The following is a 53,653-nucleotide window of genomic DNA, read 5'->3' as shown; positions in this document are numbered from 1 at the left end:
CAAAGCGCTCCCCTTCCCCCACAGCCTCACAGCCACTGTAGTAAGCATCTTCAGTCTCCATGGCAACATATCTGTGGCTAGCTGCCCATTAGGTTACTCTGCTGCTGGCTTATTTTGCAAGGGTTTTGTTTTTTTTAAATCTTTCCTCCATTTGCTTGGAGATTTATGCTCTTTCCTAGCTTTCAGAAGCAAGATTTTGTTTCTCCCCACCCCACCCGCTTTTTTAAAAAAAGTTAAAACTCATATTTCTCTGTACTGACACTTTCTTTGCACATCTGGAAAGCACATGCTTTCCCAAAGCCACAGTCCTGTGTTTAAAATGGGAATGCGGGTAGAACAAACCTCCCAGCGTTCATATTGGGAAAGATGAGGAAAAGTTGCTGAGGTGCTGGCAAACATATAAGAGTCAGTTGAACCCCCTCCTGCCTTCAATTGGGAATATGCCATTCAAAATGGTGGCTACAAGAATTTGAGAAAGAGCTAGATAGGCGGGTGGTGAATGGCTGGATGAGAAAGCTTGGCACTGCGGTCAGCCTTACTGGAATGATAATTTCATGTAAAACAATAGAAGTGGAGAGGGAGAAAGAATCAAAGGGGAAATGTGTCAAGTTAGGGAGAGGAAGCAGCTGAGGAATTGAAAATGGGGGGGGCAAAGAGAGGGAAAGGACAATGCAAGATAGAGCACCCCAGCTGAGGGAGCAATAGCACATCTCTCTGAGGCATATTAAAAGACCACTGCTTGAGTCACAACCATGAACCATTCAGGGCCCCTCCAGATGTCTTTCTCATAATGATTTATGCTCATAATATTATTAGGACAGTTACATGCGATCACACTTTCAACGCTGTTCACATCTGCATCAGACAAACTGCACTTCCCACAGCTTTCTGCTGAAATCCTGTAATTTTTTATATCACAATTTTTTTGGGGGGGGGGGGCGGCTAGCTTTTGTTGTGCTATAGTGCAAGAGTGCCCCTTCAGATGCAGCAACATCTACTTATTTAACAACATTTATATACTGCTTGTAAAAAAAAATCTAAGTTTACCAAAAAAATAACAAAATAAAATTAAAAACCAGTAATTAATATATTTTAAAAACAATTAAAACAGCAACTAGCTAAAAAGATTAAATCTATGGCAAAGAAGCAATTATATAGCATGTTCCTGTGACTCTTCAACAAATCCCTGGGCTCTAGCCTGTTCACTATGATGAAGCAGCCATGAATTCACCAGGATGTGCCACATAATCTCCGGTGTTACCAAGTAGAGAACACTGGCACTACACCTGGAGTTATTGAGAAAGATCAAACTCAAGCTTAGACTGTGAACAGGTATAGCCGTTGGGCCACATGCTAATGGACCTTTCCTGTGGTTAGTGGGAACATGATTGCAAGCAGGGAAATAAATGTGTTCAAGTTTCAACATAGTCTATTTCCACAATCATGCTTATATTGGCTTGTGCATTTCACAGTGCTGTAAACTGAATCGAAAACTCAAATTCCTTAATTGCATTGTACATGCCATGCAAATATAGTTCCTGCCACCATTTTCTGTCACATTAATAACATTCATAAATGACTCTTTCCAGAGTAAAAGGCATCCTTACAATCATATTCTATACTTACAAGTAATTCCCACAATGTTCAGTGACGCTTATTCCCAAGATACGTGCTTGGATTGCAGTGTTGTGGTGCAATCCTATAGTGTACTTAAAAGTGTCCCATTGACATCAATGGAATTTACTCCCAGTAAGTGTGTATAGGACTGCAGCCTTAGTGAGCCTTGTGAAAAACAACTGAAGACATGCAGACACTTTTTATCACCGGCAGAGTAACACAGGAAGCCGTCATAGACTAGTCAGGCCATTAGGCCATCAAGCTCATTTCTCTCAATTCCAACTAGCAATGGTTCTCCAAAAGTTTCAGACAGAGATCTCTCCCAGCTCTGATATCTGAGATCCTTTCAATTAGTGATGCCACGGACTGAATTTGGGACAATCTGCATTTACTCCACCACTCATTTATGCCTGTCCCCATCAGCATGGCAATGCCTTACAAGATATAAAGGTGAAAATAAAATGAATCAGAGTGCTGTGTACTGAAATCAGAATACAGCAATAGTTTAAATTTGTGCAGAACTAATGTTAGATTAGAGTTGTACATTAAGCTTCCACAGAACTGGGGTGTGTGTCTAATTTGTATTGTTTTTGTTGTTCTCTTGTTGTAGGGAAAGTGGTATGTAAGGAGAAGAGATGGTTGGCAACTCAGCTAAGTTGTCAATGGCTTTAGCAGGCGCCCAGGTGCCGATGCTCACAAGGGACTGCAATAAAGGGAGCAGGATGAGCTAACTGACTTTGAGCATCAGATCATGAGAGTCAATCAGCCTTGACAGTGCTGCTGAGTTTTGCACTGTTATGACTCGAGCATTTCCCAACAGCAAAAGATAGTAACTTATTAGCACTTTGCCAGGCATGGAAAGAGAGAGCAAATAGCTCACAAGTAACAGGGGAAGCACCATGATCAAAGCTGTGAGAAGTGCAAATTGGCTTCCCTAACCTGCTCCACCTCCTTTACCCATCACTGTTTGTTCTCAAATACTGTTACACTCACCCCAATCTCCAAGCAGTATGCAACTTCCAGGGGTTCCTGTGCTTATCCAGGGTTTGGTTTCCTTGGAAAGAAGGTCAGCGGAGACTGTAGTGTCTTTATGATATATGGTTTATTCACACATATATACAACCTGAGCGTAGGATGGAGGGGTTTCTCAGCATTAACAGTCCAACAGATCTTACTTCCCCATCAGGCTTCCAGGAAGGCACTCAGAAGCCATGGCTTGTGATTTAGACCCAGAGAGGAGGCAAGCCTCTCTGTCTGTTTTCAGTCCCCAGTCTTTCCTTAGACTAACTCTCTCACACAAACAAAAAAACTATTTTGGGCGGGGGGGGGATCACTCTCCTACAAGCTTTCCTATATCAACAGGATTTCTCTTGGACGAGTCTTTGACATGCAGATCCGGTACTTGACAGACCCATTAACCCAAAGCAATGGACTTGGCTAGTACAGTAGGTTTCTCTGTTACAACTGCATCTTTTATAGGCACAGGATTATAGGCCTGGAGGGAACTCAAAGATACCATCCATCCTAACCCCCCCCCCATCCTATAACACTACATTTAGTTGCTGGTCTAATAATGGTCAATGTAGCCTAAGAAACTAAGGCTGTAGGATATCTGTACACTAAAATACTAGTATATCTGTGCACTACAGCAAATGTATAGGTTGGACTTACACTGGATTCATGTCAACCATGCAGTGAAAGGTGTGGTCCACTGCCTGGAAATCATGAGGTTTGTAAATGTATCTGTCTCTTCCTATCTCTTTCTCCAAACATACCTTTTGCATCCCAAGAGGAAGTGGTAAGAGCCAGAGGACTACAATCAGTTCTGGTGACTACTGCCTACCCATCACCTGGATGCCCAGCAAAAAGTGAGAAATGTTCTCCCCTTCCCTACGTTTTCCACACATTGCAGAGAATTCACTGCAGTGCAATCCTATGTGTAGGGTGGTATCTAATGAAGTAATTCCATTAGTGCAACAATTTCCATGTGAAAAATTGAATTTTCTCTCCCTCTCCTCTCCCCGCAGGCCCCCTGCACCCGCCCCAAATCTGCTCTAGAGGGTTCTGAGGATCCCCCCAGAACATATTTAGGGGGGTGCACCTGTGAAAGTATTTCACAAAAACTGGTGCTTTGTACATCTTCAGCTTCCCAGGAACACTCCTCTGGTCCATATCCCTTCCAGTGATATAACCTGCCACGATGTCAGTGGGAGCCCAAAATCTGTTCATCTTCATACTCCTCTTGCCCCTCAGTGATTTCAGATCCAGACTCTTGTTTCTAATAAGGGTGAGCAAGAGTCTATGGAGTCAACAAGGATCAGTGAAAAACTGGATGCACTTGCATGGAGGCTGGCAGCTTCAGTCTAAACGCCACAGGGATGATCTGGGCCTCTACCAAAAAGGGCCCAATGTGTCGAGCATCCAGCTTCTTGCAAAGTGTGGAAGTAGGCAAATAATGAGTAGACAACCAGACTTCATTGTCCACCTTGATCTCACCTCCCTCTTGCCGGTGTCAGTCAGCTGCATGCTTGTATGCGGCTTTGGCCCTCTCCAGCTGTTCTTTCAACAGCTGCTGCATGGCTTGTAGTTCATGAGCATACTCCATGGCCACAGGAACTGAAAGGGTGGCCACAGGATTCTGAAATGCTTGTGGATGGTACCCATAGTTAGCAAAGAAGGGAGTTTGCTGGGTGGAGGAGTAAATGCAGTTGTTATAAGCAAACTCAGCCAATGGAAGCAGGTTCAGCCAGTTGTCTTGATGATACTTCATATAACAGCACAAATATTGACCCAAAATCACATGATTGCGTTCAGTCTGGCCATCGGTCTGTGGATGATGGGCTGAGGAAAAGCGCAGTTCTCAAGCAGCTGGAGCAGTGGTCTCCAGAAACGGGCTATAAATTGAGGGTGCCGATCCAAGGCCAGGCTGTCAGGCAGTCCATGCAATTTAAACATTATCCACAAGAAGCCGAGCAGTCTCTTTGGCTTATGGTAGTCCCATACAGGGTATAAAACGGGCCATCTTGCTGAAAGTATCCACAGCCACGAGAATAGTGTTGCATTTCCGTGAGACTGGCAAGTCGGTTATAATGTCCAAAGTTTATTTATTTATTTATTGCATTTATATAAGGCCCCATAGCCAAAGCTCTCTGGGTGGTTTACAACAATTAAAAACATGAAAAACAAATATACAAATTTAAAAAACACGTTTTAAAAATCAATTTAAAACACATGCTAAAATGCCTGGGAGAAGAGGAAAGTCTTGACCTGGCGCCGAAAAGATAACAGTGTTGGTGCTAGGCACACCACATCAGGGCGATCATTCCATAATTTGGGAGCCACCACTGAGAAGGCCCTCTCCCTTGTTGCCATCCTCTGAGTTTCCCTCAGAGTAGGTACCCGGAGGAGGGCCTTTGATGTTGAGTGTAGTGTACGGGTGGGTTTGTGTTGGGAGAGGCGTTCCATCAGGTATTGTGGTCCCAAACCGTGTAAAGTTAACATCCTCCATGGTCCAGTGGATGTCAGAAGTGGTTCCAAGAGCTCAGCAGGGATCCTGGAGTGATCTTAGCTTGGATAAAGACAGGAAAAGATTGTACATAGTGTTCCACATCACTCTGTACCTAAGGCCACCAAACTCTTATGACACAGCTTGTATGGTCTCAAATTGCCCCAAATTCCCTGCCATTGGGGAGCCATGACACTGTTTCAGAACCCAGGCATGCAGCTCTCTGGGCAGCACATACAGGGCTTGGTAGTGATATAGGAGCCAGCCCCTCAGTTGGAACACCTCAGGCTCACCTGGAGACTGCTTAGTGATCTCAAAATTCTACAGAGAAAAATAATCTTTCTGTTGGGCCTCGCAGTAGTCCTCAATCCACAGAACTGCTCAAGTCCCCACCATAAAGTGCTCCGGTGGTATAACAGAGCTGGAGCTGAGCACACTTCCAGATACTCGGGCTTATATGAGACGAGGTCAGTCCTCTGATTCTGGGCACTAGGAATGCAGATGTTGCGAAAATGAAATCGAGCAAAGAGCTGGGACCACCATACTTGTTTCCGATTCAACTTGTGTGTGGTCTGGAGGCTCTCCAGGTGCCAGTGATTAGTGCACATGTCAATGGTGTGCTGGGCCCCTTACAGCTGAGATCTCCAAGTCTCAAAAGCATACTTAATAGCCATTAGCTTCTTCTCCCACACAGTGTAGTTCAGCTCATGGTCTTTGAGATTTTGGGAGAAGTAGGGGCAAGGATACAAGTCCCCTCCTTCCTCTTCAGCCTGCTGTTACACAGCTCTGAAAGCCACATTGGAATCATTCGTCTCCACCATGAAAGGGTGGTGGGGATCCTCATTGCCGCCCTGGGCTCCTACTAGGAGGAAGCGCAAGATATAAATCTAATAGATAAATAAATAAATAAATAAATAATGGTACAGAATTGGCTCAGAGGCAAACAGTTCCTTCAAAGTTTCAAAGTCTTGCTGTGCAGCTTCAATCCATTTAATGGCCCCTTTCCATGCAAAAAGTCCATTGGTGGACTGCCATCATGGAGAGGCTGGCAATAAATGATCAACAATGCATATCTGAGAAATCCTTCTTGGTGCATGGCAGATGCCGTCCAGTCACACAATAAGCCTTGTCATGACCCATCTCAACCCCCTCTGGGGAAATACGATATTCCAGAAACTCAAAAGTAGTCAGATCAAATCCACACTACTCCAGTTTAGTATACAGGTGATTTTCCCTCAATTTTTGAATCACTGCCCCCACAAGTTTCTCATGCTTTTCAGGGGTCTCTGAATAAATCAGGATGTTGTCCAAATAGACAAACATGTATTCGTCCAAATAGTCCCTAAAAATCTTGTTCATCAGGTGCTGAAAAATAGCCGTAACATTGGTTAAGCCATATGGCATTATTGTATTCTCAAAATGGCCATAGCAGGTCGGGGATGCCAGAAGGCAGTGTGATCTATAGTAGGTGGAGCCAGAGCCATTGACAGGCAGAGCCAACTAAGTCTTGTTTGTCCCATTCTTCTCCCTGCTGAGTCCTACTGAGATTAAGGAGGAAGCTGACAAGCAGTGTCACTCCCTGGACTGGATGTAAGTAAGAAGACAAGCAGGTGGGAGCTGGCTGAGGGCAGTGCCTCATTCATCCTAATGGATCAGCTTCCACTGGATCCCAATACTCATCTGAATTCTCTGTATTTACCAGAGGACTCAGGGATGTGTGAATGTGGAAGGAGGCAACTGAAAATAAGGATTGATTGCCAGTTCTAGCCAAAATTCATGAACCACTGGTTATCACCTTAGACTAGGAAAATGAGTTACGTGTTTTTACAAGTGATCTTAGGAAGAGTTCTGGTGATGAACTTGAAGTGTAGGATTTGGGACACTGGAGATCCAGGTTCAATAAATTTGTTTCTAGCCATTAAACTCACTTGGGCAAATCACTCTCTCTCAGCCTATCCTGCCTTACTGGGTTGTTGCAAGGATAAAACACACTGTCTGGGCTCCTTGGAGAAGGGCAATATATAAATGTAATAAATAAAAGCCTACCCAGGCAGTGGCTTCTTTTATAACAGTCTTATTAGAACAGTAAACTACAAAATGGTACAGAATGAATGGGGTTTGGAGAAAGAAACAGCCAAGATTTTCGACACACACAATCCACATTATTGCCAATTAAATGACCAACTAATGACCATTTTGCACAACTGTCTGTTGCTGTTGGACTGTATGATTTGCACGAATCCTTCTGCTTCTGGACTAACAGGGATCAGCACAGGCCCAGGGTGGTTTTGGGATCCTAGCAGCAGCACTGAAATCAGCATGCCTGACAAACAGCAAACTATCCACCTGGAAGCTTCTTGAAAATGGCATTTGAATTTCCCACATTTGCAAACCAAACCTTAGAAGCCACATTGATCAAAAGCCACATTTGTTTTTAAAGGGCCTCATTTCCTTTTGCTGTATTGCATTAACATTCAGAAGTGATTCAACAGAGAGTGAAATGGTTCTTAGCTTACCGATGTACTTGCCTAATGCAAGGATATTATTTTTGGAAAGGAAGGCTGTCTGGCTCTCTATGTGGTGGTGATGTGCAATGGGGGGCATAATTTTAGCGGTCTTGAGATATCTATCCATCCATCCATCCATCCATCCATCCATCCATCCATCCATCCATCCATCCATCCATCCATCCATCCATCCATCCATCCATCCATCCATCCATCCATCCATCCCCTTTAAGCATCCTATCCCACTTACAACCTAAAGATGAATTCCCCCACCCCTCTCAGATCACTTAGGCATGACAACAATTATATCATACTTGAAAAATCCACCTTGATCCAAGGGGAATTTTGAATGGTCAGATTTGGAGGAGGAGGAAGGTCGGGTAGGTAGAGTGTGAAGCACTCCCACTTTTGGAGGGCAACAGTCTCTACTGTTGTTTTTTTAATCCAGAAATTCCCCTATTGTAAAAGCAAGCTCTAATTTTTTAAACGAAAGCTGTCACATCTTAAATACATTTTTTAAAAGTTGGTAGGTGGGGCCATACAGCCACTGGTCCCACAGTAGCTACAATCTTTAAAAGAAGATACTCTGCTTTATAGCCACACCAGATAGAGAGGGACCAGAAGATTGCAAAGCACCAGCTGGTCAGTTGGTTGATTAGTTGGTTGTATTTGTACCTAGCCTTTCGTCCAAGGATTTCAGAGCAACATTCGTCCCTCACAACAACTATGTGAGGTAAAATAGGCTGAGAGACAGCAATTGACCAAGGTCACCCAGTGACCTTCACAACTGAATGGGGATGAAAACAGGGATTTCCAAGCGTTCTGCTACTGGCTTTCAAAAGGAAGATACAAGTTCATTCATACCCCTCTGTTGCATGTCATTGTTGTCACAAGGTACTTGGGCTTGCGGAATGAGGAAAGAAGAGCTTCTAGGAGTCGAGAACTGGGCTTTTGGGGACACTGTGAGCATCTGAAGTCTCCTAAGATGAGAGCCAACATGGTGTAATGGCAAGACTAGGACTAAGGAATCAAGTTTCAAATACCTATTCAGCTGTGAAGCTTATTACATAACTGTGAGCCAACCACTGCCTACATCACAGAGTTTTTGTGAGGATAGGCCTCACAAATTAAACGAGTTTCTGGGACTGCTGCAATTACCAGAGGCAATTGTTGGATTTTTGAAGCATCAGCAAATTCCAAAGAAAGAAGAGGTGCCAGGGAGTGGATTTTTTTAGTGCACCTCAATAATTCAAATGCCTTGCATCATCAAAATACACTTGTAAAGGCAGCACTCTCCAGAAGGCCCACCTCAAATTACCTGCCCCAAAGAGGAAGGGGAATGATTCAGGAACCAGGCTTGCATACACTCTGAAGGGTGTATGTAAGTGAAAGCATGGATTAATCATTAAGACAATTCCTCTATAGACTGAGGTCTCTCACCAGTGCAATTATCAGGGAGCAACCCAATACAGCACATTTCCTACAACTATTTCTTGATCTGGTCCCTTTAACATTCTCTTCTGCTCAAAATCATGGGAATTGGTGCATTATCACATGACAGGGGAATAGCAGCCATCCTCTCCAGTGTGGAGAAATTTAAATTGCCTGAAACTAATCTGACTTGCTTGGAGTAGAAGAGTGACCGTGCTCTCCTGATACTGACAGATGTCAGAAACTAAGCTGGAAAAATGGGACAACTTCTACAAACGTGTGCACTCATATGCTGGCAAACAAGAGTGGCTTCTGAGATGTTTAGATGTTGGGAGAGGGAGAAAGGTTATGAACCAGCTCCCACAACATACTAAAGAGGGCAGGTGTTTACCAAGTCCTTTATCTTTACCTTACTAATCGAAAGCTCCAGCTTATTTGAATTCAACATACATTCCTCACACAGGGAATCTCTGTGTAAATAAGAGCTCCTTGCTGTATTTACCCAAATAGTTTCTCTATTTCTCTCTATATTTCTCTCTTGGCACTTAGATAAATGAATGATGGTAAACCATCCCACTCTGAAATTTAGTAGCACATTTCTTGGTAGAACGATAAAAAAGAGCAACTAAAACTGCTGCCCTCTCTTTAAAACATTTTAGAGGATAATGGAGTTGGGAGAGAAAACCCACCTTTATTAAGCTGTGTCATTCCAAAAGAGTTCCCTGGGCTACCATTCAATTTAATTAGATAAGGTTATTGTGCAATTGTTTCACAGGCCCAATTCAGAGGAATCCAGAGATCTGGCTTGTTTTATCTGATTTTTTGTCGTTTGTTTTTAAAGACAGCATTGGTTAATTATTTCCCTCTCCAGTTCTTTTCTATTGTGCCTGTAGAAGTGGCTAAAATAAAGACATTATCTGAGTAAGAGGATGTTGAAGGGATGTTCAGGGCTACTCTTCTGCTGAAGCAGGCAAGCATCTCCTTCCCATTTCTACATGGATGGAATCCTAAAATGGCTCCATGGCCCCAGGCCTGTGTGCAATCCCACTGCCAGGGCCAAGCTTGAGTGGCTGAATATCAAGAGCAGCTGCTGCCCAACAGGCAGTTCTTCAACTTCACCGCACACTTTTCCTGCCAAGTTCAGATACCCTTTAGGTCTTTGCCTAATAACATCCAGCATTTCCAGCCCAGCTTCATTAATTGATTTTAATCTCTCCTGACTGCCTTGTCTCGTAGACATGCAATACACCGGTGGTGCTTGGCTTACTCTCTAAACTTTGTGCTGTTTTGGTTAAAAGTAGCTGGAATTATATATAAGACTGTTACTCTTTAAATTAACAAGAGAGGCAACTGGTGTGTTGGATGGTGGAACGAGAGAATTATAAAACGCTTAATACAAAAACATTTCCAGAGCTTGCAAAAATTACTTTTTTGAACTACAACTCCCATCAGCCCAATCCAGTGGCCATGCTGGCTGGGGCTGATGGGAGTTGTAGTTCAAAAAAGTAACTTTTCCAAGCTCTGAACATTTCCAAGTAGTGTGCAAAGTGAGTCCTACTAATGTCAATAGAACTTGTCTCCAAGTTATTGGTGTATGCAGGATTGCAACATTGATTACAATAAGATCCACTACCTTAGACAGCTTGGAAAAGGCTTTAAAAAGGAAATCATCTGTGTCCCTCCAGATGTTGTTGGACTTCAACTCCCATCAGTTCCAGTCAGCATGCCCAATGGTCAGGGATGATAGGTTGTAGTCCAGAAACATCTGGAGGGCTATAGATTCCCCAACCCTGGATAAGACAAATCCATGGAGGCTAACTCTCCAACAGCCACAACAGTGACCTGGAACCTCCAGGTACAGGGGCTGTATGCCTGTGAACTCATACTGAGAACAAGCAGCAAGCAAAGGCCAACAGCTTCATTATCCTATCTGTGAGTTTCCCAGAAGCATCCAGCTGGCTGCGGTTGGAAACAAAACGTTGGACTCAATGTCCTGATCCACTATGTCATTCCTTATGCTTTTACATTCTTATTATCTCAGCTATCAATATCCTCCCTGACTGACTGTATGTAGTCCTGTGCTGCACAAGTCAAGTCCAACATGTTTTCTATGGGACAACAGAATTTATTATTTACAAACATGTCATTTGCATGCTATATTCCTCCAGAATTCATCTTGCTGTTAAAATACAGACAGCTCAATTTCACTGTAGTGGAGGACAGATGGGAGCAATATACGCTTTCTCCATCCAGTGACACATCAGACTGGGATTCCCTTTTAACCATCACCAGTGGGCTGCTGTCCAAGTGGAGATGGAAGAATATAGAGCATTTCTGGCAACATGACACAAGGCTAGTGCTAAAGTACAGGGGAAGTGTTGGATGAGTAGTGAGTAGGAGCTCCTTCTGTCTGTTTTCCACTTTGCCAAGGGCTTGTTCCATAGGCAGACAGTATCGCAAACGTGATGGAGAATTAGTCTCCATACTGAAGAAACAATTGATCCAAGGTGATTTATAGCACAATCTTATACTCTGTATATCCTACTGAGTGGCAGTAGCAGTAGTGAGAAATCTCTGGCCCTCCAGATGTTATTGGATTATAGCTCCTGTTATCCCTGACCAATGGCAATGGTTGCTGAGGCTAATGAGAGCTGGGAGTATAACCACAAACTGGGATTTCAAGGACCTACTGTTTGTACTGTTTGCAGTTTAACCCCTGCTAATAACCTGTCGCGAAACTGAAATCAGCATCTCTTTCCACTGTTTATATTTTTAATATTTTATCTGCCCATTTGTCATGTTTTAACATTGCTTATGATTTATTTTTATTTTTGAATTTAATATTTTATTATTTATTTATTATTTGATTTATATCCCTCCCTTCCTCCCAACAGGAGCCCAGGGCAGCAAAGACATCATAAAAACAAATTTTAAAACACATTAAAACAAATAATCTTTAAAAACATTTCTTAAAAAAGCAGATATTTTGCTAATGCTACTGTTTTGGTATTTATTATCGTTGACAGTCTTGGCCATGATTCATGGAAACGTGGGCCAAAACTGTAGTGCATAAATAAAACTTTATTATTATTATAAATCTCCTATATTATTATTATTATTTGTTCGTTTCATTTATGAATTGCTTCCCACGTACCCCAAAGCAATTTACAATATAATTGTAAATTATATTTCTTCAAAGAAAGAGAAGGAAATGGACATTGTCTTAGCTTTGCAAAGCAGAATCTTGGATTTTTGTCAGAATCTTCAGAACCTCATATTTCATTTTAAAAGAACAATTTCCTTGTCCTCACTGTTAATGGGGAAAAGAGGTGTGTCTGGGGTGACTAAATTATACGGCTATACTGCAATAAAACTAAAAATGTAAACTGGAAAATAGCGCTTTAAGCAGTGCAGACATGAACTCTTGCCCTGCCTCCATCTGATTTTGCTCACAGTCTTTTGCTCAAGGACTGTATGGCACTCCCTGTCCCAAAAAAACAAACAAACACCACTTTGCCTTTCTGAGGCAACGACTCACAGGAAATTTCAATGATATCGGCTTTGCATCACTACAGAGGGCTTCAGGTAACTTGTCTGCTTAACGAAACAAATGCCACAAAAGCCTTGAACTGTTAGGAAACCCTACTAGCGGATAGAATAATATTATACAACCACGAGAGTGGATGTATACTATAGTCAGCATGAATTTTTCGCATTCTACAATGTTAAATTGAAAATACCTCCATGTTATTCTGATGCTTCCCATAAATTAATTTCAAAACAAAACCTAACAAACTCATAGTCCTGAACCTGATACACAAAACAGTCAGAGAGAATCAAGAGTTCAAAGTGTAAAAAGAGAGAGAGAAAAACCAGACCCCTTTTGGACATTTTTTCTGTCACAGTTCCCATAATCTGTTGAAATTAATTAAAAATCAGTTATGTTTACAGAGTACCTATAATCCTACTACTGACCTTGCCCCATATGCTGACCTTCATCTTCTGCAGCTTAAAAGTTAAAAAAATGCCTGGTTGATTTTTAATTAATTTAAGAAATTTTGGACTGAACTGCATGATAATGTTAGGCATCATCAGTAAGAACCAACTGTCAGTGTTCTGAAAGCCAGACTCACAGCTTGCCTAATCAGGGGGGCAGACTTTGATTTCACTTGAGACAGCCATGGCTTCCCCCAAAGAATCCTGGGAAGTGTAGTTTGTGAAGGGTGCTGAGAGGAGACTCCTATTCCCCTGAGAGAACTCCAGCAGCCAGAGTGGTTTAACAGTCAGCTGCTCTGATTAAAGCTCTGTGAGAGGAACAGGCATCTCCTAGCAACTCTCAGCACCCTTCACTAACTACACTTCCCAGGATTCTTTGGGAGAAGCCATGACTGTCTAAAGCAGCCTTTCCCAACCAGTGTGCCTCCAGATGTTGTTGGACCACAACTCCCATCAGCCTCAGCCAGCATTGCCAATGGTCAGGAAAGATGGGAATTGTGGTCCAACAACATCTGGAGGCACACTGGTTGGGAAAGGCTGGTCTAAAGTGAAATAAAGGTCTGGTGTAGACGTGGCCATGGACAGCTTTGGTTTAAATTTGGTTGGGAGGCTACATGTGCCTGTTGTAGAATAAAAAAGTGGGGGAAACCATGAAAAAGAATGATACTGTTCACAATGTTTTCCTTTTGGAAAGGAAAGGGGCTTCCCCTCTGCCCAGTGCCCACTCATCTCATCCCCTCCCCGTTCCTTTCCTCCCCCCACCCCCTTCCTTTCCAGGTCAGTTTCACCTGTCCTAAGCATGATTGCACAGGAGTAAATCCCACTGAAGTCAAAAAGCATACAAATAATCAAACCTGCCCTCCCCTCCTCCCCCTCCCTCCTATCCCCCTTGCACCTCCCTTCCCCCTTCCTTCCCCCCTCTCTTCCCCATCCCTTTCCAATCTTCTCCCCCTCTGCCCTCCTCCCCTCCTCCATTTTACCTATCGTAGGCCTATGACCTGGAAGACCAGGATTCAAATCCCCACACAGCCATGAAGCTCACTGGGTGACCTTGGGCCAGTCACTGCCTCTCAGCCTCAGAGGAGGGCAATGATAAACCACCTCTGAATGCCGCTTACCATGAAAACCCTATTCATAGGATCACCATGAGTCAGGATTGACTTGAAGGCAGTCCAATTAATTTCCAAGCATGATTGCACGGGAGTAAATCCCATTGAACTTAATAAGCATGCAAATGATCAAACCTGCCCTACCCTTCTCCTCCTCCTCCCTCCCATCACCTCCCTTTTGCCCCTTCCCTCCCCATTCCAATCTCCTCCTTGCCCCTCCCCTTCCAACCCCCTCCTTCCCCCTCCCACTCCTTCTGCTCCCCTCTCCCCCTTCTTCCTTCCCTCTACTCTACTCTCCCCACCCCTCTGTCAGTTTTACCTATTCTAGAGATTATTCCACAGGAATAAATCCCATTGAACTCAATAAGCATGCAAATGATCAGACCTGCCTTTTCCCTCCTTCCCCTATCCTCTCCCTTCCTCCTCCTCTCCCCTCTTCCTTTTTCCTCCTCCCCTGCCCACTCCAGGCTTCCCTCCCCATGGTCAGTTTTACCTATCCTAAGCATGATTGCACAGGAGTAAATCCCATTAATTCAATAAACACGCAAATGATAAAAACTGCCCTCCTCCTTGCCCTCCTGCCTGCTCCTTTCCCCCTCCTCTCCTCCCCATCCCCTGTGGTCAGTTTCACCTGTCCTAAGCATGATTGCAGGGGAGTAAATCCCACTGAACTCAATAAGCATGCAAATGATCTATCCATTCTCAGCAAACTTGCACAGGATCCCCTTTCTTACCTCCCAGATTAAAAAGCAGAGAAATTTACTAACAGGCAAAAAACCTTGTAGTTTAAGAATGTGCCTATAGCCAACAGATATTTCTATCAAACTTTAAAAAGCAAGGAAATTGCGCAGCTATAGTGAATGCACCAGGGAAGCAGGATACCTGACCTCCTCTCTGAGATATTGGACTGCCCTATCAATTTGTAAAAATGCAAACACAATCAGTCCAATCCACTTGCTGTGTAGCTTGGAAGAAGTTGGTAACATGTGCCTCTGAGCATATGGTGAGTGGTGGCAACACCTGAAATCAGCCCAAATTACAGAAACAAGACATGTGCTGTGCTGATTTTGTTTTAGCAGGGAGGAAGCAACAATATTAAAATAGTTGATATAGTTCAGATAGTAACTTTAAATGTGTTTGATTTACTTTGCAGTTTTAGTGAAGTTTCCTATAGTAAATCATTTCCTTTTGCCTCTGTTTCTGTGAATATGTGAAGTACAGCAACACTTTGCAACATTAAAAAAAAGCTCAAAAAACAATTGTGGAATAATGGCACTGACTGTTCTAAAGAATAGTTTCCAATGGACATGAGGAATATCTCAGTTTGCACAAGATACAAAGTGGGAGGTGAAATATATTCTGGCAAAATTCTAGGTGTCCTTTATGTTTTTAATTGACCATGCCCACCTTTTCTTAAGTGGAGTGGTTTAAGCATAGCAGGCTGAAAACATGTATCTTGGACAGGCCAAGTTTGTTTTTTCCAACACCAAGATCCATTGCTTAAGTAGCAACATATTGTAATCTGTCTAATTTTACATCAAAGTGCAGTTTCAGATTCAACTGTTAATGAACCCAAAATAGAAATAGAACATAACCTCCATTGGAAACACAAAAGGCTGTCTTCACTATCATTTGACATTAACCAATAAAAAGGCTTTGAAATTAATAAAAATAAATTTGACACAGATTTCTAGGATGAATAATGAGAGAAATATAATGTTTTAGGTTAGATTCTGTGTAGAAACAGCAGTAACACAGAAAAGAAGCAAAGTAAGCAGAACACCAACAAACATACAAAAATGTAATTCTCCATCTTTGGAGATGACAAATGTTACCACCGGTCCCCATATGTTCAGAGGCACACATTAGCAAATTCCCAAGCTACACAGGAAGTGGATTGGACTGTGAAAGACCAACCCAAATCGTGTTTGCCTTTTTACAAATTTATAGGGCAGTACAGTATCTCAGAAAGGATGTCAGGTCTCCTGCTCCTCTGGTGCATTCACTATAGCTGCCCAATTTCCCTGCTTTTTAATATTTAATAGGAACATCTGTGGGATATAGGTACGTCCTTAAACCGCAAGGTTTTTTTTTTTTTAACCTATTAGTGAATATGAATCTCTTTCCGCCTCCTCCCTTACGCTTCCCCCTCTCCTTCACCTCTACAAAGGAGAGGCAGACCGAAGCATTCAGATTTTGAATGGAGGAGACCTGGGCTGGCCTGATGACGTCGCCTCCACGCATTGGCCTTTCGGTGCGAAGACGTCACAGATGGCTCAGTGGCTGGGACGGGATGGAGGGAGGGATAAGTTTGGTCAGTTTGAAGCGGAGGGAGAAACGTAGGAACGGTGTCCTGCAACACCCAACATGAGATGGAAATATGGGAATGGAGGGACAAAGCAACTGAGCCGGTAACAGAAGCGGCACTCCTTCGAGCCAAAGGATTCTGAGTAGGTACGGATGGATGCTTGGCTGCCGGCCCCTGAGCAGAGTCGGGGTGGGGGGTGAACCGAGGCGCCTGGTGCCATGCGAGGCTTAGGTAGGTGGGGATGGGGAAGGGGCTGAGTCGCAGTGGGGTAAAGGTGCCCGTTAGGGGAAGAAAACCCTGGTATGCGAGACGGATCTTTGTCTACTTAACCTTGCTGCTGCCGGCGCCGCCACTATTACTGCTTGTTTGGCTTCTCTTTGCAGGCAGATCTTGCGGGAAGGGAGTGCCCCTTTCTTCTTGCGAGAGAAAGTGCCTCTCTGTCATCTTCCTGCTCTTCTTAGCTCGAAGGCTCTATTTGATTTCGGAACCCGTTCAAATGCTTTCCTGCTATTCAGAGATGAAGATAGATAGACAGAGGTGCGTGTTTGTGGGCGGGGAGAATTCTCTATAAATCAGAAGAAGAGACTCTTTCATCGTAGCCCCTCCCCCCCAAAAAAAGCACGGTGTTGCAGATTTGAAACCTTCTCCTTATTTTAAAAGTCAAGCACTGCAAATGTGTTTGTAGCCTGGAAGTCAAGGAGGCCTCGTTGTTTTTTGGGCTAATACATCTGAAGCCCATTTGTCCCTTTTCACATCAATGTAGTTTCCCAAGGGGGGAAAGGAAAGCGGAGGGAGAGAGAGCACGGGAAAGAGTCGCCTTGAGTCGCGATTTGTTTTTAATCATTCTAGCTGGGCAAAGCGGAGGCTAATCGGGTTGGCATTTGGACTGGAGAGCAGCAGATGGGATTGTATGTATACACACATGTCTGTGTCATCATCCCGCTAGCTATCTTTTTTTTTCCTCGGAGGGAGGCTTTCCCATTGTCTCGGAAAAAGCGAGCGTGTCTCTTTAAAATCCCGTGAATGAACGACGGTACGGCTTGGAGATGAGTACTGTATTGCAGTTTGGTGTGTGCCTGTGTTGTGTGCAGAAACCAAAGTGCGAGCCGGAGGCAGAGTGACGGGAAGTCGCACGTTAATAAATCCCTGAATTTGCTTAGGTCTAAGCGCGCTCGGAAGGAGCGAGTAGCTCTCAGTTTTTGCAAAGTTCTAAATCTAAAGCGAAGGAGAAGCCCAAACAAACGAGCTCTTCTCTCCCCCGTTCTCCCAATCCGGCCCCCTTCAGCCCTGCGTGGATCAGCGTGGGAAATATGCTCCCCTAGTAGGTCAGTAACTTCTGCGGGCGGGTGCGTTTGCAAGCTTTGGAGCATTTGTTTTAGCTTGTGTTGTTGCCCAAGGTGGAGAGAGGTCACTTCGCATAGTAACTGCGCTGCGGCGGGGAAAGGAGGCATTTGAAGAGAAGCAGGTAGCCCTGCAGGGTGCCTCTGCTTGTGCAGACCTCAGAGTCTTGAGTGTGGGTCTGAAATCTGTGATTTTCTATCACCGCTGAAAACGGGTAGTGGGTGGCCTGGAAGATTAGACTTCTGCACTGCTGAAGAAGTAAAAAGTTGTTTGGACGTATGAAAAAACTGGTGGTATGTTTACTAAACCAGCAAAAAAGCCTACTTTGTAGTCAGTCTGTTATCCCAAATCCATAGCTGCAAAGTATGGTTTCTTGCCTACTGATTGTTTGTAGCTTTAGGGGATTCTCTCACACACCCTTTTTTGGGGGGTAGTATTCCTTTTTTTTTAACATGGGGTGATGATGGGATCTGCAGCCCCTTGTGATTGTTTCAAGGTGTCTTGGTGAGAGAGTGTTGCCTCCCTCCCTCTCTCCCAATCTGACCTATTGAAATTCATCTTCACAAAGAGCCCTGAAGTATAGTTGCATACAAAGGGAACTGCTAGGGTTACGCTTCTCTTGCTTAAATTTCAAGCTGCCCTGCCAAGTTCTGTATGAGTGGCTCTGTTGTGCAGCCTTTCGAGCCATTCCTGCAAAACTCAGGAATAAACTTGTCTTATTAACTGTAGTTCCAACTCTTTCCGGCTGACTCCAAGGTGGCTTTCTTCACTCTTGCCAAATAAGCCTGTGTGCCTTGCTTGCGAGGTGAACTGTGTGATCTGTGCCTGAACAGAGGTGCTCTTTTTTATGCTAGTGGCATGATGTGGGGAAATGTTTAGGCCAGCAGCCCCCAGATGTTATGAATTATTTAGCAAACATACACACACACAGAGCTGCCCTTTTTGTGTGCAAGTAGGGAGCAGTAAACAACTTTAACACTGGGAATTTCTGTTAGTTGCACGCCCCAATCAAGTATCACAGTGATGCTTCTACCCCACCAAGGTCTCTGTGATTTTGTCCTAAATCATTTGGAGGTGGGGATGGATGGGTGGATGTTGGGTTCTACAATGCAAAACATACCACAGAATTTAACCCAAGTGGCTAAATTCAGGGCCTGCCCAAGAAATTTTGCTGCCTAAGGCAAAGGACAAGATGATGGCCATCCCCATGCCACATGCAGAAGCCAGCAGACAGACAGACAGTAGCATCTTAATTTTTTTAAGTTGCATTTTAATTTAACACTGATGATGGGGTAGTGGTTCTCCATAGTTGAGGCAGGAGGCTCATTTAGTGGAGGGGCAGGACATTCCATGTAGCTTACACAATTCTGTCCTCCAACCGAGGGAAATGGTCAGGGGGCTTAGGAGGAATAGCAAGGGGACTGCTGTCCCCCACCCTCCTGTAGCATCTGCTCCCTGAGATGGTCACCTCACGTTGCCTAATGGTAAGGCAGCTTAGGTTTCCCAAAGTGATTGTGCTATGCAGCCTGACTGCATAAGTATTTTTTTTAAAAAAATGAGTTCAGTGGGAAATACTTCCTAGAAAGTGCTCCAAGGAATTGTCATCTTAGTAGAGTTTTGGCTGTGGCTGGAGGGTCTTGAATTCTGTCTTCTGGGCTCCTGCTGGGAGGAAGGGCGGGATATAAATCTAATAATAATAAAAATAAAAATAGTACTTCAAGGACCAGAAGGAGAGTTATAGCATCCAACAAAGCATCAGTTATAAAAGCTAGCATAGTTATATCTATCTTGAAATCTAGAATATCCACCTGGGTTGTAGCCTCTGATGGGCTAACATGGGCTTGTCCTTCTACTTGGAATTCATAACTCCAGTAGCTGCGTAGCTATGTTGCTATGCTTAGTACGTGGGAGTGGATACTTCTTCTCATATGCAGAGACAGCAGGAGAAACAGGTCCTTCAACTTTGTAATGTATGCGTATGAAGCTGCTTTTACCTGGTAGTGCATGGTCCTGGAAAGTGTAAATGGCTGGAGGCATGTCCAAGCCACAAAGAACATGGCCTTTGGTATCTAGATATTATTAGCAAATAGATTTGGATTCTTACACCTGCATGTGGCTTGACCTTTCAGTTCATGGTGAGAAATGCAAACTCCTGGTTGACGAGAAGTGTGGCTGCTAATTGAGTTAAGAGAGGAAGCAATCTTGAAGAACATTTTAGTGCAATTCTACAGTGTAATGGTACAGAGGTAGCCAGTGCTCCAGTAGAGACCCTAAAAGATACAGAAATTAAGTCCCTTTAATGTAGCATTGAAAAGTCATTTATGAAGAGTGTGCTGCAGCTGCTCAGTGGTGCAGCATGTGAGCTTTCCTTCTCGATGACCCTCCTTGCATAAGTTGCTGAAGAGAGCAATACCAGTGTTTAGCTAGAGTGAACAAGGAGCTTGAACAGGCATTGACATTCTTGTTTCCATCTTTCCGAAACTTCTGGGGCCTGATGAGCAATGGGTGTGGTTTTTTCCATCTCTCTTAAGAAAATGGTGGTTGTCTTGAGCATACTCGGTAAATAAATTGACCAAAGTCTCAACGAGACTACCAGTCCATGTTCTACAGCAGCGGTAGTCAATGTGGAGCCCTCCAGATGTTGTTGGACTACAACTTCCATCAGCTCTAACCAGAATGGCCAGTGATTAAGGATGAGTTGTACTCCGCAACATCTGGAAGGCACCATGTTGGCTACTACTTAGCCAGGCAAACCAGATGCATTGCATAAAATATACATATATGTCGCTTGCATTAATGACATCAGTGCTGCTACTCTGCTACTCTGACTGTTAAACTTAGCCCATGGCTGATATAGGAATGTGTAGCAACAGGAATGTGTAGCCTCTTTTGAGATAGTTCAGTAACTGGGAGTCTTATTTTGTCTGGTACAAATATTTGGGTGCTGGTAATGCCAAAGTTAGGAATGTGGGTGGTTTGTGCTGCAGGCCTTATGTGTGGTGCAACAAGTGGGTGTCCTGCCTCTCTCAAATCCATCCAAGTTAAATGTTTCTTACACAATAATTGTGCATCAGTGTTCAACAATGGCTTCTTTCCACTCCATGCCCTGGTTTTCCAATCCCTTAGGAAATGTGTTAGCTGTACCTGTTGTTTGCTGGTAAACATACCAATGGCTAGATGAGGCCAACATAATAAGACTAGTGCAGCTGGCAAAATAAATCTCCTAAGGGAACTTCATTAGGTTGGGAACTAGAAGTTTTCAGCCTTTGCCTCCTTTGGAAAAACACATCAAAAAATCAAAGAAATAATTTGCCCTAATGAGCAGGGCTGTGGAGTCGAGTCGTGGAGTCGGAGTCAATTTTGGGTGGAGTCGGAGTCGGTAGAAATGTACCGACTCTGACTCCGGCTTCAAAATAAATTTTGATTGACAATTTTTAAAAAATATAAATTCAAAATGTCAAAGAAGCTTCCCTTGAAGTCAGCTGTAGTTGAGCATTTCACCATAACTCAAGATGGAAAACATTTTGTGTGTCAGTGTATGACACAGGACCCAGATGAAGACAAATGCTGTGATGCCAAGATCAGTGCATATTCAGGCAGCGATAAAAATGCTCCTATGAGAGCTTCCAATTTAAAAAGACATTTACAGCCCTTTCCAGGGCTGTGGAGTAGGAAGCAATTTTGGGTGGAGTCGGACAGTAGAAAAATAGAGGAGTCGGAGTCGGAGTCAAAGGTTTGGCGTACCGACTCCACAGCCCTGCTAATGAGCTGTCTGCTGTCTGAGCAGGCCATTCTGCAGCTGGGCTGCCTAGAGATTGATTGAGTAATTGTTGGTTATTGGTCAGTTCTTTAAATCAATTCATGTTTTGAATCAAAATACCATATGTGAATGAACAATGCCCAGGTATAATCTTTAGGAGAGATAAGAAATCCTGGGCTGTCCTGGATTGCTTCCATCGTGACAGGAGCTGAGAGTGCTATGTGACGGTTATGACACATTATTGTGCCTAGGGGGATGGTCACTTAAAATGGTTTTGTCTCTGCTGACACAGTTGGGCTTCTGCTCAGCAGTGCACCCTGAAATGCTTGCTATCTACCAGCAGATTGTGGCTTCACATAGCTTTGAGAAGCTTGATTGCAGCTGAGGACCTACCCCATGGCTAGTTTGTTCTGGTTCTGTATCCATAGAAACAAACTTTCTACAAGGAAAGTTCCCTGTCTGTTCCTATTCCTATGTGCCCAAGAAGGAGGTTATGTAGAGTAGACTTTTCAGAGCATTTGGGGGCAAAAGGTGCTTGCATATTTCAGATCAAACAGACTTGTATGCCTTTCATAACTGTGTAAACTATATTCACTAATAGCAAAAAAAAGTTGTGGTGTGGTTTAAGAATGTACCTATAGCCAACATATATTTCTATCAAACTTTAAAAAGCAGGGAAATTGCACAGCTATAGTGAATGAACCGGGGAGCAGGAGACCTGACCTCCTCTCTGAGATATTATACTGCCCTACAAATTTGTCAAAAGGCAAACACAATTTGGGTTGGTCTTTCACAGTCCAATCCACTTCCTGTGTAGCTTGGAAGAATTTGGAAACATGTGCCTCTGAGCATATGGTGAGTGCACCAGGCATCTTCAAAGATGGAGAATTACATTTTTGTATGTTTGTTGGTGTTCTTACTTTGCTTCTTGCCTATGTTACTACTGTTTCTATAGAGAATCTAACGTAGAAAGTTATATTTTTCTCATTATTCATCCTAGAAATCTGTGTCAAATTTATTTTTATTAATTTCAAAGCCTTTTCACTGGTCAATATCATATGATGGTGAAGGCAGCCTTTTGTGTTTCAAACTTGAGGTTGTGTTCTGTTTCTATTTTGGGTGCATTAATAGTTGAATCTGAAACTACAATTTGATGTAAAATCAGATTGATTGCAATACGTTGCTGCTTAAGGAATAAATCTAGCTGTTGAGGGGGAAAACTTGGTTTGCCCAAGATGCATATTTTCAGCATGCTATGCTTAAATCACTCCACTTAAGGAAAGGTGGGCATGGTTAATTAAAAAGACAGAGCACACCTAGAAATTTGCTGGAATATATTTCACCTCCCACTGTTTTATCTTGTGCAAACTGAGACACTCTCCATTGGAAACTATTCTGCAGAATAGTCAGTGCCATTATTCCACATTTGTTTTTGGAGTTTTTTAATCTAAATTTTGCAGAGTGTTGCTGTACTTCACAGAAACAGAAGGAAAAGAAAATGATTTACAATAGGGAACTTCACTAAAATTGCAAATTAAATTAAACTTATTTAAAGTGACTATCTGAACTATATCAACTGTTTTAATATTGTTGCTTCCTCCCTGCTAGAACAAGATCAGCACAGCACATGCCTTGGTTCTGTTATTTGGGCAGTTCTTGTTTTGAAATGGATGTTGGTCAATGACAATTGATGACTTTTAAACTTGGATCTCTACCAAAATTGGTGGGTCTTGATTTTTAAAAAAATGTTTTTGTTCTCTTGTATTATAACATGCTTACTTTAAAAGGGATGAGCATGCAAATGAAGAACTATCTTCCTTCAGAAAAAGATGCTTTAGGAAAGGTGCTAAATTTTCTCATATGCCAACATATTTTATTAAATCGGGGGTTTTTTTTAATGGAGAGTTATAATTATAACATCTCTAACCAGTGAGTTAGCTCTAAGTTCCCCTAAGTTCACTGCAGCATCATGAGTCAATCTTTTTCTTACTGCATGGTAAACCCCTCTGGAAAGGGATAGTTTAATTTTCACTTCTAATCAGCTTCTTCACCTTTTTTGAAATGGGGCAATTTCTTACAACCAATACAATGAAGGTGTTGGCAGAGCGCTAGTCTGTCTGAAAGTCTAGCCTCTCATGACTTTCTGTAGCAATTGCTGCCTCGCCACCATACCTGGCCAGGCAACTTGTTTCACACCCTTTCTGTTCTACCTTCCAACATGGATGCCTGTCTGTTGGTCAAGAATGAGGTCACACTGGTTTAAACCTAATGCAGGATTCAAATGTTGCTGTAAGTCAAAGTAATTTTTCCACTCTCTTTCACCAGCAGGAATTTTGATCAAAAGCTTTGAATTACAATTTAAATTTTATGGGAGAGGTGGCTTGGAGGATATATAACTGTCGCAGAACCACCTCCCCTAAACAGGACCCCGCCCTTCATTAAGCTGTTCAAACAAAGCCAATCTTCAAAAGGCAGGTAGTGTTAATGCCAGCGAAGGGTATTTTGAAGATGACGATGTAAAACTGAACCAAGAATGAGGACTTTGTTTGCTTACCCCCTCCCTTCACTGTTTTAAATGAGTCTCTTAATCTATCTGAAGGGCTATCGGCACTGCAGTGAAGGTTTAATCTGTGCTCTAGTGATTCTGATCAAAGCTCAGCTCTTGTGACCTATTCTTCACTCAGAATGCTGCCTTGTGATCCAAAGTGTACTGCAGGGCCTCCTGGGCCCAATTCCAAGCCTAGCCATGCATTCAGTTGCCGGCAAGTGAAAGTGCAGGACATTGTTCTGGGGCAAACCCATAATGGGCCCTCTTTTTGACTAGGAAGTCCAGCCTGAAAGAGGGTTAGTGTCTTGCTTGGATTCTGTGCCTGAGCACCACAGAATAGATGCGTTCCCATACGTGTGATCAGGATGGTGCAAGTACTTGTATCTCTCCTATGGGTACCTCTGTGTGAATCAGTGCTGGTTCCTGGCTTTGGAGAGGGGGGTTAGGCAACATGTGCTTAGTAGACTCGCTTCCGCCTCCCTGCCACAGTTGTCACTACCTATTGGCTTGTCTTCCTCTCTGGGCTCTCTCCTCCCACAAAAGGAAGAAAAGAGATGCAGATGTGTGTTTGTTTATTACATTTCCTCGAAAGAACTCAAGGTAATATACATATCTCTCTTCCCACCACCTCACAAGCCTGTGAGCTAGATTAGGCTGTGACATAGAGTGAAGTCACCCAGTAGGGATTTGAACCACAATCTCCTTGATCCTAGTCCAGCGCTCTGCCCACTACCCAGTCTCTCATTACTGCTCCTTGTCCTTGCTCCTCATATTGCTAACCTGATAAGAGTAAGTGAACCAGTACCGGCAGTCAGGAGGTTCCAGAGGCTGGCGATGGGCCTCTGAGTGGAGCACGGGTCTCAGCAGATACCTGACAATGCCAGCCCCTGGTGCTTTTCCTGCCGTGAGTGTATTTTGTGTTTCTCTTCTGTGCAGCTCTCTGTACCAAGAACAAACACAGGACATGTCCATACAAACTGTGTTGTCTGTTGAACAAACTTTGCTCTGAAAGAGGGATTTATAGTTAGGAAAGAATATGGGCTTCTTGTTAAAGAAGAGTTTGTATGACTTTGGTTATGAAACCCACTCTTCCTTTTGCAAGGTTACCTTTGTCCACTGGAGTATGTATCATTACTTGTCTTACAGGAAGGATACTAGAACATTATCATATGATTTTACCAAGTATGATGGAGATTTAAATGTGTGTGGCCAGAACACAATCTAAGGCAGAGCCTCCGAATAAGCACTGCAAATAGCTAATGCAGTTGGCATACAAACATAGTTGAGGTGTTAACACTTGCCATCAGGACCAATATCCTTGTAGTAAGCGTGTAGCCATTACATTTAGTAGCTCTAGATATGATTCTGCCCATCAGCTGGCATGAATGTTGGATGATCAAGGAAATCCAGTACGTTGTGGGCAACATTCATGTTTAGTTCTCTGAAAAGAAGCTTCACCCTGGGGATTGGCCAGGCATCTGGAATCTCTTCTAAAGACAACTGAACTGCCATCTTGTAGAATAAGTAAGATTGCTACTTGTAGTCAGTGTAATCATTTCAAGTTCTTTACACCAACTTAAAAAGTGGGATCCTGTTTACTTGGGTACTGTCCCCAAGTTATGCTTTTTAAATTCAAAGTATCCTTCAGTGTGCACACACACCTGCCCCCACTTTTGTATCTGAGCCACCAGGCTTGTGGCTTTCCAATGGCTAGCCTAGCGGGAAGTACACAAAGCTAGATGGTAGTGACGTGCCACTAACTCCAGATATGTTTCTACAAAGAATGGAAAGCAGCTGAGGTATTTAATTGTGAAATGGTGACTGTAGGATTCCTAGTTCCTACTTCCCCTGACTCCTCAGAAATCCCCTCTAACCTTCAGACAGGCGGGCCAGTGAATGGACACAGTGTGGAACACCTATTTTGTGGGAGGATCTAGGACTGCATTGTGAATACCTTGAAGGGGGTGTGGGCAAGCAGGCTACTGCGCTAGTAGGGGGTAGGGAAGTTGAGATGGCAAAGAGGGAGAAGAGTTTATTGGTTCTAAGATAACCGGTTGCCGACTGTTGAGGGTCTTCACAGCAAGGAGACTGGGACGGAGCTGACAGACTAAAGGTAAAAGTAACACATGCAGTGGAGTGCAAACCTTCAGGCTACTTTGCTTGAAATTTTTGCTGTAGGACAACAGTTAATGTGGTAGTGCTGGTTTTGTGTTTAATGGTATACATGGTATGCACAAATTTGCACTTGGCTAAAACTCAGGTAGTCAACTTTCTTAATTGGCTGACAGTAACTAAGAATAAACAGTGCCTCTTAAATTCTCTGGGATGGTTATTCTACTTTAGGTAATTTCTGGCAGTCCTTTGGGGCCACCCGCTCTTAATTTCTTACTGCTGAGACAGACTGACCAATGTGTCTCCACCCCTCCCACTGGCTAGATCAAACTAGTCACTGTGTATCCAAAAGCAAGACAGAGGGTTGACAAATATTATGGACCATCTGACCTCAAAACTGATCACTAGCTGGCCTGCCTGTTTACTTTTTTTCAAAATGTCTTGGCATTCAATGGAGCTTTTCTTGGCAAATTATTAGGAGACAATTTATTATGCTTCACTCTCTCTCCAGCTTTCTCCAAGTAACAGCGTGATTGTCGCAGGATCTTGTATCAGTTCTTGCTCACTGCAGATGGAGACAAGAGTCTCTATTCTTTCTCCATCACCCACCCTGAATAGAGGAGGAGGAGGGGGAGTTCCTTCCTTGCTTTTACTTTTTGATCATGAGACTGGGCAGTGGAGGAAGTGGGCAATGAAGCAACCCCCAGGTAGGTCTCATTCATTGGGGGCTGAATCCTTCTGGAACTACAGTGACAGAGAATAGCATCTTGCCTGGCTGGATGTTCTGCAAGAGAGGTCTCATACAAAAAAGCAAAGGCTGCTGTGGTTGAATAGGAAAGTAACTTTAATTCATCAGCTTTCTGATAAAAGGCGAAGAGGCTTGGGTACAAGATTGCTGAGTTGTTCTAGAGCAATAAGTGCATGGAAATCTTTGGAATTGGCATAGTCTGGAATGCTTTCAGGTTGTTTGTCCCTAATGATATTGTAATACTGGCTTAGAATAAAAAACTTTATTAATTCATGTTCCAGAGCTATCATTTATGTGCTTTTCATTATGGATTGTTGGATTTCCCTCTTCTGATGAGCATGTGCAATTGATGTAAATGGACGGAAATGCACACTTTATTAGATTTCTTACCCGCCCTTTACCATAAAGTTCCAGGGTCCATCAGTCTTAAAAGCTTGGTTATTGCGCTCATTAAATGCCGGTTGCATGATAGCCTTAGACAGCTTTCCTAACATTGTGTCTTGCAGGATCTCTCAGTATGTGTGAAAAGCAGTGCTGATATCTGGAACACAAACAGGCTGGAGACTCCTAATAATATATAATAATCTGGAACCTTGCATTGTGTGTGTCAAAGAGAGAGAACATTGTTGAGAAGTGCTGTGATAGATTTCCTGTTTCACTTTCTGCCTTTGTCTAGCATCAACAATGAATGACAGATGATGAGAGAGACCCCAAGGGTAACAGGATAATGCAGGGGATGCAGCAGCCTCCAGCAGGCTGAGTATATATATAGAGAGAAACTATCAAGTATTTGGAAGGAGACTGAGGGGGAAATCCTTGTGACTCTGCTACTGTAGTTTCAGGAATGACAGTTCTCATTTTCCCTCCTCTAAAACTCTCCCTTGCCTTTGATGGTAGATGAAAAGGTTTGAGAATGGACCATCACAGGCAAGTAACAGTTTCTATTAATGGAGCTGATTGCTAATTTGATTTTAGCTCAAGTTACCTCAAAGTTGAGAGTTCTGCATGATATACAGACCTAAATGCAAACCCTGTAGATTTGCCTTGTGCCTTTTGCTGGCCTCACTTCCTCATTTGTGCGAGAGGGACAATAATGGCCTATCTTGCTAGCTCTTAAATATATTCTTAAAGCAAAAACAAAACATGTATTTTTAAAGTTGAAATTATTCAGATCCACTTGTGCTGGACAGCTGCCAAGTGTCCTTTTCTCTGAGATCATTGTTCATGACCTACAGAATATCAAACAAATTATGTGTTGGGAATCATTGTGGAAGGGATCAAAACTGTCAATATCATAATGTCTTACTTTGAATACTGTGCACAGTATTGATAGCTGTGTCTCTAAAAAGGATATTGTAGATCTGAAATGGCACAGAAAAGGGCAACCAAAATAATTGGGGAACTGAAGCAACTCCCCTACAAAGAAAGGGAGTTTGAAGTTTTTACATTTAGAATAAAATGCGAACAAAACAGGAGACATGAACGAAGTTCAGAAGAACACATGGTGTGCAGAAAGTGGACAGAGATAAGTTTTCCCTCTCCTCTCTCATAATACTAGAACTGAGAGAATCCAGTGAAGCTGAATATTGCAAGATACAAGACAGACCAAAAAAAAGCCAAACTGTGGAATTCACTACCACAAAATGGTGGTGATGGCCACCAACTTAGATGGCTTTTAAGGGGATTAGGCAAATTCATGGAGGATAAGGCTATTAGCAGCTACTAGACATGAAGGATATGTGAAGAATTGGAGGCAGTATGCCTCTAAGTGCTAGTCACTTAGGAACAGCAGGAGAGCACTGTTGTTCTCATATCCTGTGGGTGGGCTTCCCAGAGACATCTGCTTGGCCATTATGGGAAGCAGGTAGCTAGACAGGCCATGGGTCTGATCCAGCAAGGCTGCTCTTATCCTCATGGCTTTATTTATAGGCAATACTTCAGTTACATGGAATGGGAGGAGCTAGCCCTAGTCCATTTCTGCTTTTGAAGAAGGGAAAACTACCTTGTCTCCTGTGAACACTTCTGAAATAAACTGACTTGCTTCAAATGATGTGCTGGACAATTACTTTATTGTAGATGAGTTATATTTGAAAAGAGCCTTGAACCAGAGGCCTGGTGCCAAATCTGTCTCAGCAGTGACTTTTCATAATTATACACTGACATCCTGTGAGTCACAGCGCAAGCAGGGCCATCATTGGGTCATATTTTTCTATTGACCTAGTCGAACTGGTTCTTCTCCTGCCGCCTATTATGTATGTGGCGTTGGGTGTTTTGTTTCTTTAACTCTACCGTAGACAAACGGAGATGTGACTGTTTTCTGTCTGGGAGAGATTACAATGCTAGTCACTCTAGTTAGCGTCATTTTTGCTCTGTGTAACTAATTATTTCATACATAGTTGCTTATGATGGACTATGTCACTAGGAGAGGCTCCCTTTGAGGGATTTCTTCATGGAAACTGCATGTACTCTTTGAAACTCTAGAGGACGTGTAACTGTAAGCTCAGGAAATGTCCATTGAAAAGGTGGCTTTCTTTTTGCCCCTAATGAACCCTCCAGTGGTTAAAATACAAAAATAGCTATGCAGCTTTCATGGCTTGCTCTGGTGATGCAGTCTGTCCTGTCAGCCCTACAGACTGCCAAGGAGCCAGCCTCTGCTGGAGCCTCCAGCGTGTGTGGTCTGCAAGAGTTAGGAGTGCACTAGGAGTGCGTTTACTTCATGAAACAGGTGCTGTGCAGGCATGCCCTTGGACCAGTGTTCTCCAACTTTCTGGACCCATAAGCACATTCAGAATTTTGACAGTGTTGTGTGTGCCATTGCAAAAGGGGGGACATGCCTAATCACAAAATGGCACCTGCAGTGGGCATGACCAGTCACAAATCTTTCATTTCACTAAAGGCAAACTGGCAAGGCTGAATACAAAAAACTAAGTACAAGACGTAGGTGAGGGCTGAGCCCCCAAACTCAACACCATTTATCTCAACCCCCAGGTTTCTGTTTCGGTACACATTTCACAGAAGGCATTTTTTATCTTTAGCCTCAGGAAGGTTAAAGCTGAGAATGAGCTGAGGTTAGCGAGGAATGCTAAAAGCAATAAGAAAGCTTTCTTCAGATACGTCCATAGTAAAAGACAGAGAAAAGAAATGGTGGCACAGCTACTCAACAAGGATGGCAGAATGATAACAGATGGCAAAAAACACACACCCAGAAGTGCTCAATTCCTACTTTGGCTCAGTTATCTGGCAAACAGGGTATGTGATCCTCCTGGCAAACATGAAGTTGAAGGGGCAGAATTGCAACTTGAGATTGCTAGAACTTTGAACAAGTTCAAATCTACAGGGCCTGATGAACTGCATCCTAGAGTTTTGAAGGAACTGGCTGAAGAACTCTCGGATCTACTGTCTTATCTTTGCGAAATCATGGAGGATGGATGAAGTGCCAGATGACCTGGAGGAGAGCTAATGTTGTCCCTATCTTCAAAAAGGAGGAACCTGGGAACTACAGACAAGTCACACTGACATTAATCCCTGGGAAAATTCCAGAGCAGATTATAAAGCAGTCAGTCTGTAAGCACCTCGAAAACAATGCAGTAATTACTGGAAGTCAAAGTGGATTTATCAATAACAAATCCTGCCAGACTAATCCTATCTCGTTTTTTGATTAGGTAAGCTCCCTGGTAGACTGTGGGACTATTGTGGATATAATATGGTGTGCATTACTGAGACCTGGGTGGGTGAGCTGGGAGGAGTTGATATGACCCAGCTTTGCCCACCTGGATACTCGGTGCAACACCAGCACAGGCTGCAGGGATTGGGGGGGGGGGAGAGACGTTGCTGTGGTCTACAGAACTTCCATCTCTGTCATCAGGAAACCACTCTGTCTTGGAGCTGGCTGTGAGGGCCTGCACCTGGTGTCGGGCTGAGGAGACAGTAAACTAGGGTTGCTGCTGGGGAACCGTCCACCCTGCTGCCTGGCAGCTTCTCTGACTGAGCTGGCGGAGGCTGTCTCAGCTGTGGTGTTGGAGGAGCCCAGAACGATAGTGCTGGGTGATTTCATTGTCCATGCTGAGCCTGCCTCTAGTATTCCAGCTCGGGATTTCATGGCCTCCATGACAACCATGGGGTTGTTTCAAGTTGTCATTGCCCCGACGCATAGGGCAGGACACACGCTCGACTTGGATTTTGCTCCAGATGGAGGAAGGGGTGGTCTGGAGATGGGGTGGTGGTGGATGTCACCCCATTGTCATGGTCAGACCACTTCCTGGTGAAGTTTAGACTTATGGCTTCGATCCTTCCCTGCAGGGGTGGTGGACAGATTAAGATGGTCCACCCCTGGAGACTAATGGAATCCACAGGATTCCTGAATGCCCTGGGGGAGTTCCCACCCTGTTGAAGCCCTTCTCACACTGTGGAACAGCGAGGGGCATCAGGCTCTTGACACAGTTGCCCCCGAGCGCCCTCTCTGGCATTGTGGAGCCCTGTTTGCACCTTGGTACACCAGTGAGCTAAGGGCAATGAAACAGGCTGGACAATGGCTAGAGCGCAAGTGGCGAAAGACATGCTGTGAGGCTGATTGGGCATGAGTAAAACATCATAACCATGCCTACTGTGTGGCAGTGAGGGCGGGGAAGAAGGCCCACTTCTCTGCCTCCATCACATCCTCAAGTAGCCGTCCAGTGGAGCTTTTCTGTATTGTCAGGATTCTGTTGACATCAACTCCAGGCAATGGAGTTTTAGACCCTTTGGAGGCCCACTGTGAATTGTTTGCAAGGCACCTTGAGGGTAAAGTTGCTCGCCTCCGTAGCAGTCTTGATGCCCCCTCCACATCTACTGTAGTCCCCAATGAGGTGTCCAGTGCAAGTCTGCTGCAACTTCTTGGGAACAGTTTCAGTTGATGCGGCCTGATGACATAGACAAGGTGCTTGCGATGATGCGGCCAGCAAGGTGTCCTCTCGACCCTTGCCCTTCTTGGCTTATTAAAGCTTGCTGAGGGGGTTTGACTGAGTGGATCCAGAGTGTGGTCAATGCATCATTGTGGGAAGGAGTGGTTCCAGCCACCTTGAAAGAGGTGGTGATCTGACCACTCCTGAAAAAACCCACTCTGGACCCATTGGTTTGTGACAACTACCGACCGGTTGCAAATACTCCCATTTTAGGGAAGGTGATTGAGAGGGTTGTGGTGCAGCAATTGCAAGTATTCTTGGATGAAACGGATTATCTTGACCTATCTCAGTCTGGGTTCAGGCCTGGTTATGGGACTGAATTGGCCTTGGTTGCCCTGATGGATGACCTTTATCGGGAGAAGGACAGGGGGAGTGCAACCCTGTTATTCCTACTTGATCTCTCAGCGGCTTTTGATACCATTGAACATTATATCCTTTTGGGCTGACTTGGTGAGATGGGTATTGGAGAAACTGTTTTACAGTGGTTCCGATCCTATCTCCAAGATAGCTGTCAGAGAATAGCATTGGGTGACGGTCTTTTGGCCCCCTGGCAGTTGTGCTGTGGGGTGCCTCAGGGTACCATCTTGTCCCTCATGCTGTTTAACATCTATATGAAGCTCTTGGGAGCAGTCATCAGGAGATTTGGGGAGAGGTGTCGGCAGTATGCTGACAATACCTAGCTCTATTTCTCCATAACATCTGAATCGGGAGAGGCCGTGCAAGTCCTGGACCGGTGCTTGGACTCGGTGGTGGGCTGGATGAGGGCCAATAAACTGAGTCTGAATCCCAGCAAGATGGAGGCACTGTGGGTTGGTGGTTCCCGAGTTCAGATGATTGGTCGGTTGCCTGCTTTAGATGGGGTCGTACTCGCGCTGAAAGAGCAGGTTCGTAGTCTGGGGGTGCTTCTGGATCCATCTTGTTCTTTGCCAGACCTCCCCTTCGTGGTACTAGCTTTGTTGATTGTATGTACTGGAGGTTGGGCTCGAAGGGCAGTTTAGGGATCCTACTCGTGTACCGCCCGCTCCGCTGCACGGCAGACTCCCTGGCCGAGGTGCTCGAGGTGATCTCAGATGTGCGAATGTTGTCCCCGGAGCTGTTAGTTCTGGGTGACTTTAACATACACGCTGAGACCACTCTCAAGGGAGCCCCTCGGGATTTCCTGGAAACCATGACTTCCTGGGAACTGCGCCTTAGTAATACTGAGCCCACCCATGTAGCCGGTCATACTCTTGACCTTGTATTTGTTCCGGGGGGGAGGGTAGTGTGCTGAAGTTGGGGGCTAATTCTTTTACCCCTGTGTCATGGTCAGACCACTATCTGGTAAAGATGGATCTCTCGATGCCGCATGCCCTCCGCAGGGGAAAAGGTCCTATTAGAATGGTCCGCCCCAGGCGCCTGATGGATCCAGATGGTTTCCTGACAGCGCTTGGGGAATTGGAACCTGCTGAAGGTCGCACGGTTAAAGCCCTGGTGATGGAGTGGAACGAGAGGATCGCCGGGGAGTTAGACCCGGCTCCGAAACGTCCTCTCCCCCTGAACAGAACTCAAGTATCACCATGGTACACACCACGGTTGCGTACTTTGAGACAGGAGGTGAGACGACTTGAGCGTTGGTGGCGGAAGTCTCACTCCGAAGATGCTCGGACACAGGTTAGAGCAGCAATAGCTGCCTACCAAGTGGCGGTGAGGGCGGCAAAGAGGGAATTCTTTAAGAACATAAGAACATAAGAAGAGCCTGCTGGATCAGGCCAGTGGCCCATCTAGTCCAGCATCCTGTTCTCACAGTGGCCAACCAGGTGCCTGGGGGAAGCCTGCAAGCAGGACCCGAGTGCAAGAACACTCTCCCCTCCTGAGGCTTCCGGCAACTGGTTTTCAGAAGCATGCTGCCTCTGACTAGGGTGGCAGAGTACAGCCATCACGGCTAGTAGCCATTGATAGCCCTGTCCTCCATGAATTTGTCTAATCTTCTTTTAAAGCCATCCAAGCTGGTGGCCATTACTGCATCTTGTGGGAGCAAGTTCCATAGTTTAACTATGCGCTGAGTAAAGAAGTACTTTCTTTTGTCTGTCCTGAATCTTCCAACATTCAGCTTCTTTGAATGTCCACGAGTTCTAGTATTATGAGAGAGGGAGAAGAACTTTTCTCTATCCACTTTCTCAATGCCATGCATAATTTTATACACTTCTATCATGTCTCCTCTGACCCGCCTTTTCTCTAAACTAAAAAGCCCCAAATGCTGCAACCTTTCCTCGTAAGGGAGTCGCTCCATCCCCTTGATCATTCTGGTTGCCCTCTTCTGAACCTTTTCCAACTCTATAATATCCTTTTTGAGATGAGGCGACCAGAACTGTACACAGTATTCCAAATGCGGCCGCACCATAGATTTATACAACGGCATTATGATATCGGCTGTTTTATTTTCAATACCTTTCCTAATTATCGCTAGCATGGAATTTGCCTTTTTCACAGCTGCCGCACACTGGGTCGACATTTTCATCGTGCTGTCCACTACAACCCCGAGGTCTCTCTCCTGGTCGGTCACCGCCAGTTCAGACCCCACGAGCGTATATGTGAAATTAAGATTTTTTGCTCCTATATGCATAATTTTACACTTGTTTATATTGAATTGCATTTGCCATTTTTCCGCCCATTCACTCAGTTTGGAGAGGTCTTTTTGGAGCTCTTCGCAATCCCTTTTTGTTTTAACAACCCTGAACAATTTAGTGTCATCAGCAAACTTGGCCACTTCACTGCTCACTCCTAATTCTAGGTCATTAATGAACAAGTTGAAAAGTACAGGTCCCAATACCAATCCTTGAGGGACTCCACTTTCTACAGCCCTCCATTGGGAGAACTGTCCGTTGATTCCTACTCTCTGCTTTCTGCTTCTTAACCAATTCCTTATCCACAAGAGGACCTCTCCTCTTATTCCATGACTGCTAAGCTTCCTCAGAAGCCTTTGGTGAGGTACCTTGTCAAACGCTTTTTGAAAGTCTAAGTACACTATGTCCACTGGATCACCTCTATCTATATGCTTGTTGACACTCTCAAAGAATTCTAATAGGTTACTGAGACAGGACTTTCCCTTGCAGAAGCCATGCTGGCTCTGCTTCAGCAAGGCTTGTTCTTCTATGTGCTTAGTTAATCTAGCTTTAATAATACTTTCTACCAGTTTTCCAGGGACAGAAGTTAAGCTAACTGGCCTGTAATTTCCGGGATCCCCTCTGGATCCCTTTTTGAAGATTGGCGTTACATTTGCCACTTTCCAGTCCTCAGGCACGGAGGAGGACCCAAGGGACAAGTTACATATTTTAGTTAGCAGATCAGCAATTTCACATTTGAGTTCTTTGAGAACTCTCGGGTGGATGCCATCCGGGCCCGGTGATTTGTCAGTTTTTATATTGTCCATTAAGCTTAGAACTTCCTCTCTCGTTACCACTATTTGTCTCAGTTCCTCAGTTCCTTTGCCGCCTCCATTGCATCAGCGGAGTGCTGTGCCAGGAGGTTGTTCCAAGTGGTCCGAAGCCTGGTCGGTCCAGTTGCTCAGGAACCCTTGGAACAGTCTAAGGCCTCCTGTGACAAATTGGCAAAGCACTTTGCTGATAAAATCGAACACCTGAGGAGCTCGATTCCGTGCGCCGTGGATACAGTGAGTGAGCTAGAGTTAACCAGTTGCAAACCGGTCAAATGGGATCGATTCCGGCCTCTTCCTTCTGAGGATGTGGACAAGGTGCTCTCATCTGTAAGGCCCACCACTTGTCTAAATGACCCTTGCCCATCGTGGCTCCTTATGAGCTGCAAAGTGAGATTGGGTGAGGGGATCAAGGCAATGGTTAATGCATCCTTGCAAGAGGGTGTTATGCCACTAGCCCTCAAGGAGGCTATTATTAAACCCATCTTAAAGAAGTCCTCCTTGGATCCCCAGATTTTAAACAACTTCCGCCCAATTTCAAACTTACCATTCTTGGGCAAGGTCATTGAGAGAGTGGTGGCAAATCAGTTGCAGACACATTTGGATGAAACGGATTATCTAGATCCATACCAATCGGGTTTCTGGACTGGACATGGAACTGAAACAGCCTTGGTCGCTCTGGTAGATGATATGAGGAGGGCACTGGATAGGGGAGAATTCACCTTCCTTGTCCTCCTGGATCTCTCAGTGGCTTTTGATACCGTCGACCACGGTATCCTTTTAGATCGCCTGGAGAGTTTGGGATTGAGAGGCACGGTTTTACGGTGGTTCCACTCCTTTCTCTTTGATAGGCGCCAACAGGTAGCATTAGGTGACGAGGTTTCAGACCCTTGGCCTCTCAATTGTGGTGTGCCACGGGGTTCTATCCTCTCTCCCATGCTATTTAACATCTATGTAAAGCCGCTGGGAGAGATCATCAGGAGATTTGGGCTGCAGTGTCACCAATATGCGGATGACACTCAGCTCTATCTCTCATTTAAATCTTCACCAGAGAGGGCTGTGGAGACCATGTCCAAGTGCCTGGAATCCGTGAGTGGATGGATGGGCAGGAACAGGTTGAAGTTGAACCCTGATAAGACCGAGTTACTACTTGTGGGAGACAAGGGAGGGTTAGGAGATGTTGACCTGGTGTTTGGTGGGGTGAAGTTGCCCCTACAGGACCAGGTCCGCAGCCTCGGGGTTGTTCTTGATTCCAAGCTGTCCATGGAGGCTCAGATTTCGGCTGTGAGCCGGGCAGCTTGGTATCAATTACACCTTATACATAGGCTGCAACCCTACCTCCCTGTTCAACAGCTCCCGCTCGTGGTGCATGCCCTGGTCACCTCTCGATTGGACTACTGTAATGCGCTCTATGTGGGGTTACCCTTGAAAACGACCCGGAAATTACAGCTTATACAGAATGCGGCGGCGCGCTTACTTACCAACAGCCGCCGACAGGATCACATCACGCCAGTGTTGTTTGACCTACACTGGCTACCGGTTGTTTTCCGGGCCCGATTCAAGGTGTTGGTTTTAACCTTTAAAACCCTGTACAGTTTCGGCCCAGTTTACCTGAAAGAGCGCCTCCACCGCCACCAATTATGCCGCCCAACTAGATCAGCCACACAAGGCCTTCTCTCAATCCCTCCAACCAAAACAGCTAGGTTGGTGGGTACTAGGGAGAAGGCCTTTTCTGTGGTGGCCCCCACTCTCTGGAACTCCCTCCCATATGATCTTCGACATGCCCCTTCCCTAGATGTATTCCGCAAGGCCCTGAAGACGTGGCTATTCCAGCAAGCCTTTGAGGTCATTGGGTAAATCACCATGATTCTGTCATTTATCGTATGTTGTTATTATAATTGCTTTTATATGTATTGATGACTGTCCAGTATTTTACCTATTGTTATTAATGTGATTACATCTGTTATTGTATTTTATCTCTTTTAATGTACGTCGCCTAGAGTGGCTAATTGCCAGATAGGCGACAAACAAATTAAATATTATTATTATTATTATCTTTGTCGCTAGAGGCCCAGGTGACCTCTGTGGCTAGGAGTGCCTTTTGCCAGCTTTGGCTGATAAGACAGCTGTGGCCATTTCTGGACTGGGATAGCCTGACTACTGTTGTCCATGCACTGGTAACCTCCAGGCTGGATTACTGAAATGCACTCTATGTGGGGCTGCCCTTGAGGTTTGTCCGGAAGCTGCAGCTGGTGCAAAATGCAGTGGCGAGACTGTTCACTGGGGCAGAGTATCACCAACATGTCATCCCGCTGCTGAAAGAATTCTACTGGCTGCCCATTTGCTACCGGGCCAAGTTTAAGGTTCTAGTTTTGGTGTACAAAGCCCTATACACGTTGGGACCAGGATACCTGAAAGACCGTCTTACCCCTTATATACTCAGTCAATCACTGCACTCTGCAGGTGAGGGCCTCCTGCAGATACCATCTGATCAGGAGGTCTGTTCTGCACAACATAGGAAACGGACCTTTAGTGTGGCAGCACCTACCCTGTGGAATTCCCTCCCCTTAAATATTAGGCAGCTGCCATCTCTGTTACCTTTTCGGCGCCTTTTGAAGACTTTCCTCTTTCAACAAGCCTTTTAAGTTAAGACATATCCCAGTCTGCGTCTCTGTTGGAATTGCTTTTAATACTTTTTTAAAAAACCTTTTTTCTCTAAACAATATGTTTTTTAGCCCTTTTTATATAAGATGTTTTTAAAGCTTTTTTAAAGAATGTTTTTAAAGTTGTTTTGTTTTAATGTATTTTAAGGTCTGTTTTTATTATGTTTTAAAATGTTTTTACTGCTTTCCTTCGCCGCCCTGGGCTCCTGCTGGGAGGAAGGGTGGGATATAAATTGAACAATAAATAAAATAAAATATATCTCGACTTCAGCAAAGCTTTTGAGATAGTGCTCCGTGATATTCTGATTGGCAAGCTGGCTAAATGTGGACTGGATGAAACAACTATCAGGTGGATCCACAGCTAGCTACAGAGTGTTTATCAATGATTCCTTCACAAAGTGGGGGAGGTAATGAGCGGAGTACCGCAGGGCTCGGGCGTGGGCCCAGTACTCTTCAACATATTTATTAATGACTTTTATGAGGAGGTACAGGGAATGCTTATCAGATTTGCAGATGCTACAAAGTTGGGGAGGATAGCTAATAGTCAAGAGGACAGAAACAACATTCAAAGTGATCTTGCATTGGGCTCAAAACAGCAGAATGAAATTTAACAGGGATAAGTGCAAAGTTCTACACCTAGGAAAAAGAAACCAAGTGCACAGTTATAAGATGGGGTACAGTTGGCTTATGCAGGAAGGACCTTGGAATTGTTGTTGATCACAAGCTGAATATAAGCCAACAGTGCGATGTGGCTGCAAAAAAGGCAAATGCAATTTCAGGCTGCATTAACAGAAGTATAGTTTCCAAATCGCATGAAGGATTGGCTCCCCTCTGTTTGGCACTGGTTAGGCCTCATCTTGAGTACTGCATCCAGTTCTGGACACCGCACTTTAAGAAGCATGCAGACAAATGAACAGGTTCAGAGGAGGGCAACAAGGATGATCAAGGAACTGGAAACAAAGCCCTGTGAGGGGAGACTGAAAGAACTGGGCATGTTTAGCCTTGAGGAAGACTGAGGGGAGATATCATAGCACTCTTCAAGTACATGAAAGGTTGTCACACAGAGGAGGGCCAGGATCTCTTCTTGATCGTCCCAGAGTGCAGGACACGAAATAATGGGCTCAAATTGCAAGAAGCCAGATTTTGACTGAACATCAGGAAAAACTTCCTAACTATTAGAGCAGTACAACAATGGAACCAATTACCTAGGGAGGTGGTGGGCTGTCCAACACTGGAGGCCTTCAAGAGTCAGCTGAACAGCCACCTGTCGGGTATGCTTTAATTTGGATTCCTGCATTGAGCAGGGGGTTGGACTCGATGGCCCTTTCCAACTCTACTATGCTATAATCTATCACGCAAACCACACTTTTTACTCTCTCTCTCCTCTTTCTCTTTACCAGTAAACTCACCTCAACGCACCCAGCCTGCTCCATTTTTCTTTTTCTCCATTAACTACTTTTCTTTCTTGCAACCAGGCACAGAAGCTCATTTGCAATGTTAGTGCGGTCATGCCATCCTGTTGGTATCATCTAATCATAATTGTTCTCTTGTCTCTATTGGTGGCATCCAGTTACAAATGTTATTTATTATTTATTTATTATTGCTTTTATATACCACCCCATAGCCGAAGCTCTCTGGGCAGTTTACAACAATTAAAAACATTAAGAACAAATATACAAATTTAAAAAACACATTTTCAAAAAGCAATTTAAAACACATGCTAAAATGCCTGGGAGAAAAGTCTTGATCTGGCGCCGAAAAGATAACAGTGTTGGTGCCAGGCGCACCTCGTCATGTAAGTCATTCCATAATTTGGGGGCCACCACTGAGAAGGCCCTCTCCCTTGTTGCCAGGCTCCCAGGTTCCCTCGCAGTAGGCACCCGGAGGAGGGCCTTGGAAGTTGAGCGTAGTGTATGGGTGGGTTTGTCTCGGAACAGGCGTTCCATCAGGTATTGTGGTCCCAAGCCGTGTAAGGCTTTATAGGTTAAAACCAACACCTTGAATTGAGCTCGGAAACATACAGGCAGCCAATGTAAGTGGGCCAGAATTGGTTTTATATGTTTGAACCGTCTGGTCCCTGTTACCAATCTGGCTGCTGCATTTTGCACAAGCTGCAGTTTCCGAACCGTCTTCAAAGGCAGCTCCACATAGAGTGCATTGCAGTAATCTAACTTGGAGGTTACCAGAGCATGGACAACTGAAGCCAGGTTATCCCTGTCCAGATAGGGGCGTAGCTGGGCCACCAACCAAAGTTGGTAGAAGGCACTCCGTGCCACCGAGGCTACCTGAGCCTCAAGTGACAGAGATGGTTCTAGGAGAACCCCCATGCTATGAACCTGCTCCTTCAGGGGGAGTGCAACCCCATCCAGGACAGGTTGGACATCCACCATCCGGTCAGAAGAACCACCCACTAGCAACATCTCAGTCTTGTCTGGATTGAGCCTCAATTTATTAGCCCTCAACCAGTCCATTGTCTCAGCCAAAGACTGGTTCAGCACATTGACAGCCTCACCTGAAGAAGATGAAAAAGAGAAATAGAGCTGCGTGTCTTCAGCATACTGATGGCAACGCACTCCAAAGCTCCAGGTGCCCGCACCCACGGTTTCATGTAGATCTTGGGCAGCATGGGGGACAGAACTGACCCCTGTGGAACCCCATACTGGAGAGTCCAGGGTGCCAAGCAGTGTTCCCCAAGCACCACCTTCTGGAGCCGACCCGCCAAGTCGGAGTGGAAGCACTGCCATGAAGTCCCTCCCACTCCCAACTCAGCCAGTCGTCCCAGAAGGATACCACGGTCGATGGTATCGAAAGCCGCTGAGAGATCAAGGAGAATCAACAGAGTCACACTCCCCCGTCTCTGTCCCGACAGAGGTCATCATACAGGGTGACCAAGGCTGTTTCCATGCCAAAACCAGGCCTGAAACCTTACTGAAATGGATCCAGATGATCAGTCTCATCCAAGAGTGCCTGGAGCTGGCCTGGATGTTCTCTTCTGCTACCAGCAGAGAGACGAGAGAGCAGCTTTAATTGGACACCAACAGCAAACAGAACAGGTCTCTCCCCCCTCTTTTTGATGTTTGCTAACCAATCAAAATGGCAGGAGGGTCTAAGCAGAGAACGTTGGGATGAGTGAAGAGAAACTCAGACTGTAGCCATTATAATTGGTGTTCTCAGTCTGGTGGGTGCCCTGGTAGGTCTCTGTGAGCACAGTGATGCCCATGGGCAGTATGTTGGCGACCTGTTCCTTAGATAATTCATCCCTGGCATGTATCTCAAATAGCAATTCTGCAGTTAGCAAACCCTTACATAGAGCACACAGAATGCTGTACTGTTACCTTAAGTGTGAGGGGTTGGAATTGGCCTGTCACAATCTTCTGTATTTTTCTTGCTTTAAAATGGTTTGGGTTTTTAATTCTAGCAGAAAAGTGTGTTTAAAGTAGGGGGCACAGCAGCTGTGGATTTGCTCCTCTGCACCTACATTGTACGCCCAAGTGCCCCACTTGCACCGGCAGGTGTTAGGCAGAGGCTGGGCTGGCTGGTACTTGAGGTGACTGCTGATTAGATAGCAGCTGCCTATTTCAGCTTTCACGCCACCTTGTCTGGAGCCTTGTGCCTATCATTAAGAGGTTGGGGTCAGATCATAAGGAGAGCTTTAGGTAGGCATGAGAGGAAATGGTGACCTCTGTCTTTTGTGGGGAGGCAGAGGGAAAATGAAGGGTTAATTTGGGGAGCGTTGGGGCTCAGAATCTTACCCTTGTGCTCATTCTGTGGACTTGGGCAGCAAGTGGCTTGACTGCATCCAGTGCAACGCTGATTCCAACAGTGACAAACCAAATGTCTCTGAGAAGCTTGCAGGCAATATTTTCCTGTTTGTCCCCTGCAGTATTCAGAGGCATGCTATTTCTGAACATGGAGGTTCTACTTAGCTATCATGGCTAAAAAGGAGGAGTTTCCATTAGTGGGCTGGGTTGGAAGAGCTCTGAGTAGGTCAGGGCCAAGGGGTGGGAGTGTTGTGGTAGGGTGTCACTAGAAGCATTCTCACTTCTTGGAACCATCAGCCGGCCAAGCAAATTGCTAGTAATGGAGACTTATCACAGACGTGTTATGTGTGCGATGTGGAACTTCCAAAGTCCACTGCAGTCTCTTTAGGAGTCAGCAAATGCCTGCCTGGGGGCTGACTTCGATCTCCTGAACGGTGCTGGGCAATCTTCCAGCTGGATACACATGCCTGGCTCAGCTTTCTGCAACCTTTTCAGAGGAAGGGATGTAAGCAGTGCTCTGTTTAAAAATAATTTTTTTGACAAGAAACAAATTCTGCACCCAGGCAGTCAAAATTCTGTGGGCTCTTTAAACAAGTTTGAATGATTTCTCATTTTGCACACCTTTTTATTTTGCTAGTCAGCAGGAGGAGCAAGAACCCATTGTTACTGGGAATGTTGCTTGGCTACTTCTCTGGCTTCTGAGATTTCAGTAGAACCCCCCCACACGCACGCACACACTTAACACGCTCATCGCCTTCCATGATATCTTTATAAGTATCAGGTCTAGAAGCTTGATTTTCTTTTCAAAAGAAAGTTGAGATTCTCGGGAAGCTGCATCCTGTGCCGAACACCGCATTCTGCAATCTTGCTGTGCTTCGCTGGGCATGAGAAGAGTCTTTGTTTCATTGGCATGTTTCTGTTTCTCCCTAGTTGCTTCCTTCCCCCCCCCCCCTTTCAAGTGGTACAAGTGCTCGGGGTGGGGACAGCTGTGGCTGGGCTTTGTTGGCAGCTCATGTGTGAGTTAACCAGTTCTTCCCTCCTCTTTTCCCCCCCTTCCCATTTCAAAGTGTCCTGTTGCCAAAATAAAAAATTAGTGGCAAGAAGCTGAAGAGCTAGTTTATAATTATATGGTGGCAAGAAGAGAAATGGGACACCCCACTAAATCTTCTTTGCTCCTCTTAATCTTCCTTCTTGGTTCCCCCCCCCCGTATAATGCTTTTCTTAGTGAATTAGCTCTTAGTGAAATCACATATAAGTAAAGCATGAAGCAGTGTGTTGGGCAGCTCTGTTTCTAGCTTTTTGCCCATGGGCAACTTTGTACTAGTACCAGATCACCTCTGTATGAAAGAAAAAAGTGTGTCTGCCTGTCCTATTGCAGCTACTTACAAACAGGTTTGTGGTCTAGCCTCTCGCAAGACTGCCACCACTGGCCAGCGAAGGCAGCTTGGACCCTTTGGGAAGCTGGGAGATGGACTGTCACAATTTTAACTACTACCAGTGTTGTTTCCCCTTCTCTGCAGATGGAAATCTTTCTGGTGTATTGAAGGGGAGATGTGACCTCTTTGCTTTGATGTGATGGAGAACTAGAGAACTAAGTAACCTTAAAGTGACAGGCTGGCATAGAGCGGGATTGTGTTATACCCAAGACATCCAACTCCATTTGCCGCCCTGGGCTCCTACTGGGAGGAAGGGCAGGATATAATCTAATAAATAAATAAATAAAATTATCCAAAAACAGGACCTGAGTGGTGACATCCATTGGGGAGGAAGCAGGGGCTATGCATTCTGCACACTTTCTGCCCCTGGCCTTCTGTGCCAAAACTCAGGTTGAGCGGCAGTGTTTCAGTTGCATTCTCAGATGTTTTAAGTCCCTATCAAAAAAACAGATTTTATTTTTATTTGTAACTATAACCATAAAATATTTGCAAAGATACCTCAGGCAGAAAATTCAGTGCCTCCAATCTGGTTAACTTGTTTGTTTATTTATTTGTTTGCAGGGCCAAAGGCCAACGCAAATTAAAACAATACATATACAATGCTTTAAAATCAAACAGAAGCATTTAAAAAGGAAAGATTTAAGCAGGGATCTCATGTCAGAGAACTTGCCTATGTAATATCTCGAAGGGCAATGTAGTTGACCCTAAGTTTTCTTGCTGCTATTACAAAAAGAGCCACTTTATGAGTTACTTCCAACTTATGATCGGGCATTAAAAAAATGATTTTTTTCTTCGAGTGAATCAAGCTGGGGGATTTCTATCCATTTACTAAGAAATCTAGTTCTAGGCTGGGTGTAAATTGGACAGTAGAGTAAAACGTGGGGAAGGTCTTCCGCCAAGGGTGAGCCACAGATACAATTCCTTTGGTCCTTAGGGACACCAGCTAGTCGACCTTCCCTGTCCGCATTTGGTAAGGAAAAAAAAGTAGGGCTGTAAACGCCCGTCTAAGGGCAAGGGGTATTGGTTGAAGAAGATAAGTAGAGCAGTGGGGGTCAAGCTTAAATTGCCAGTACCAGGGAGATACCTTTGAGTTGATGGAGAATAGCCTATCCTGGTTCATAGAGTGGAGGAATATGTATTCACGTAGAGATTTATTATTTGGCATTGCATTGAAATCCTGTTCTGAAAGGTGATGTTGATAGCAATTTAATTAATTTAGAGCGCCATAGAATTGAGGCGAATGGGTGGTCAAAACATAATTGTAATAATGTCCCAGACTGGGGCCCGTTGAGTGTTCTCAAAAATTTCAGAAGGGTAAAATGTATAAGAGCCATCAGTGAGGGGGAGCCCATCTCAATTCGAGTCATCGCAGCGGAGGTTCCCACAGGGAGAGATAACAAGCGCCTGAGAAAATTATTTTGTATAGTTTCCAGGGCTGTTACGATATTATAATCCCAGCCCCATACGGCTACTCCATATAGGATTTGCGGGATCACCTTTGCTTTAAAGATCTTTAGAGTAGGGTGGATCTGACCACCCCCAACAGATCGAGAAAATTTTAAAATTGTCCCTATTGACTTAACCACGTGCGTTTTAATATATTGTCAATGATATTGCCAGGAAAGGGTATCCGAAAAATAAATGCCCAGGTACTTAAATTCTTGAGGTTGTTCTAACTGATGATCAGCTATATGCCAGCGATGTCCTTTGAATCTTTTCCCAAAAACTAGAACTTTGGTTTTTTCATAGTTAATGTTGAGTTTTTACTTATAACAATAGGACTGTAGGGAACTCAGCATCTTTCTAAGTCCGATTGGAACTAGGGAAAGAAGGACCATATCGTCGGCATAGAGAAGTATCGGTGTTTTCCTTTGGCCAATAGAGGGGGAGAAAAATTGAGGTCCAGATAAAAAAGGAATGATATCATTTAAAAACAAATGAAAGAGCAGGGGAGCTAAGAGGCATCCTTGTTTGACGCCTCTTTCCACAGGTATTGGATCAGATAGGGCTCCAGAATGGGGAGCTCTAACTATAGCAAAGGTGTTAGTATATAAAATACGAATAAGGTATAGCAAGCGGGGGTTGATGTTCAGATGGTACAGTTTATGCCATAGAGCATTCCTATCGATCGAGTTGAACGCAGCGGCCAAATCAACAAATGCTGCATACAGATGTCGAGTAGGACCGGCGATGGACTGTTTTGCCAGGAAATGGAGTGTTAGGCAATGATTTATAGAATTCTTAAGTAATTTCATGATCATCTGTCTTCAGGAAACTTGGGTTACCAACACAGTTTGGTTAACTTGTAGGAAAGCTAAATTGTTTTAAATATGAGTGGCCTAACTTTTCAAATAGGCTTAATTTAGCTGTACCCCAGTTATAATGCATTAGCCTCATGAAAATGTATGCAATCAAGTCTGACATCACCCTGGTGTAAACTAAAGTGACAAAATTAACTGTATATACTCTTTCTTTGGAGGGCGGGAGGAGACCTGATTCTTAAGATGCTGAATTCTGCCAATATGCATTCTGTGTTATATAGCTGCACAAAATACCCCCAGCCTTGATGGCAGCCCTGGCAAATGCTTATATGTAACTCATGCCACACAGGTTTTACAGCCTGATGTAGATTTTTACAGTGGGACTTCTTGGCTTTCACGGCTGGGGATGGGAGCTAAAACTGAAATGGGCCCTTCTGAGACTTGTAGAGCGAGGTCCTGTATTTTTCCTGCATAGTCTGATTTGAAATTCTCTTCCTCCTCCTGAAAGCATTTATTTCAACTGGCTTTTGCAACTGCAGTTGAAATGAAAGCATACTTTGATTTTTGTCTCCTGCTCCCCCCCCCCCGCTGCTAGAGCGTACAGACCACAAATTGCTTGGGCCCAAATTGTGAAATGCAAAACTTGAAGGTTTTGAAATTGGCACATTTTCACATTGGCTGTGACAACGTGGTTGGGTGAGAGTGGTGCTCCTCAGTTGCATTTTTCCCCCTAGGCAGACTCCTTTGCTCTGGAGCCTTGCCAGCCCATTGCTTGGCTGTGAGAATTAGTCAAAACTGCAGCCGCGTCAAATCTTTGATCAAATGTTTCAACCCCGAAAGGGGACTTTCAGGGTATGAGATGCTCCCCTAAAACTCCAAACAATTCTTCTTCCCGCTGTCCTTTGCCTGCCCCCTTTCTGTTGCTGCTCCAGTACCTTTGGGGGAGGTAAGGGAGGCTTTCTTTTCTCCTAGTAACATTAGGAAGGGCAACGGAAGCTAATGGTTTTGCCCTTTGCTTAAATGGGAGAGGGAAGTAAATACTCCTGTTGCTGAGGCAGGCTAGGCTGCTTTGGTCAAGAGGATACCTGCAGGACAAGAGCCTGGTATTGGCAGGGAACATCCTGGGTTCAAATGTGGGTGTCATCTATGCATGTGGCATCACTTTTGATGGGATATGTGCACCCATTCACATTCTGACACAACTAGTCATGCATAACAAGCTTCAAGTATCTTTTCAACCTCCCAGTTAGTGAAGGGGAGAGTTAGGTGGGGGGGGGTGAATGAAACTACTTCTCCCCTTTTGCTTTGGCTGTAGGGAAAGTGAGCCTGAGATGGTGCTGGTGGAGTTGGCAAAACGACAATGATGGGGGAAAGTCTTAAGTGTCCTCCCTATTTTGTGAGTGGGGGGCTCTTTGTCCTGTAGCAACGAAACAAGCATGTGTTCTTTCTAAAGTTTGTGTGTTGGCTGCTTGCTCTGGATTGGGCTTGCTTCTTTTTTTCCTTTTCCTTTTTTGCAGCCCCTTTTTGTGGCCTGTTCTGCTGTCTGTTTTCAATTCCTTCAGCATCTGTGTCTCTGCTTTTTATTCTCTTCAAAATCCCAAGAGTCTTCACTCCCCTTCCCCCATGTAGCTTTTAAACCTTAAGGATGCTTTAACCAGCCTCTTTCTTTCTTTCTTTCTTTCTTTCTTTCTTTCTTTCTTTCTTTCTTTCTTTTAGCAGAAATACGTTAGTAATAACTGAAGAGCTTCTACCTTTTTTGGCAATACTCTTGTGTTCTCGTTGGATGTCTTTCTCCCTTAACTTTAGTCTTCTTCAAAGCCTTTGGTGAGCTGTTAGTTCAAAATGGCAAGAGAATTTCTTTGTTCTGGTGCTCCAGAATAGTATTTTTCCTGTGCACTGTCAAACTGTTCAGCTCATGGTAAGGCAGCTATTTGTAGGGGAGTGAAACTTGCTACCTTTTTTTTTGTTCTAGGCATGCTGTGTTTTGTTTGCTTCTAGTCCTCATGACTTCAGGGTAACTGTGAAAACATCTCATAATAAGAACCGGTGCAACATCTGTCAATAGTACAGAGGCGTCTCTTGGCTCGCTTTGGACCTGCAGTAGCACAATTAGGGGTAAGAAATGGCCCAGCCTTGTGTAGAGAACTGTTAGAGGCTCTATAGACATGTTTCCCAGGGAAGAGTTTTGATTTGACAGTGATTGAGAACCATGGCTTAGGCTGCAGTTCTGTACCTACTTACCCAGGAGTAAACCTTATTGAAATCAATGTGTCTTTCTTCCGAATATTCAAGTTTAGTTTAATGTTATAACCACAGGTCATGACATAAAGAATAGACAGGTATAGGATTGTTCTCTTAGTAGTACAATGGAAGGATATGACCAGTCATTGAACAAATTGGCTAATGGAGCTTCTTCGTGGCCAATGGTTCCTCAGCCTATTTCAGAATACGTCTTGTATGGCTAAATACAATAACTAAATACTGGGCTCCTGCTGGGAGTAAGGGCGGGATATAAATAAAATAATAAAATAAATAAATAAGTAAATAAAATGAAGTCTTAGCATCTCTATTTCGCAATGTGCACTACTTCATTCTTGCTAGCTCATGAAAGAAGGAAGGTAGACTGGTTTGGGGACATGATTTCTTATTCACAAATCTACACAGGTTATTGATTTACTTTGTTTTTCTCAAGGTACCTACACACTTATTTTTAGAAGTGGTTCAGTGCATTTTGGGGTTTAATAACTTTGATACTAACTAGTTTAGTATCATCAGGCTGCATTGTTTTTGTTTACTATCTGATCACACATGCCACCACCTTTTGAAAACTTGAATGTTCTTATGTGTTGGCCTTTCATTGGTACCTGAAACTGTGATCGTTTCCATGGAGCAACTGGAGTGACTTCCTGCTACTGGGGTACTGGCCCCTATCCAGTAGCTTTAGCTTGCTGTCAATACATGGAATGGGGGGGGAGACACTGAAAGGAGAAAACACTTTTTAATTGAAGCTGATTTTCCTACAAGTCAAAGGATCATATCATCAGTCAGTCCCAATTTAGTCAACTTCATTGCAAAGGGAAACCCACACACACACACACACACTTTAAAATATATATGCACGTATATATATTTGAGTGGGGGAGTGAACACAAATCAAAACTTGATTTTAAAAAGCAAACAAACAAGAAACTAATTCATCTTTTTAGTAACAGTTCTGTGGGGCAGTAGGAAGCCTGTGTTGATTTGCTTTCCTTTAAGGTCAAGAGGTAGGTAGCTCTACATTCCTATACCATTCAGAGAGAGCCTATTTTTTAAAAGCCCTCACACTGCCCTGGGCATGATGCTTGGAGAGCATTTTATTTGGTACAAGTCACTGGCATTGTCCAATAGGTGCATACAGCAACCAGCTGATCTGCATTGATGGCAAGCAGTGTTGGTTGTGCTGCTGAGAACCATTTCAGATTTTCTTGGGGACTACTTAAAGTAGTGGTGAAACCTGCAACAACCAGTTTGACCACAGAGCAGGACCGCACCAAGATAGGGAGAGACGCATGCATGCTGTGGGCAATGAGTAATACGGGCAGCAATAATTTTGCTTGCTCAAAGTCCCTGAGAAGTTAGCATCTGTAGTCACACAGGGAAGTCAAGAGGACTGTTGCTAACAGCACTGGCAAAATCTTGGCTCCAAAGGTATAAGCCAGATTTCATGGTGTGAGGAACGCTTGAAGGGGGTTACTGACCTCTGTTCCATATGCATATATAGATTGCAGGGGAAACTGGATAAGAATGTGGGCAGGAAGTTCCACTTTAGAATGAGCAAGACTTTATCTAAAGGGTGGAGGGGAGGAGATGGGTGAACAATTGCACTCTCATGTAAGCTATGTTTCTGAGATAGGGGGTTGGGGTACATGTCTCAAATATTCCTCACTTTATTGCAAACATGCACCTCAGCCCCATTCTCTAAGAGCAGACAGGCATTCATTACTGTCTCATTCCTTTCTCTGCCCATGATGGCTGCTCCGCTGAGCATGCAAAACTGCCTCCAAGCAGTAAATCAAATGTGAAGGAGAAGATTTCTGTAAGGGGGGGCTGAGAAGGGGAAAGTCCTCTTTTGATGTTCCCCTTTTGAACAATGCTTTCCCACCCCACCGAGCTATTTTTCACACGATTCCCTCCCCTAGGGATTCTAGCACAACCACTCTTTTCTGCTTTGCAAGCTAGCAGGGTTCTCAGTATCACGGATGTTTTTGAAGTTAAAAGCACTCATCTCACAATTATCTCCCCTTGTATTATATAAAGCCACCACACATGGTAGAGAATAGTCTTGCTGGGCTCTGTTTTAAGGGGGAAGTGGTGGGAGCAATTACCCTATGCCCTCCGATATGGCAGGGAGCACAACAGTTAGCACTCAGCGCTACACTCCTAGAGCGGGCACAGTGTCCTCCCGTGAACATTCAGCCCTTGGTCTATGTTAAAGGGGAGGACAGGGTAGAGAACATTTTGTACTCCAAGGACCATGTTACCAATGGAGGACCCCACAGGGCTGCATGCCAGTGGTAAGCAGGCTAGAGGCAAAAGTGGATGGAGCAATGGATGGAACTCTTAATCTTTGCACAGTAAACTAAGTTCTGGCCATGCAAAAGTCAGAGGTTTACACACATGCACACCCCTACATCTCTTCATTCATTCCCCATTTATTTATTTATACATACATACATACATACATACATACACCGCCCCATAGCTGAAGGTCTCTGGGTAGTTTACAATAACTAAAAACATTAAAAACAAATATACAAATTTAAAACAAAACACATGCTAAAATGCCTGGGAGAAGAGGATAGGAGAGGGGTGTGGCCTGGGGAGAGTACCAAAGGATGGGTAGAGAGGCCTAGAGGGCCACACTTGGGACTGAGCCCCACTGTAAATGGTGTCCTCTAATTCCATCATTAAAACTGTATCCAAAGGAACAAAGCAAACAATGTTTCTGGTCTCTTGACAAGACCTAACACTCTCCCCCCCCCCTTCTCTTGTCGTTTTTAGGCTTGAGCTGTTTGAAAGCCAGCAAGAAGTTTGAGGCCTATCTGTGAGGCTGCAGGAGTACAATTTGGTCCCTCCAGAATTGAACAGAATCTCTTCACCCACCCACCACGACTTCTGTACACAGGAGCTCACGTTTGTTGCAAAAATGCCCATTTTGAAGCAACTAGTGACAAATTCTGCTAACTCCAAGCGCCGCTCTCGGGCCGACCTGACAGCAGAGATGATCAGCGCTCCCCTTGGCGATTTCCGTCACACCATGCATGTGGGCCGGGCTGGTGATGCCTTTGGAGACACCTCCTTCCTCAACAGCAAGGCTGGGGAGGGGGAACAGGAGGTCACAGAGGAAGTGAATTCCTCATCCAAACCTGGCCTGCTGTCACGTAAGTTCCGCAGCAGCAAACGATCTCAGTCCGTAACACGTGGTGAACGGCGAGATATGCTGGGCTCTCTGAGGGATTCTGCAATTTTTGTGAAGAATGCCGTCTCCCTCCCACAGCTCACTGAAAAGGAACCTGACAGGAGTGGTGGAAAACAGCTCCCCAAGAGCCTTTCCTCCAGCCCTGTCAAAAAAGCATCTGAGGAGAAGACTCCGGAAGAGAAACATATGAACGGTGGTGCTGCTGCCCTTGGCTCTGGGCCTCACAGTCCTGGCTTGGAAGAGCGGGACTTTGGTGACATAACTGACTTGCCCTTGGTAGTACCCAAGAGCAGCTACGGCATGAAGCATGCAGAGTCAATTATGTCTTTCCATATTGATCTGGGGCCGTCCATGTTGGGGGATGTCTTGAGCATCATGGATAAGGACCCATGGGAACAAGAGGATTCTGGTTATCATGGTGTGGAGGACCCACAAAGGGAGGCAGGCCCTGTGGAGGCACTGATGGCCCACTGGCTTGGTCAGGAAAGCAAACTCCCCCAGGATTCCTTGGTTCAGCATGATGACAACAGAGCAGCAACCTACAGTCCTGGATCTGCCCGCAGCACTACAAGTCGTCTAACTATGGACAGCAGCTCCGTCTCTAGCTGTGCCTCTGTTGGGGAGGAACAACGTAGTTTGTCCTCCAAAGGACACAACCAAGGCATTCCAGAAGATTCAAGGCACGACCCCGCTAAACAGCCAGAGAAGGAATTCTCCTTCATGGATGAGGAAGATGATGAGATAAGAGTCTGAGAACGATGTCTGGAGCCTTTCGCTTCCTTTGACTCAAGAAGGAATAATTTGCAGCTGATTCTGGAATAAATAGTGTTGTGAAAAAAATTGTTAGAATGCTTTTGCCAGCTTTCTCCATCTTTAGTTTTCAGCACCATTGCCTCCTTAAACAGGCTGTTGGAGAAATAAGGTGTTTTGGTGGGGGTGGGGCAAGAACCAGCTGGGGAAAAAATCACATTTAAATGGCCTCTTTTTATATTTAAAATTCTAGAATCATAGGAATAAAGGACACCGCTTATTTGATATATGAAGAAACATTCTTTCTAGGAGAAAACTCCAGTGTCATGAAAAGTGTTTTAAAAAAACCAAGTGTTATCTACTGGCTGTTTGAAGCAATATAGAGCTGAATACTAGAACAAAGCTCAAAAAAACTAGTTTCCCTATTAATATATATATTTTCCCTTTACATTTTTACTAGTACTTTTCTTTTCTTGTTGCTCGGGAGAATACCATTCTGGACCTGACACAACATTGAAGGATGCCGTATATTTGTAGAGAACAAAAACATGGGAACTTGAAATAACCAGAGCCTCCAAATGTTTGGAATCTAGCAGTTTTCTCCCTGTGGGCAGGCCTCTGGGAAGATCTACCTACTTTGAAAACTATGCTAGAAATTTCTCATTTGTGTTTCATATCAGAGCTGATGGAACTCTTTGGGAATACAAATTGCAGGGGTGAGGTGATGGGGAAAGCACATTATTACCTTTTGCCTTTTATTTTGGCTCCTTCTTTTGGTCTGTTTGGAGCACACAAGATGATGCTAGCATTTCTTTGATGACTTAAAGCTTCCTTGATTCTAAATTGTGTCACCTTTTTGATGGTAATGTGAAAATATCTCTATGTAGTGGAATATGTTTTGGAGATACTCGGTTTATCTCCCAAAGGCTGTTTAGAATTCCCTGGTGTGAGGTGAATCCCAAGAGCGGTGGTTAGTCTAGCTGTCCCATTCCTAAAGAGAAGTCCAAATCTTTGTCTGCCTCTTTTTTGTCTCCAGGCTCTTCCTCCTTGCGTAAGCAAAACAGGATGTCCTGAGAGATGTTTGTGTTGCTAGCGAAAACCAATGGGGGAATGTGGCTTACTGGCACGTCTACAGATGTAAACTGAAAGTAGCCTAACCTGACACAGCTTCATCCATTCTTAGTTTGAGACTCTAGAATTTCAGCAAGGCTGACCAAAGCACAAAGACGTTGGCACTCCCCTTTCCAAGGACAATGGAGACACTGCACTGCTCAGTTCCTCCTCATTGAAACTGCTTTCAGGGCCCTCCCACCCAGGATATTTGGGAGGTACTGCTGACATTCCTGACTCCTAGTTTTGTCTTTTGGCCTTGCTTCACATTTTGCTGGGCATTAAGCACTCACTTTGGCCTTTTCTTAATTTTAACTTTTTGTTCATATTGTACATTAGATTTGCCCATCCTTTTGGGAGTAGGTCTTTCTCCCTTGGATTGTGACTTTGTTGCGTGTGTACAGGTGTTTTGTCAGTGCATCAGATGGAGGACTTTTTAACATGGAAGTATGTTTGTTTTAAAAGGAATTAAACTATAGTAAAAAAACCACAACACCTTAAATCTGGGAATTTGTTGTTTTACAGTTATTTGTTGAGAGGGGCTGAAGGCAAAACAACACAAACCTTAGTTAAATGGTTGAACTCTCATTATTAAGCTGGGCTGAGTTGCTGACTCCTGAATGGCACAGATGCCACTGTAACCTGTGTCCCATTCAAGTGTGGTACACTTTGGGTTTGCTGGGGCAACACAGCAACTACTCCTGTAACCTTTTTCTTTCCTTGAACTATCCCAGAGGTCTATAGTGTGGGCTTTGTCTTTTTTTGGGGGGGGGTAAATACAAAATTACCTCTTCCCTTTTTCTGTTCTGGTTTTTAATATCTGCAAATTTGGTCAGAACAATGATTTCTATGATGGCCCAGGAGAATATTGTGGTAG

General features: G+C 44.4%; 1 protein-coding gene across 6 annotated transcripts; it reads left to right on the top strand.

Annotated features, from left to right (window-relative positions):
• Positions 1-16,433: 16,433 nt before the first annotated feature.
• Positions 16,434-53,269, top strand: CDC42EP4 (CDC42 effector protein 4). 6 transcript variants are annotated; one of them, XM_061615689.1, is made up of 3 exons: positions 16,434-16,615; positions 47,428-47,570; positions 50,499-53,269. In XM_061615689.1, the coding sequence occupies exon 3, from the start codon at positions 50,644-50,646 to the stop codon at positions 51,667-51,669; it is 1,026 nt and encodes a 341-aa protein (XP_061471673.1). In that variant the 5' UTR covers positions 16,434-16,615; positions 47,428-47,570; positions 50,499-50,643; the 3' UTR covers positions 51,670-53,269. The 6 variants fall into 6 exon arrangements, with proteins under 6 accessions (XP_061471673.1, XP_061471672.1, XP_061471675.1 ...); XM_061615688.1 differs by having other exon boundaries at positions 16,434-16,619; XM_061615690.1 differs by lacking the exon at positions 16,434-16,615 and adding an exon at positions 17,541-17,798.
• The last annotated feature ends 384 nt before the right edge of the window (positions 53,270-53,653 follow it).

The sequence above is a fragment of the Rhineura floridana genome, chromosome 3, assembly GCF_030035675.1.
Source record: "Rhineura floridana isolate rRhiFlo1 chromosome 3, rRhiFlo1.hap2, whole genome shotgun sequence".
NCBI lineage: Eukaryota > Metazoa > Chordata > Lepidosauria > Squamata > Rhineuridae > Rhineura > Rhineura floridana.
The sequence above is the reverse complement of the archived record's forward strand: the minus strand, read 5'-3'. Positions and strand labels throughout refer to the sequence as shown.

Coding starts and splice junctions, on each gene's coding strand:
- CDC42EP4 (XM_061615691.1), top strand. CDS start 50,644: ATGCCCATTTTGAAGCAACTAGTGACAAATTCTGCTAACTCCAAGCGC.